Source organism: Enhydra lutris, unplaced genomic scaffold (assembly GCF_002288905.1).
Source record: "Enhydra lutris kenyoni isolate GAN:26980312 unplaced genomic scaffold, ASM228890v2 scaffoldscaffold61, whole genome shotgun sequence".
In the NCBI taxonomy this organism is placed as follows: Eukaryota; Metazoa; Chordata; class Mammalia; order Carnivora; family Mustelidae; genus Enhydra; species Enhydra lutris.
The window spans coordinates 8,881,799-8,953,887 of NW_019154145.1; positions in this window are offsets into that span (position 1 = coordinate 8,881,799).

Consider the following 72,089-nt stretch of genomic DNA (forward strand, 5'->3'; position numbering starts at 1 on the left):
TTTAATAAAAAATATTTTCCTGTGTTTTATTTTTCAGATTTTAAATGTTTACTTTTCATGATGATGTCTCTAAACTACTCAGAACTATTTTGGGGGGTGGGGGGGGCTTGGTGTGAAAGAAGTATCCACTTTCCCTGAAACTCATGTATGAAATTGTTTGATTCTTAAAATTCTGTATTGTAATACCACCTGCAACTTCTTAGCCAAGGTTTACCAGAAAGCACAGTCTGGGCTACGATGAAGGGCTAACACTACATTTGTAAAATGCAAGCCAAGGTAATGAGGGTGAGGAAAAAAACAGAAGTGAGGGAGGGTAAGACCTGAAACAAGACCAGACCCCGCATTGCTAGTCCAGCTGTGCGGCTTCCAAGGGAACTTACTGCTCAGACACACAGCTCCTTCCAGGCTCCTCTAGCAAGACTGCCATGTGGGATTACCTTGGAGTTGTCCGTGGGAGGGAAGACTGGAGGAAAGGTATCTGCCTGTCTTCTTACCTCTCCATTGTGCTTCCATTGGTGGATGTGCACAGCACAGGGAGCGAGCTTCTCCTGCACACCTGGGCTACATCTCCAACCCTCAGCCGTTTCTCAGAAAGCAATATTCCACACCGCACAGTAGGGTGTATTACTCCAGTTCAAAAGCAACCAACACCAACTGGGGGAGACGATGCTCATCAGCCAGTCAAGAGGCAAAAGAGAGAAAGGTCAAGGAATTCTGAGAAGGAAACAAGATTTATATCTAACGTCGTAATATTTCAAGGTTCCTTATATGTTTGAGTCTGTTCCTGAGTCTACACTTCTGCTCCGTCAGCAGATTTATCTATCCCAAGAGCAACCTCAGACTGTTTTAAATACCACTGCTTTACAATAAGTCGTATGTCAGGTAACTCATGATAAACCTTACATTTTTATGGGCCAGTCTTTCACATATATTTTAATCAGTTTGCCAAGTTCCAGAAAAGTATAACTAATAGTAATTGGTATTACATCACATTTATAAATCTGGAAAGAAGCATCAACTTTATGATATAGAATCTTTCCATCCTGCAACATAATATTCTGGGTTTTTTTCATAAACATGTGGAATGTTTAGGTTAGATTTATGCTTTATGCATTTTGTTCTTATTGGGAAGGGGATTTCTTAAATTCCATTTTTAAACTGATTGTTCTGATATATTAGAACAATATTGGTCCATGTGGACTGATCTTTACCCACCTTACTGAACTCTTATAACTCCTGTATTTTACATATATTCTTTTGAATTTTCTATCTAGATAGTGCCTTATTAATAATAAGTTTAGATTTTTCCTTTTAAATTCTTCAGCCTTTTACTCTCTTTACTTTTTTCTCTCACTGTATTATCAGACTTTCAGCACAATGTTGAATAAATGTAGTGATAGGAATCATCTTTGGCTTATTTTTGTATTCATTTGATCAGATGACTTCTAATGTTTCATAATTAAGGTTGATTTTGATCGATGTACTGTATCAGGGTAAAAAAGTCCTCTTTTATTCTAGTGTACTAAGAGTCTGATTCTCATGAATTGATTTTTAATTTTATCAAATGATCTTTCTGTATCTGTTTACATGATCAAATGTTTCCCATTTAACCTGTTAATGTAGTGAATTACATTATATAGTTTTCTAATATTTGAATGCACTTCCATAAAAACTACATTTTCATCTTGAATTCAAGATTCAGTACTGGAAAAATCTCATCCCTTCAAATAGTATCTATTTTATATTTACCCATCAGAACTCTTATGTAAATAGACACCTGGCCTTCTAAGTCCATCCTGCCGGTTTCTTGACCACATTTTTATGTTTTCCATTTTATTTCTAAGATTAGCCACAGTATTTTGCTTATATCTGTCTCCAAGCTCACAAACATCTTCAGCTATGTCTACTCTGATCTTTGAATCATCCATTTATTTTATTTTATCTATATCTTAATAATCCATTTATTTTAAACTTCAGTGACTACTTTTAATTTCTTGATGCCCTTTTTGGTTGATTTTACATATATGAATTTTTTAAATCTCTCATTCTTTTTTTTTTTTAAGATTTTATTTATTTATTTGACAGAGAGACAGATCACAAGTAGGCAGAGGGGCATCAGAGAGAGAGAGGGAAGCAGGCTCCCTGCTGAGCAGAGAGCCCGATGCGGGACTCAATCCCAGGGGGTACTCACTCCCAGGACCCTGGGATCATGACCTGAGTGGAAGGCAGAGGCTTTAACCCACTGAGCCACCCAGGCACCCAAATCTCTCATTCTTTTATTATAATTTCTATCCCTTTTAGAGCTAAGAAATTTAAGCTTCTAAGTTCTCTTTTTCTGTATTTTGGGTTTAAAATTTCTTATTTATTATATCTGCCCATTCTCCTTCCTGGTAGATGTTTTTCTTACATGGTTTATAATTTAACTGTAAGTTTAGTTTCAGTAGGGATTCATATTTCTTTGAGAGTTCTATGTGCTCTAGGGTATTATTAATGTATCTCCTCAGAATAATTTTGGCTTATTCCTAATATGATTTCACCTATGACATTGCTTCAAATTTGATGTTATGTTGACTCTTAGCTTGGGATTCCCATGCCGATGTCAATATCATGAAGGTATCATAATTATAGACCCAACCCCCGCTCCTGGTCAGGGATTGTTAATTCACATGAAATCATTTTGTAAAATTATTCATTAATCTTTATATTCTGTGCAAATCCAAAGGCAAGTAGCAAGTATTACTATTACTTCTCTGGGCCAGTCAGAGGTATTTTCTAGCTTGCTTTTCATGTCAAGTGGATCCTAACTTCATGAAGTGCTTAGTTACAACTCTATCTCCTAAAACCTTAAGGACTTTGTGACAACACCTCAGCCACTGGCTCCTTCAACCTTTATCTAAATCTTATATACCACTGGACTGCCAAAGCTTCAATTCAAGCTCATTACAATGCATTTGAGTTCCCTGTTTGCTCCTGTCTTTGCCTTTTCTTATTTCTTGGCTATGTATAAAATCACTGTGGTCATAATTCATCCATCATTTATCTGTGTCTATAGTGGGGAAGGAACCATTCCACTGTTCTGTAAGCTCTGGTCTATTCGTTGTTCCACAACTTTCCTTGCAATTTTGATTTCCAACTTAAGCTCACTGTATTTTTATCATCTTAACCTCCTTTTCATTTGTGAATGTTTCTTTCATTATCATACCCAAAATAGGGTATTTCTGCCAATAAGTAGATATAAATCGTATAACTTTTAAAATTATATGTTGGTTTTTTACTGTCTAAAATATAAGCTTAAGGCAAGAGACTATGTCTTGTGCTTCCATAGCTTTCTCTCTTCTTATAGTAGTTAATTAATATTTACTATTTGGTTATAATAAAATAAAAATTCTAGGGAAACTAGTATTCAAACTTTTTGAGTGTCAGAGAATATCCTACAGTACTATATACATTATTACCATAATCTACATGTGGAAGTCATAGGAATGTGCTCTCCAAATCTCCTTCTGTGGGAGGAACATTTAAAAAAGAAAAAAAAAAAACAAAACTGTGCTGAGGAACTTAGCTGACAGCTTTGAAATCCACCACAACATTCACAATGAGGTCAGGCAGTTCTCATTGAGGTCAAGCTCCTAGCAAATGAGTGAGCATGCCAGGAGTACTAGAGCCTGGCCATTTCTCCCCAACATGGGACTCCTTTATGGTCCATCTTTGCTCTGGGGCTCTATTGGACTTGTCTGAGACTTTCTCAGAGCTACAATCAGAGGCCCTTACTACCTAATCCTCCCTCTTCTTCCCCCTCCCTCCATCCCACCATTCTTCTCAGTTCCTAACGTGGTTCCATGCAGTAGTGGGCACTCATTGAATACTTGTTAAATAATTTAAATAAAGAGGGGATTTTATAACTGTTGTAAAATATTGAAAAAGCTAGCCAATGAAGGGAAATCTGTCTCCCTATACTATTACAAAGTGATTGTTGTATTTGTTGGGGTAGACTGTAAATTACAGTGTAACAGAGACATCATAAAGCACAGTGGATTGAATAAGAAAGAAGCTTAATTCTCTGTCAGCTATAGTAAAGGCTTGAGGACTAAAGGGACAGTCCTGTCATCTTGAATAGATAGCTTGAATTCCAGAGTCAAAATAATTCCTTCTGTCCTTGATATCTCTAGCCAATAGCAAGGAGTAAAGGGTACAAGGCAGTGCACATCTAACTGTTTTAATAGCAAGACATGGACATAGCATGTATCATTTATTCTTCATTTGTTTGCCTAGAGCTTAGTCACATGGACATACCTTAGTGAAACAGAGATTAAGAAATACAGTATTCAGGTATATGGCCAAATGTCAGTTAAGTCTCTATTCCTGTAAAATCAGAGGAGAATGGATATCAGGGCACCCGACAGTCTACCATAGATATATAATGAACATCTTCTAAATAGAACTGAATAAAAAACAGTATGTCAACTGCAAATTAGGGACCTACTTTTCATTAGTATATTTAAGCAGAAACATGATAACCATTAGCAAAGGATAATCTAAAACAAATTCTCTATTTCTTTCCAATGGGAGGTTCAAAGAAATGATTGTTCAACTATATTGTGTGATTTTAAGATTCTTTTTTAGTTCTTATACCACACAGGATGTATTGAATATAGTAGATAACCTGTATCCTGCAGTGTACACTCCATCTTCCATGTAAACTCCATGAAAGTAAGGGCAGTGTCTGTATTAAAACCTACTCTATGCCAGCACTTAGAAAAATACAATGTACGTGGTAGACAAATGATAAGCAAATACACATTTGGTGAAGAAAATGATTTCACGACTATTAAAAATCATGGAGTTGAAGCTAAAATGACAGGGAAATATACCTTTGTTTCAACAAGAGGAATTTTAGATTGACACTCAACACTTAAATGCTCAGATTCTGTGTTGCAAAATATTTTACTACATCTCCAAAAGGTATTACATAAACATGAAACGCAAATATATGTTTAGTGTATTTTTTTGGCATTTCTCAAAGGCTATAGCAGTGCTTTCTCTCCTGAAGTCACAGAAATGATGAATTTTTTTTTTCTTTTTTTCAGGTACAAAATGACTAAACTCATTTTTATACATTAGTATCCCTCACTTGAATTTGAATCTTTGTTCAGCTAATAAATTAAAACAGCTACTATTTAAATTAAAAGTGGTCCCAAAGTAAATAACTTAAAATAATGTCAGTGTCCCTGGAGAAGAACATTTTTAACCTTCTCTATACATCTCAGTTTCTGGTAATTAAGATTCTTTGCACTTCAGAAACTTACAGTGGGGACTGGGTGGCAGAAGATAAATTTTACCTATTGCATATTCTCTTCTCTTGCTCTCCTCTCCCTCTCTTTCTCTCTCTCTTTTGTCTCTCCTTCCCTCCCCTTTCCCTCCTTGCTCTCCACTCCTACCAAACCCCTTCCATTCATCCTATCTATGTGCTCTGTCCATTCATCTCTTGTGATTTACCAATATACTTCTTTATTCCTCAAAGCTTGATTATTCAAATATACTCTATCTTTGAGTATAGTAATAACAGGATGTGCAAACTGTAGGAATCATATGGATAGTAAAGAAAAGATGAAATAGAGATAAAGAGAAATAACATCACTTTCTTTTAAATTTAGTAACTGATAGAATCATCCAGAAGCAATGTCCTTGATAATTTTTTTTCTCTTTTATTCTTTTTCTCTAACTTATGCCTATTTCCCATTTGCTTTGATCAGGTTTTGAAAGAATGGCTAAATTTCGATCAAGCATATAACAGTGTACCATACACTCGTATATTAACATATGTATCGTACTCATATGCTCTGTGTTATTCCAGGCATAGATGAAAACCAGCTCCATTCTATGATATTTTATGAAAAATGCATTCTCTACACAAGTGATATCAAAGACTCTAATATATCCTGAAGCAGCAATTCTGGTTTTTACAGCAGAATCTATTTAAGACTTTTAAATGACTTGTCTTTTCCAGAAGAATAGAGTATTTGCTGATATGTGAGTAAGAGTGAATAGTTGTTGCAGAGGTATCTCATGAAAAGCTAGGGCCTTACTTTGATGTCAGTAACAGTTTGAGAAGTAGATGAAATCAGAGAGCAGAACGTATCATTCAGCGATAGGTTGGGAGGCTACCTATGGCCTAGTGAGTAGAGAAATTGGTTATGTCATTTCATGTGCACCATTGATGTCCTAAGTCACTGTTCAGACAGCCCCTATTTTTTTTTAACCATTTCTTTACCACTGGCTTAACTCCTACACTTATTTAACTTTGCCCCATCAAGACCCGCACTTTACTTTTGTCAGACTTGGCCCATTAATTTGCTAATTCCAGATATGTCAATGGCAGAGTCCCACATGTCACCAAGATTTGCTTTCAAATATCATCTGCAAGAATAGCCTGTGTCTAAAAGGAACATCTCACCAGCTGTCCACATGCTGTGTGTGCCAAGTCTTGAGCTCTGTGTAGACCTAAGGCTACAGAATTGGCTTCAGATATCAGTTCTCAGATAACTCAGTGACCTCGGCTAAATTATTTAGTTTTCCACTTAGACTAGGTGACTGCTAAGGCTGCTTCTAGCTGTCCCTCTTGTTTTAGGAAACTCTGTGCTGAGGCCCTCCAAGCAGATCACCTGTGATCTGATCCCATTATTCTCCGCTGAATGAGATAAGGATCAGCAGCATGTTCTTCTCAGTGACAGTCCTCCTGAAGTCAACAATGATCATTCTCATACAGCATTCCACAGAAACACAGCAAAGGCAAACTTTTGCAGAGTGAGCCTGCAGTGGGGTGTGGGACAACAGCTCTTCTCTCTGGGTTTGCCAAGGGCAGCGATCGACCCATCCTATCCCTTCCTTTTGATTAAAATGTCCCATCTACTTACTCCCAAACCACCAATCATTCCATCTTCGTATTAGTCACATTACAGTGTCATATTCTCTTTCCAACTTCTTTATTGCGGTGTAATAAATATAACATAAAATTTACCATCTTAGCCATTTCTGAGTAGACAGTTCAGTGGTATTAAATCCATCGGTAATGCTGTGTAGGGGCACCTGGGTGGTTCAGTTGGTTAAGCATCCGACTCTTGATTTCGGCTCAGGTCATGATCTCGGGTTGTGAGATCAACCCCTGTGTGGGGCTTCTCGATGGGCATGGAGCCTGCTTAAGGTTCTCTCTCCCCCTCTCCCGCTGCCCCTCCCCCTGCTAAGAATATATAAAAATAATGTTGTGCAACTATGCAACTATCACCACCAACTGCCTCTAGAACTCTTTTTATCTTGTAAAACTGAAACTTTATCCCCATAAAACACTAACTCCCCATTCCCATGCCCTACCCCCCCCACCAGACCCTGTCAAACAGTGTTCTACTTTGTGTTTCCATGAATTTGGCTACCATATGCACCTTATATAAGTGTAAAAATATAGTATTGGTTCTTTTCTGACCAGCTTATTTCAATTAGCATAAAGTTCTCAAATTTCATGCATGTTGTAGCATACAGTAAGACTTTTTAAGGCTGAATAATATTCCACTATATGTTTATACCACATTTTGTTTATCCATTCATCCATCGGTGGCCACTGGGCAGCTTTCACATTTTAGCTATTGTAAATAATGCCATTATGAACATGAATGTACACATATCTCTTTGAGACTTTGCTTTCAGTTCTTTTGGATACGTATATAGACGTGGAATTGCTGGATCATATGGTAATTTTATGTATAAATTGTTAAGAAATCGCCATCCTGTTTTCTGTAATGGCTGTACCATTTTACATTCCTACCAACAAAACACAAGGTTTCTGATATTTCCACATCCTTGCCAACACTTGTTTCTGTTTTCTAGTGGGTGTGAGTAATATGTCCTTGTGGTTTTTATTTGCATTTCCCTAAGGGTTAGGGAACGTATTTGAACATATTTTCATGTGCTTATTGGCCACTTGTATATCTTCTTTGGAGAAAATGGCTATTCAAGTCCTTTGCCAATTTTTGAACTGGGTTGTTTGTTTTCTCTTACTGAATTTTAAGAGTTAATGTACTTTTTTTTTTAATTCTCATGAAGTCTAATTTGTCAGTTTTTTTGTTGTTGCCTATGCTTTGCTGTCATGTATATGAAATCATTGTCAAATCCAGTGCCATGAAGTTTTTCCTTATGCTTTCTTCTAGTTTTAAGCTTTACATTTAGGTCTCTGATTGATTTGTAGTTAATTTTTACGTATGATGTTAAGTAAGGGTCCAAATTCATTCTCGCAGTGTCATTTTTATGTTATTTTTTTTTCCTTCCAGATCACACTGTGAACTCTTCACAAACAGGAAATATTCTTGTGAGGTTTTTCCCAATGTAAAAAGAAAATATATATATATATATATATCTCTGTCTGCCTTTCAATAATCTCCTTGTTTTCCTTCTCACCTCTCTTTAATGATAGACTTTTGTCACTACACATACTAATGACTGAGTGGGGCCAGACATCCCATAGCTCATAAGCGTGTTCTTTCTCAGTTCCCATTCCTGAAGGAGGGAATCTGCTTAGCATGAATCAACTTTCCAAATCAGGTTCCCCAGGGCTCTGCATTTGATACTTCTGGACAGCTATCTATCCTTCCCAGTCCAGTATTCTGTAATGAGGGTCACGAGAATAGATGCCATGTTCAGTCGTTTCAAACACCATTTGCACCCATGCATATTGTAGTTTCTTATAACTAGAGAGAATAACAAGTTTGCATCCCAGGCAACCTATATTATGGCCTTTACGTGACCCTTTCAAACAAAGAGCGAGATAAGTACTGGGATATAATTGAAGTACTGGGAAGAGAGAGTTTTCTTGTGGTGCTTTGTCTGGCTTTGGTATCGAAGTGATTAAGCTGGCCTACAAAGTCAGTTTGGAAGTGCTTTCTGTCATGCTCTGCTTTTTGGAAGAGTTTGAGAAGGATTTATTTTAATTATTTAAATGTTTGTTAGAATTCACTTGTGAAGCAGTCTGGTCTTAAACTTTATTTTGGAGGGAGATTTTTGATTACTGAGTCTATGTCTGGATTTGCTACTGGTCTGTTCAGGCTTTCACTTCACTTCTTGTTTCAATCCAATACATTGGATGTTTCTAGGAATTTATTCATTTCTTCTAGATTCTCCCATTTTTTGCAAATGATTAGTCATAATCACCCTTTATATGTACTTTTTAAAATTTCTGTGGCATCAGTTGTAATATCTCCTCTAATTTTATATATTTTAGTCTTTTCTCCTTTTTGATTGGCTAATCTAGCTAAGAGTTTGTCAACTGTGTTTACCATTAAAAAAAAAAAACTCTTAGTTTCATAGGTTTTTTGTTACTTTCTATTTTCTTTTCTTTTTCTTTTTTTTTTTTTTTTTAATTTCTGCTCTGATCTTTACTATTTTTTCTCCTGTTTGCTAACTTTGGGCTTAAAGTGTTCTTACTTTTCTAGTTTCTTGAGGTATTAGAGATCTTTCTGTCTATCTTTATTATTTTATTTTAAAATTTTTTAAAGATCTTATTTACTTATGAGGGAGAGAGAGAGAAAAGGGGCAAAAATAGAGGGAGAGGGACAAGCAGATTCCACACTGAGTGCAGAACCCCATGTGAAGCTCGAACTCACCACCCTGAGATCATGACACAAGCCAAAACCAAGAGTCAGACACTTAACTGACTGAACCACCCCATCCCCCTCCTTTTTTTTTTTTTTAATGTAGGTATTTATCACTAGGAACTTCTTTACTAAATTGCTTTTCCTGTAACCCATAATTTTAGTATATTGCGTTCTGTTTCTGTCCAAGACATTTTCTAATTTCTGTCTTAATTTCTTCTCTATTCCACTAGTTGTTCAACAGGGTGTTGTTTAATTTCCCATAGTCCTTTTATTATTTCCAGTTTTATTTTGTTGTGGTTGGAAGAGATCCTTGGAATTATTTCAGTCTTCTTCAGTTTATTAAAACTTGTTTTATGATGTAGCATAGGATCTGTCCTGAAGAATGTTCCATGTGCCTTTGAGAAAAATGTGTTTTCTGCTGCTGTTGGGTGGAATGTAATGTAGATGTCTGTTAGGTTCATTTGGTCTTTATTGTTCAGGTCTGCTCTTTCATTGTTGATTTTCTGTCTGGATGATCTATCCATTATTGAAAATGGGATAATGAAGTCTCCTACTATTATTATACTGCTGTCTAATTCTCCCTTTGTCAGTTATTTGCTTTATATACTTAAGTGTTCTGATATGTTGGGCGGCAAATATGTTTATAATTGTGATATCATCCTGGTGAATTGACCCTTTTATTGTTAGGTAATGACCTTCTTTATCTCTCTCTTTTTTAATACTTTATTTATGTATTTGAGAGAGAACGAGAGCAGTGCCAAAAAGAGAGCACAATGTGGGGAGGGGGCTCAGAGGGAGAAGGAGAAGCCGGCTCCCTGCTCAGGGATGCAGGGCTCCAGACATGGGGCTCAATCCCAGGACCCTGAGATCAGAACCTGAGCTGAAGTCAGATGCTTAACCGACCAAGTCACCCAGGGACCCTGAGGTAGTATTTGGCTTCTAAGACAGTTTTGACTTAAACTCTAATTTGTCTTACCTTTGCAACAACATGGATGAACCTGGAGGATGTTATATGCTAAATAAAATAAACCAGATACAGAAAGACAAATACTGTATGATGTCATTTATATGAGAAATATAAAATAGCCAAGTTCTTAAAAATACAGATTAGAATGGTGATTGCCAGGAGATTGGAGGAAGGAGAAATCAGGATGTATTAGTCAAAGGGTATAAAGTTTTAAGTGGCAAGATGAATAATTCCTAAAGACATACTCTACAGCACAGTTCCCATAGTATACTGCATTGTTTTCTTTAAATTTACTATGAATCTTATGTGTTCCTATCACCAAATAACAGGAATAATAGGAGGGAAAAACAGAAGGAGGAGGAAAAGAAAGTAGGAGGAAGCTTTTGGAGGTGATGGTTATTTCAGATTATGCATAGATTGTGGAGATGGTTTCATAGATGTACACTTATCTCCAAACTCATTAAGTTGCATGCATTAAATATGTACAGCCTTTGTATGTGAATTATACCTCAATACAATGATTTTCAAAATAAATAAATTTTAAAATGATAAGGAAGATACGTATGTTTCCCTCCATCAGGGAGAATATAGTCTAGCTTTAAATTTTAGATAACTTTGTCTTCTTATTGAAACTAGGGGCCGGGTTTCCTCCAAAGGGTGGTGAGGTATCAGAGACATCCTGAAATATTTCTGGTCCAATATTAACTTGAATAATTTTTGTTTTGTTTTCCCCCAAAGGAATCTAAAAATGGGCTAAATTTCAAGTCCCCACTGAACAATTTCCAGCCAGTACCCAGCATCACAAAGCCTGAAGCAACCTTGATTGCAGTGCTGGTGGAAAAGGTAGTCATGGGATCACCTAGCCTAACAGCACAGTGTCAACGAAAGCTTGGTCCTGAACTGCTACTTACAGAGCACAACCATCTAAGAGAACTCTGGAGAAGAAAAGAAACAGCTCTCAATAGGACACAAAAAATCTTAGAAGGTGAGAACTACAGGGACCTGTATTTTATTTAGAAATGCCTCAAAATTGGGGGAAGGCCAAGAGGCCTAGCAGGTAGAACCTTCATCCCTCTATCACCAAGACCAACTAGGAATTTATATATATATTGGACATTTGATTTGTTTGATGCCTGGTTTGCACTACAGAATTCTTGTGTATTTTATATCTTGCCCATTAATTCATTTTGTAGTGAAGAAAACTAAGGGACACCGAAGGAAAGGGAGTTGCAAAATATCCAAGTCATTATGCCAGCTTGTATGGGAATGAGATAAAATTCCATGCCCTTTCCACTAGAATGTTGCATCCTGTTAATTTTCCATTGGTCCAAGGACAAAAGAATGAAGTTCTTTTCCAAATTATTTGCTTAGCAATCAGACCTGTGCTTAGAGTAACAAATACAATATTTATAGTTCCTCGGACTTAAGAAACGAGGTACTCATCTTTTGTGCCTGGTCAAGCAGTTTATCTCCCTGAGAGAATTCTGAAGTCGAATTCCATCTAAAATATTATTAACTTACCGGTGGGTTCTAAAAAATAAGTTCTTAAGCAACTTGACTCAGAGCACGTTCCCTCGACAGCTTGCTGTCCCCTGACCAAAGGTGGGTTACTTACTGGAATTCCTGGTGCCCGTGAATGCATGTTCCCATTTCTCTCGAGTCTAGGTCTTTACATGTCACAAACATGGATATTTTATTTCCCAAAAACTCGAGCCATTAACTGAAATTCTGAATTTTTAATTTTTTTTTTTCTACACAAGCCCTTCCTTTCCTCTTATCAGTTTTGTCAGTCTTCTAGCATTACGTTCGTTCAGGCTCTTTCCCTACCATCACAGGAACCAAAGAAAGAGTTTCTTGCAGAGCTGAATTTCCCCATGTGTTGGAATGGTCCTCATTCATTCATATCTGAATATGTGGAAAGAGATAATCCTCATGGATTGGTAGACTTGATATTTAAAAGATATTAATCTTTTTAAATTAACTCGGGGATACAGTGCAATTCAGTTCAAAAATTTCAAAGGAATTTTTCATGAACTTAAAAAGCTAACTCAAAAATTTGTATGGGATATTAAATGTGAAAACCAGCCCAGATGATTAAAAAATACAAAACAAAAACAACAAGGGAATACTTGCTCTATCAGATATGAAAATGTATCACAAAGCTACGTGTAATAAACTGTATAATGTTTGTGCATAAACAGGCACGTATATCACTGGAGCAAAGCAGGTAGTCCACAAGTAGATGCAATATAGCTGGAATTTGGAATATGAAAATGATGGCATTGCAAATTACTGAGGAAGAATGGCCTAGTCAAAAGGGTATTAGGAGCATTTGATGTGAGATGAAGATCTAATTTTATGGGTTTGTTTGTTTTTTTACAAAGAAAAATAAATTCCAATTAGATCTAAATGTAAAAATAAGGAAACTAAAACAATAAGAAAAATAAAGCTATGAAATTATTATGAAGAAAATATGAGATATCCACAACATGGATTCATATGGAAAAGACTGACAGTTTTTTCATTCCTAATCATCCCTAATCAATGTGATATATTTGATGATATCAAAATATGAACACCTTCCGTAACAGAATATGCCATAAATATAGTAAAAGTACAAAGAACAGTCTGGGAGAAAATACAACATACAAAACAGAGGTAAAATACTGTGCATATATAAACTAGTAAACGTATATTAGTTAATTATATATAAAAAGCATTTAAACTAATAAATATGTAAACAGCACAGTAGAGAATAGAGCTTACATATGAAGGCAAATAATAGAAGACATAATAAAAATGTCAAAAAGAATTTTTAACCTAACTGATTACCAAGGAAACATAAGAACAAGAAAAAGCATCAACTCACAAACAATTGCAAAAAATGGAGAGTAAATGAAGTTCTGTAGAAATGAATGCACACTGTTGAATGCTATGAAGCAGTTTTAAAGAGTGAAATAGTTCCATCCATGCAGATTTGAAAAGAGCTCAAGGACAAATAATTTAAACCACAACAGGTCAGATTCAATATGCTCTGTATGATTTTTTTTCTACTATATTATATGGAAGTATGAATAAAAAAAGGCAGGAGCTCAGAGGAGGGACTTTAGAGAACTGCAGAAGATGGACCCCACAGCCAGTCGCTAAAATATGAGTGAATATTTGATAGACAGAAATATGGTGAATGAGACATCTAAGAAGAGGCCATTCTCTTGAATCCAAGCTCCTTACAACTGCTTCCCCTGTACTCCCTGTTGAGCCCTGCCAGGTCCTCTGAAATCAGCCCCCACCCAGCATCCTCTCCCAGCTTATGCTCTTTTATGCCTTCCTGCCTTGGGCTCATCTACTTTCCTCCACTGAGTATATCCCTCTGTTCTCGGACAGTCTCTTTCCATTTGTCGGGCTAGTTGCGGCTACACTTACCTAGGGCAGCACTTTCTTCGTAAAGCCCTTCCTGATCCTGATCATCTCTCTCTGAGCTGTCCTAGTTCCTCATGCTTTTTTTTTTCTTAACCATAGAATTTGCTCTGAAGTTTGAGATTCAGAATCAGAGTGGATTAAAAAGATTATTTTTAACTGATCATTTTTAAACTCAGTAAAATATTGATAATAATGATTTGAACTCACATGTAGCATGAGCATGGGTGTATGTTTCAATGAATAAATTACATAAAGTAAAATATCCAATGAAAGAACTTGAACAATTCTGTAAAACTTAGGTTAATTATGCAAATGATGCCATGTCAAAATTAGTATAGGACATTATCTACACTGTAGCTTCCTACTTGAAGTCCACATAAAGACACATTTCCTTGATAGATACACATAGGTGTAAAGAGTTTTTTCCCTCTCTTCTGGAAATCTTCATAGGCTGCTAATGTCTCTTTCTCTTATTACATTTACAAATGTCAGAACAAAAGAAAGTAAGTAAATTTATAGGGTAAACTTGTAAATTTTCAGTGTCAAGCACAACGATTTAAAAAATACTGATGTGCTTCTTTAGGCATTAGATTATAAAATTGGGGATGAAAACATCCTGTAAGATTAAAATAAATGACAAGCAGAGTCAATACATTTTTTTTCTCATGTTATCAATACTTGAAAAGAAGTGAAATCTATTTCTGAGTTTATTAAAAAAAAAGAAAAACACCATAACTTTGATCATCAGTGAAGGAAAAATATTCTTCATGTATAATAATGCACTATATCTAATATGATTGTTATGTTATCGTATTGTCATTCAATAAGGAGTGTTGAGGAGCAAGAGTTTCTTGTCACCTTCTAGGTCCTTCTAGCTGGACTAAAAATCAAATTGACATGTGACAGATTAATAGGAGAAAGTCAAATTTAGTAGTGTACATACAGGGAATCCACACAGATACGGAAATTTCAAAGTCAGGCAAAATGAGGCATGTATGTCATCCTGAACTAAGGGGATAGGGGTACGGGTCTGGGATTTCTAAGGGAAGGAACCCAATTCACAGGAAGATGAAAAAGAGTAAACTGGTCACTCAGAAACCATGCGACAACAAAGAAAAGACTTTGATCAACGTGGCCTTGCTGAGTTCCTCTCTGTCCACATTACCTGGTTCATATCATGATATAGTGTCTATGGTGATAGCCCTCTTCCTGAAGCAGGTCCTCTATCTAAATTCTTTTTAGGCAGTTGTGGAGGAGGTAAAGAGGTTTTCCTGAATCTGCTGGATTTTGATTGCTTTATAACTCAAAATAATCTTCAGGCCTAAGTTGTCCATCTTGGCATTGCCTGCCCTTGGTCCATATAGGAATGCCATAACCAAGCAAAAGTTGTTTCCGAGCACAAGTGAATTGAGACTATGGATGAGAAGGCAAACTAGAGAAATAGGTAAGAGAAAGAAAAAGAAAATTCGGTAATACCGAAATGGTTTATTTATTCAGGCATTACCAGTAACTCTCAATTACATTACTCAATTTATTGTTTTAAAGATGTATTTATTTATTTTAGAGAGTGACAGAGAGCGAACACGAGGGGGAGCGGCAGAGCGAGAGAGAATCTGAGCACAAAACTGACTCAGGGCTCCATCTCACAACCCTGAGCTCATAACCTGGACCGAAACCAAGGATCAGATGCTTAAGGGATTGGGCCCCCCGGCCACCCCCTACCTTATTCAGTTTAATCTAGACTGACATTTAGGTAATTCAGATGCCCAATGCCAGCAATGTGGACCGGGACCATAATCATCAGTTAAGGGTTTGGATAGATCTTGAAACATAAACTCTGCAAATCTAATAATGACCCCCTATTCTCTCATGCCCTTTTTATAAGAAACAGAATAAAAAACAGATCTGCAAGACCCAATAGCCACCAACTGCTGAAGCATAACAGCACGTGTTAGATTTACACGGTGGACTGCTCTATACAGATCACATTTTGGGCCTGGCATGGAATATAGCTCAAAGCACTTGTGTTTGCTTAATCTGTTCGAGGTCTCCGTATACCTTTTAGGTGCCTCAATTAATACATCACTAACATAGACACCTTTCAATCCAGACAGATAGGAAATTAACATGTCGCTAAATGAATTATAGCCATGGTTTAATAAAAAAAGGAAAAATAAAACAAACAAACAAAAAAAAACCCTCAGAACAGTAAGATGAAAGAGTTATATATTGATTCGTGTTGTTAAAGTGGATTTCAATGTACAAAATACTAACTCAACAAAAATCAATAATTCCTTTCACTTCACAGTGTGCCATTAAAAACATCATTCAGTTTTTCAAAGATTAGATGTTTAATTCGAGACACGTTCTTAATAGTTGCTGCCTCAGTGAAGAGTACACAATACAAGTTGGCAGAATAAAGAGGGGGAGATTCTAAGGAAATGTGAGGTCTGTGCATTCTCAGATCCATTCATTAGGCTTATTCTGATAGTGGGAGAGTAAATTAAGACTCCCGAAAGCTAATATTTTATTTCATTCCCAAGTTCCAAGCTATGTGAGACTGTCAGCCCTTAATATGAAAAGAATTTGCAGATTTTAATTTCAGTTTTGGAGGAGAGCTAAAATGTCCTTGAGACAAAAGAGGTTTTTTTTTTTTTTATTATTTGACCATTGAAAGACGAGAATTCAGGAATTCAATAGGGCCTGCCTCCCTGGGAGTTTCACTCACTTTGTGAAACAACTCACTACCCAGCTGTTTCTGGTCTCATCTGTCAAAGAAACATGCCCATTACCTAACTCATGGGATACTGTAGAACAAGAGTAAATAAGGCTACTTTTCTTAACGAAAAGCATTACACAAACACAGCTTGTTAATAGAGAAGTTCTTTAATGTCAGTCATAATTACATGCGTGCATTATTAGAAGTGATCGCTTTACTTTCACAACATACCTGAAATGTCTTTTAGGACCAAATATGAAATATAATTGAGAGTGATTATTTTCTGTATTTATTCAAGCAATAGAATAAATTGTCCATTTCTTAAAATTGTCACAAGTTCACAAATTTGAAAACATGTGGCCCATTTTTTCCCCTGCCAACTCTGGTACCTTTCTTTAAAGATTTTAAAAGGACAATCTAATCACCCTTAAAAGAAATGTGTTTTATTTTTATCTACTCTACAATTTAAAAATTCTCTCAGTTTTTCTCCTTTAAGGAAAGTTTAATGAGGCATATTTGCTTGTTTCCATGGTACTTCTAAGGGGGATTACTAGCTGAAGGCAAGAAGATGTGTACAAAAAAAAAAAAAAAGAAGAAGAAGAAGAAGAAAAAGGAGAAATAACCGTGCTTGCAATAAAAGATGAACTTTACTTTTCCAATAAATTCCTTACAGTGATGGTTACTCATTTATAATCTGTGCAACAATGCCAATCATTTTGAGTGTTATTTAAAGATGAGTTTTTCCTGGAAACAAAAAAGAAAAAAGAATGTAACATGAGTTTCATCATACAACACAATCTGTCACTACAAAAATCCAAAAAATACCGCATCTTAGTAACAGACCAAAATCCAGTATCGAGTAAACTGCTGTGTACATAAAGAAAATAAGGATAAAGTCCGGCCTACGTTGTCTTCAATTTGATAGCGAGAATGCTGAGCTTTTTTGTGTGTGTGTAACAGATATTGTTAAGTACCATGTTGTGTTAACTTTGAACTCTGACATTTACAAATCCCATCACAGTCACAGATTTTCCTTGAAGCAACCAACATATCTTGGACTAGTCAGGCTCTTTTGTCTACAAAGTATATACTGGTAATTTTCTTTATAATTTTATTTTATAAGCATTTTGATGAGGTCTGAAATTTAAAATACAAAGCAGACAATCAAAACATCTGTATAAGAACCCATGCAAGGGTATTACAATATCACATTTATAACTTGTGATGTTAATTAAATACTAGCAATAACTCCAGTCTCTCTTTAACATATTTAAAAGTGAGGGGAGGAGAGGTCACAGATAATTGGGAGAACAGGTCTTGAATTCACTCACATGGTTCTGACATCATAGGGCCTATTTTAGCATCTCTGAAAAAGGGATACTATGCATGAGCAATGTTATGTTGTTGAAGGCAATTCTGCTTATTGCCAATGGATAAAATACCAATAAAATGAAAAAGAATACAAACCATTAGAAAATGTCAATTTCTAGTAGAAAGAACCCTAAATTGAAGCTAAAAGGTGTAAATCTGCCATTTAGTAGAAACACAACGTCTTGAGTTGCAGTTTTGTTATTTACAAAATAGAGGTAGATTAGAAGATGGGCTGGATAATATCTAAGATGCCTTTAAATTTAGGCTAATACAGATATAGGGTGGAGGGGGGAAGTAGTCAAGGGGCTTAATGCCTGTGATCATTGAGTAGCTGTGAGCTCAAAGGCTGGGAAAGAAAAAGGGCCACAGAGGGAGAAGTTCAACAGAGAGTAGACTGTGACACCTCACTCTTTTCTCTGGGTGCAGTCAGAAGACTGAGGAGTCATAAAGGCAGGAGCTGAAGACTGACTGGCCAACTCTTGGACCTTCTTGTCTGTGAAGACCACGGTAGCAGCCGCAACACAACTGATGGCCTCCAAAGAGGCTGAATTCCCCCAAGGTAATGCTACCAGTGGGGGGTTACAGAAAAGCAGATGGGGAGTGACAAAAACAAATTTCAGTCGGAAACTATTACATAGAAGAAAGCAGATGTCAGTATAGAACTGGGTTCAAGTGGGGAATTACGGAGAAGGAACAGAATGAGAGGGTCAGCTGATGGGGAATCACTAAGATCAAGGGTGGGGGTGAATCTTGCCAAGCTGATCTGATGGGATTCTTGTGAGAGCAGACCATGGTAAGACATCACTTGGGGCATACTCGGTCAGATGTGGAAGGTGATCAAGTATCAGTGGTGGGTGAGTCTCCCTAAAATGACTCACCAGTATTCTTGTTACTGTGCAGGCCCAGCAAGGCCGGGCGAGGGAAGGGTAAATGTCCTGGGGTGGGGGTGGGGGGGCTGTTGGAGGGGGATGGTCAACAGTGCCTGAGGAAAGCTTGGTCAGGCAAAGAGTCCTTGTCAGTGACAAGCAGTGCACCCAGAAGGACACATGGAAGCTTAAGAATCGCTCAGATGAGACATCAGCTTCGGAATAGAAACTGAAATTGTTTTAAGAAGGAAGAAAAAAAAAAAAGCAAATATGCAGGTCTGTGACAATTATACGCAGTGTATTAATGTTTTGGCTTGGTTTGTTGATTTTTTTTTCCCCCATAGAAGAAGAAACAAATTGTTTGTGGGTTTTACAGCTCTGTTGATCATACACATTTAAATAAATGTCCTCATTAAAAATTCAGATTCCAGAAGCTAACAGCAGAGAAAACCAGTGCCCGTTTTAATATTTCATTTAGTTTTTTTTTTCTTTTCTTTTCTTTTTTTGTAAGGCTAACATTTCCTTGGTTAGTTGAGATGTTCTGAGGAAAAAATAAGGAGAAACACTGATTCAACTAAAGTGTTAAATATTCTCTGATACCTAGAGCTAGCAACTTCTCGGCATGGGCTGAGCTGAATTTCAAAACCATTGTCTTTCTTGAGACAACCTGTAGTTTTAAATGACTAGGCTGTCAGCCTTTTAGTTCTTTGCATTTGCCTTTTCTGCTATAGTGAATGGTAACAATTACATTGCAAACAGCATGTCATTTCCAGCTGTTTTTTTTTTTTTTTGACAGAAATCTTTGTGTTACAAATATTGCAACTTGAGTTCCTTTGCATGATTCATTTTTTATGTAAATCTTAACCGTGGAGTTTTTTTAAGGCTTTAATAAAATTGCCTTTAAAATAATATTGACTTATCTTCTCACATTAAAAAATACTTGGTAAACAAAATAGTTTAAGGGGCTTAGTATAGTTTTAGAAATATTATTTAATATAAAACCATTAGGTTCATATGGCAAGACTTTGTAATCGTTAGAATTAATTGATGGGAAGAGGTAACACAATTGGGAAAAAGAAATGAGGGAAATTATATATTCCCTCCCTCCCTCCCTCTTTCTCTTTCTTTCTTCCTTCCTCTCTTTCTTTGTTTCTCTATTTTAAAGAAGGTGTTGCAGTGTTTCCATTCTTAATAGGGATAGATTGATTTGTCTTAGAAGTAACCAACTGAAAATATCATTTCTGAAAGAAGGCAGAATTTGAGAGAGAAGAATGAATTTTTGTGTTACAAGGTGCAGTAAGCTTGGGTGTAGAAATAGGATGAGCCAGACCCTTGAAGATGTTTATCTTTCAAGCTGATTTAAACTTTTAGTAACTATGAAGCCTTTCAAGATCTAAGGAAAATCCAGCAGGATCAAAGCCTACGTTCTCATTTTTTAAAAAATACTCTTAAGTAACTAAAACAGACTTTTATTAGCACAAAGACCTTGTTTAGAAATTGTCATATAGATATTTGTAGTATATGTGTAGTAACTTATTTACAGCAATTTGTAATTCATGGAGAGAGAGAGAGAGAAAGAGATCGGATTAGATAAAAGATCTTTTCCGTTTTTACCATTTTGTAGCTCTAGGAAATGTTTAATTTGCACAAGCGCTGGTCTTTCTAAAGTGCATAGTGGATATAAATGTTTCAATCGTTGACCAAGAGGTTGCCTAAACTTTAGACAAATAAATGACAACTGACAAAGAGCCTACTCATGTTGACTAACTTCCTCTGTACCATTCTCCCCTATACTCTTCTCACTTTTCCCAGTACTTAAAAATCATCCTTACTTTTGTCTTAATGGGCTTCCATTCAATCTCAGTCCCTTATTGCGGTATTCTTGAATAAAGTCTTCCTTCCCTGTTTAATTCTGTCCAGAACAGTTTTTCTCTGATACCCACAAGGAATACAAAATGTAGGGGAGTGAAAGTCATGTGTATCGTTCATTTAATACAAAACCGGAGTCATAAATTACTATAGGAAAAGTCACCGGACATTCTTAAAAGACAGATTTGGTTTGCGGATTATATATACAAAAGATGAGGGAGCAGAGGTCTTGCAGAAGACAGAGCAGAAACGGATACCCTCCAGCCTCCCCTCTCCCCACTCTTGGGTAGGGTAGGTGTGACATTCTTCCAGGAATCTCCCAACCATCTTAATGTTAATGCCTTGCTAGAGGGGTAAACAACCTTAACTTGGCTTGGCAAAGCCTCCATTATCTCGCAGGGCCTCTTTAGCATATGAAAGTTCTTTTGAAACCTCCCTTTTGCCTACTTTCCCCAACTCACACGTCTATAATCAGCCAGCTCTCCCAACCCCAGGGCTGCAGCCCTTTTCTGCCCAAATGTCTTGTCCCTGTGGTTTAATAAAACCACTGTTTGGCACCAAAGACAGCTCAAGAATTCTTTCTTTGCCATGAGCTCCGGACCTCACTCCACCGAACCTCACCTATATTCCGAAACCACATCACAAACACTTAAAATGAATATAGAGCCTCTACTATTAACCTGAATTTTAATGCATCACAATTTATTTTTTAAATTTCATCATATATACCTACGATGATTCCAAAATGATTTGTGGTGACTGTAATGCATTATAATTATATTAGTGAATACACATTGAATTCTGAATGGTTAATAATTACGTAAATTTAAGAATACTTAAGTCAACAGTTTCTGCCCTCAAAGCTTGTTGTAAATTCTTTTTACCTTTAAGTTATAATTCTGAGATCACAATTAGGTCAATGTTTTCAAAATATCAACCCTCAGACCATCCTAATTTGTCCTTTTCTTTGTACCCTGTAGATAGTTGGCCACTAGATCTTACTGCTTCTTAGGCAATCCTTTCCTTTACTCAACCACTTCCACTACTGAGAGCAAAACTATCTGCACTTACATTATTGACTGTCGACATTAACATAATATACTATCCAAATGCATGTATTGATATATCTAATAAAGACATCATGATAAAACAAAATTCAGGAAACACTTACCCAGGTAGATAAAGGGTTGCAAATAACTTCATTTCATGAAATCTCCCCTAAATCCATTTACTCAAATAATAGAGGACTTTCAAAAGCCCTTAGCCCAAGAGATTTTTTACCTAAGATAACCAGTGCTGCTTAAAACCCTCAACTGGCTTTTTTCATCAGTGCCACACTATTAGGTCATAAACTCTACTCAAGCCTTATCTGGCAGCTTCCCAACCCACTAATAGACCCCCCTCCTCCTTTTCTAGATAAAACCTCACTAATATACTGCCTGGTTCTTCTCTCCTCTAAAAAGTGACTCAGAATCTTATGGAGGAAATAGTCCCTTAGGTAGCAGCAGTAATAAACTTGGCTTTGCTTTATCAGCAGGTTATGCTGATGGTCTTTTGGGGAAATCTGCAGTTAGTGCCACTGAATACCAGTGGGCACTTGGCCATAAATGGTGGGCTTTGGCCCAGGGTTTGGGTCTTTATCTTTTATTGGCAGCTGTGAACTAAGGGATGGGATTTTTATTATTTGGGGAGGGGGTTTCTGTAGGAGCAGGGTTTCATGCTTTTTCTCCCTTACTTGGTCTGGGTATCCAGCCTTCTTAGGCTTGGGCCTATCTGATATGGTTTCTGTGACCATTTGTGGAATGCTTAGAGGGCAGCTTGCTAACTTTCCTGATAATGGTGTTTGACTCCCCCTTTTGGGTCTCCAGGCATCCTGCTAAGGCTTAACTAACTGTCTACTCTGAGAGTTGGAGGCAAGAGCTAGGTTTTTTATTGCTTTTCAGTTTTCTATGACAAACTAACAAAGTACTTGGAAACACTAAATGCATGGTTAGATCCCCAGTCAACTTCCTCATCCTTACCTTCTTGGACTTCCAGTATCTTCCAATTCTTTCCATCTCAGGCTAACTCTTGGTACTGGCTACACAAAACGTAGCTCATGATTGACCTCTAGTCCTAGCGATGAGGACTTACCTACCTTGTTGTGCAGATTAATATTAGCAAACCTATGAATGATGCAGAAGTGGGTATGGGCATACCTTCTTTTATTGTGCATCACAGATATTGCGTGTTTTCCAAATTGAAGGTCTGTGGCAACCTTGCATGGAGCAAGTCTATCAACATTGTTTTCATAACAGCATTTGCTCATTTGGTGTATCTGCATCAGATTTTGGTAGTTCCTGCAGTATTTCAAACTTTTTTGTCATTATTACATTTTTTAGGCCAGTCGATGATCTTTGATGTTACTATTGTAATTGTTTCAGGGCACGCTGAACCATGCCCATGTCAGATGGTGAATTTAACAGTAAATATTGTGTGTGTTCTGACTGTCCTTCCCCTGTCTCTCTCTCTCTCTCTCTCTGGTCCTCTCTATTCCTGGGACACAACAATATCAAAATTAGGCCAGTTAATAACCCCACAATGGCTTCTAAGTGTTCAAGTGAAAGGAAAAGTTGCAGGTCTCTCACTTTAAATCAAAAGCTAGAAATAAAGTAAGCTTAGTGAGAAAGGCAGGTTGAAAGCCAAAAGGGACCAAAATCTAGGTGTCTTGTACCAGTTATTTAAGTTGCGAATTCAAAAGAAAAGTTCTTGAAGGAAACTAAAGGTGCTACTTAGAGTGAACACTCAAATGATAAGAAAGCAAAACTGCCTTCTTCCTGATATGGAAAATATTTTAGGGGTCCGGATAGAGGATCAAACCAGCCACAGCATTCCCTTAAGCCAAAGCCTCATCTAGAACAAGGTCCTGACTTTCTTCAATTCTGTGAAGGCTGAGAGAGTGAGGAAGCCGTAGAAGAAAAGTCTGAAGCGAGCAGAGGTTAGTTCATAAGCTTTAAGGAAAGAAGCCGTTTCTCCATAACATACAAATGCAAGGTGAAGGTGCACGTGTGGAGCTATAAGATCAACCCCTTTAATATACACAGGGCTATTGTGGATGTCTGCTTCTTCTTGACTGAGCTTTTATAGCTGAAGGCTTTCAAGGAATTTTCCCATTTCATTTATGTTCTCAAAGTTATTACCACAGTCATTCATAATATTTTATAATTATCTTTTTTGTTTCTATAGTCTTTAATGATGTCACCATTCTCACTGCTAGTACAGATTATGTGTCTATTTCCTTCTGTGTTTCCCATAAAGAAGTTGATTATTTTTATTGATTTTATCAAACAGCCAGCATTGTGTTTCATTCATTTTTCTCTATTTTTCTGTTTTCTATTTAATGGACTTCTGCCCTGCTATATACTATATCCTTCTTCTCTTTATGTGGGATTTAATTTGTTCTAAAATTTCTCTTCAGAAAGAAAAGCTGAGGATATTGCTCTTTGTTTTTAATAAACCTGCTTTGTTTTTATTTTATTTGTTTCAGAATATTTTCTAATTTCCATTTTTACTTTTTTCAATTCAAAATTGTTTAGAAGTATGTTATTTAACTTCCAAACATTTTAAATTTTTAAGGATTTTTTTTGTTTTTTTTTCTGTTATTCATTTATTTGTTTATTTTTATGTCCATTTAATTTAATTTATTAATTATAAATAATTATTTATAAATTTTAAATATTCATATTTAAATATCAATTATTTTTGATATCTATATTAATTTTTATATTATATTTTATATATGTTTCATATACTGTATATATTTTATACATTGTGTAATATTTTATTATATATTATATATGTTATATAATATGTAATATTCATATTATATCATATTATATTTATTATATTATATTATATTATATTTAATAATATAATATTATTATATATTATATAATCGCATATATGATATGTATCATATTTATTTTATATTGTATTTTATATTATATTTTATATATTGATATTAAAATATTTGATATATAAATATTTAAATATTTATAAATATATGAATATATAATTATTTTCCTTATGTTCCACATATGAGTGAACGATTATGGTAATTGACTTATTTCACTTAGCATGATCCCCTCCAGTGCCATCCATGTTGATGCAAATGGTAAGTATTCATCCTTTCTGATGGCTGAGTAATATTCCATTGTATATATGGACCACATCTTCTTTATCCATTCATCTGTTGAAGGATATGCCCCTTGTTTTTACTACATCTGTATCTTTAGAGTAAATACCTAGTAGTGCAATCACTGAGTTGTAGGGTAGCTCTGTTTTTAATGTCTTGAGGAACCTCCATACTGTTCCAAAATGGCTGTACCAGCTTGAATTCCCACCCACAGTGTAAAAGGGTTTTCTTACTCCAGAACCTTGCCAATACTTGTTTCCTGTCTTGATAATTTTGGTCATTCTAACTGGTTTAAGGTGGTATCTTATTGTGGTTTTGATTTGTATTTCCCTGATGGCTAAGTGTTAAACATCTTTTCATGTGTCTATTACCCATTTGTATGTCCTCTTTGAAGAAGTGTCTGCTCATTTCTTCTGCCCATTTTTTGACTGGATTATTTGTTTTTGGGGTGTTGAATTTCAAAAGTTCTTTATAGATCTTGGATACCAGCCCTTTATATGAAATATCGTTTGTAAATATCTTCTCCCATTCCATGAATTGTCTCTTAGTTTTGTTGATTATTTCCTTGCTGTGCAAAAGCTTTTTATCTTGATGAAATCCGAGAAGTTCCCTTGCCTTTAGAGATGTGTCGTGAAAGAAGTTGCTATGGTCAACGTCAAAGAGGTTAGTGCCTATGTTCTCCTCTAGGATTTTGATGTATTCCTGTCCCACATTGAGGTTTTTTCATCCATTTTGAGTTTATCTTTACCTGTGGTGTTAAGAGAATGGTGTAGCTTCATTCTTCTGCTCTGGCTGTCCAGGTTCCCAGAACCATTTTTTGAAAAGACTATCTTTTTTTTCCATTGGACGTTCTTTCCTGCTTCATCAAAGACTACTTAACACAGCTTCATCAAAGACTAGTTAATACAGTTGAGGGTCCATTCCTGGGGGTCTCTTTTCTGTTCCATTGATCTATGTGTCTGTTTTTGTGCAAATACCATACTGTCTTGATGATTACAACTTTGTAATATAGCTTAAAGTCAAGCATTGTGACACCCCCAGCTTTGGTTTCTTTTTCAACATTCCTCTGGCAATTTGGGGTCTTTTCTGATTCTATACAAATTTTAGGATTGTTTATTCCAGCTCTGTGAAAAGTGTCAATGGTATTTTGATAGGGATTGCATTGAAAGTGTAAATTGCTCTGGGCAGCATAAACATTTTAACTTTTAAGATCTTTATTCTTCTAATCCACGAATATGGAATGTTTTTCCATCTCTTTATGCCTTCAGATAGATAACATATTTTATGTGATTTCAGTATGATTATGTTTATGGAGACTTGTCTTATGGACCAGACTATTTTGTTTTTAATAAATATTCCGTATGCATTTGAAAAAGTACATAGATTCTTGTATTCATTGATTCTGTTGTTTTGGGTTGGAATATTCTGAAAACATCAACTAGGTCAATTTAGTTGAGTATTGTTGAAGACTTTTATAGTCTTACTTATGTCCTGTATACTTATTTTATCAATAATTGAGAATCAGTTATTAAAATTCCTCAGCATAGTTGTAGATTTGTCTATTTCTCCTCATGATTTTTTTCCATTTTTACTTTATGACTTATGAAGCTCTATGATCAGGTTCATAATTATTTAGAATGCTGTAGATATGTTAACTCCTTTATCATATTAAATGGCCATATTTATCTTCAGTAATATTATTTACTCTGAAATCTACTTTTTCTTATATTAATAGAGTTTTCTTTTCCTTAGTGTTTTCCTACTGGTATATTTTTCCTATTCTTTAGTTTTTAACCTATATGTGTCTTTATATTTAGGTCAATTTTTAATGGGCCTTACTTCTTTAGGCAAATGATCATTTCTGCATTTTAATTTGGGATATATAGACAATATCAGATATTACGATTATTGATAAGGTTGGATTTTTTTACATTTTCCCTATTTCTCCTCTGTTAGAAAAATGGAGCAGGGTCTGTAAAGTTTCCTTCAAGCTGAGAAGAAGGTAGTTTAAGACTAAAGAATAAAGCAAGCCATTCCATACCACTTACCCAGAGTTTTATTCAGGATAACTTACTGATGGGGAGATCAGGTAGATGGATGATCCAGGAAGTACACAGCCATTCTCTGCCAGTCCTAACCCTAATCCCCAGTTTTTATAGAGTGAGGGGCATGGTGGTGCGGTCACAGGGTAGTTATCTAAAGTGGCAGCATCTGGCCCCCTAATCATCTCTACTAGTTAACCTAAAGTGGAACTTTTAGGGAAAATCAAAACAAGTCTTCCCTCATTCCAGTCAGGGCATACATTAACCTCCATGGGGCCTGGAATGCATTGCCCTGAGGTAAGTCATTGCGTGGGCCTGGACAAGATGGAAGGCATGGTGGAGTAAACGTCAGCACTCCTACACCCCCCCCTTTTTTTTTTTGCCTCATTTTTAATGGAGTATTTCTGATAATTGCATTTTATTTAATCTGTTCCTATATTGGCTATAAGTATTTGTTAAGCTGTTTTAGTAGTTACAAAAGTGGATTTGTATTATATGTCATTTACTCATCAATTCTATATTTAAGTGAATAATTACTTCATATATAATATCCTATGACAATATACTTCTACTTTTATCCTCCCTTTCTTTGAACTATTCTCGCCATGTAATTACTTATGCACATATTATATAACAGGAAATTATTATTTTTGCCTTTAAACAATCTATTCTCTCTATTGTTAACAGATTTTGTTTTTTAGAGAAGTTTTAAATGCATGGCAGAATCCATCAGAAAGTCAAGAGAGTTCCCATATGCCCCTTTTCTCTGCACCTATATAGATAGCTTCTCCCACTATCAACATCCTATACCAGAGTATATTGGGGTAGTTACAGTCAATGAACCTACAGTGACATGTTATTATCGTCCATAGTTTACACTTTACCTTAGGATTGTACGTCCTATGGTTTTTGTACATTCTGTGGGTTTTGATAAATGGATGACAACAGGCATCCACCACTACAGTATCATACATAATATTTCCGCTGTTGTAAAATCTTCTGTATTCTGCCTCTAAATCCTTCCCTCCCGGTTACCCCCAGGATCCCACTGATCTTTTTATTGTCTCCATCGTCTTGTCTTTTTCAGAATATCATTTAGTCAAGATCATATAGTATGTAGCCTTTTCAGATTGGATTCTTTCACCTAGAAATACACATTTAAGTTTCCTTCATGTCTTTACATAGTTGGATAGCTCATTTCTTTTCAGTAATGAATAATATTCGGTTGTTCTGAAAAAACCACAGTTCATATATCCCTTTACTTACTGAAGGACATTTTGGTTGTTTCCAAATTTTGGCCATTATAAATAAAGCAGCTATAAACATCTATGTACAGGGTTTTCTGTGGACATAAATTTTCAGTGCATTTGGGTAAATGCCAAGGAGAGTGATTGCTAGATTGCATGGTAAGAGTATGTTTAGTTTTGTAAGAAATAGCCAGTACAAAGTGGTTGTACACTTTTGCACTTTGGCACTTTCAGCAGCAACGAATGCAAGTTCCTGTTGCTCTACATCCTTGCCAGAATTTGGTATTGTCAGTGTTTTAGATTTTAGCCATTCTAATAGGTGTATAGTAGTATTTCATTGTTGTTTTAATTTAAAACTCCTTATGATATATAATATCATCTTTACATATGGTTCTTTGTCATCTCTATATGTTCAAAGATAAAGATCTATTTAGGTCTTTTTCCCATTTTTTTATTTATTTTTTAATTTTTTAGTCTATAGCTTCTCTTCTCATTCTCTTGGTCCATCCTCTTTTAAAGAGATTAAATAATCATAAATAATCATAAATATAGCCTTGTATACTTACCAATGTAATTGTTAATTCTGCTGCTCTTCATTCCTTTGTATAGATCTGTATTTTCATCTTACAATTTCCTTCTGCTTTTAACCTTTCATACAGTGTACCCCTATTGGTGTTGAATTATTTCAATTCTTCTATGTCTAAAAGACACTTACCTTGCTTTTATTTCTTTTTTGAAAGATTTTACTTATTTATTTGAGAGAGAGTGCACTAGTGAGGGAAGGGGCAGAGGGAGAAGGTATGCAGACTCCCCACTGAGCAGGGAACCCAATGCATGGCTCGATCCCAGGACTCTGAGATCATGACCTGAGCCGAAGGCAGACACTTAACCAACTAAGCCACCCAGGTGCCCCACTGGGTGGCTTGATGGGTTAAGCCTCTGCCTTCAGCTCAGGTCATGATCTCAGGGTCCTTGGATCGAGCCCCACATTGGGCTCCCTGCCCTGCTTCCTTCTCTCTCTCTCTGTGCCTGCTGCTCTTCCTACTTGTGATCTCTCTCTCTGTCAAATAAATAAATAAAAGCTTTAAAAAAAAATAAAAGATATTCTGATTGCATTTAAAAATCCAAGCTATTTTGTTTTTGCTTTAGTCATTTCAGTACTTTGAATTTGTTGTTCCAATGTCGATTGACATGCATTGTTTCTAATGAGAAATCTGCTATCATTCTGATATTTATTTATTGGATCATTGAGTTTTTGAGTCTGTGGGATGATTGCTTTTATTAAATTTGGAAATTTGGGACTTTTTTTAAGATTTTTTTTTTTTTTTAAAGAGAAAGAGTGTGGGGGTGGGAGACATGGAGGTGCAGAGGGAGAGGGAGAGACTCTCAAGTAGACTCACTGCTAAGCCTGATGTGCCAACCCTGAGATCATGACCTGAGCTGAAATCAAGAATTGGTCACTCAACTGACTAAGCCACCCAGGTACTCCTGGGGCATTATTTCCTTTTTTTTTTTTCTTTCCTTCCTTTTTTTTTTCTTTCTTTTTTTTTTTTTTCCCAATTTTATTTATTTATTTGACAGAGAGAGAGAGCAAGCAAACATAAGCAGGGAGAGTAGCGGGCAGAAGGAGAGGGAGACAAGAGACTTGATTCCAGGACCCTGGATCGTGACCTGAACCAAAGGCAGCCACTTAACCAATCCAGGTGCCTCTGGGGCATTACTTCCTAAAATACTTTTCCTGGGGCCCATTTTCCTTCACAGATTTTAATTAAACTGCTTGAGGTTTTTTCACAAATCGTGATGTTCTGGGTTGGTTTTGTTTTGGTTTGTTTTATTTTGTCTTTTTTCTGTTTCTTAGTTTTTATTGTTATGCATTTAATCTTATCCACTGTAATGTATAATGTGCTATTAACTCCTCCTGCATATTTTTCATTTCTGACATTGTAATTTTCATCTCTAGAAGTCAAATTTGAATCTTTCCTCTATTATTGTCCATACCTCTATGTAACATTTTCAATCATTCTCCTAGGTGTTTGACCATATTAAATTAGGTTATAATAATTATTTTTTATATTCTTACCTACTAAATCTGTGATCCGTATCATTTCTGAGTTAGCTTTGATGGACTGCCATTTCTAAAAATTATGAAAAATAGTTTTCACCTTTTTTGCATGTCTAGTAATTTTTTTTATTAGATTTTACTTATTATATACTGGGTATTTTTTCATTCCTATAAATGTTCTTGATCTGTGGGATCCAGATTCATTTAAGTTGCTAATAAATGGATCCTTTCAGGTCTTGCTTTTTCATGTTTGGTACGGGGGACCAGAGCAGTGCTCACCTGGGGTTAATATTGTCCCACTACTGAGGCAAAGCTTTTCTGAATGTTCCATGTGACACCCTGTGAAGTATGAGGTTTCTCATTCTGGCTGGTAGGAAGAGGAATCATCATTAGCCATGTTTGAGCCCGAGGGATTTTTCCTTCTCATCCTTTTAATGGTACTTATCCCCCCACAGTTCATGTGCTCACATCCATTCACTGATCAGTACTCGGCTGAAGAACCGAGTGGATCCGCAGCAGATCTTCAGAGCTTCCTCGCTGCATACAGCTCTCTCACTCTGTCTTTGTACATTGTAGGTGTCTTTCCTAATCAGAATTTTAGTTTCCTCTCATCTCAAAGAGATCACTGGGCATTGCCATAATTCCCATCGAATGCCGTGGCCTGGAAATTCTCACTTGGCCATAAACCGGAGAAATGCAAGAGCATTTCATTGGTTTCTTGTTCTCAGGAATCATGTCTTCTCTTGCCTGATGTCCAGTTTCTTTAAAATCATTTTTTCTCATATTTTGTCTTTTCTCTTTCTTAATCTCTAGCACAAAGGTAAATTCTGACCTGTGACTCCATCTGGGTTGGAAACAAAATGTCTCACTAATTTTAAGGCCAATTTGTGTTGTGTTTCTAACATCCTGTGCTAATTGTTTTGATTAAGATTTTGTTGAGTTTGAATATTAATGTAAGGAAAAAATACTGAAATTCTAAAAATGCATCATCTGAATATACTTTACTTTTAAATGTCACAGCCACAATCCTGTCACATATTCTTTTTAAATGAGCACTTTACATGTACATTAAAATAATTATTTAAAGCAAAAAAAAAAAAAAAATCCAACCACTAGTTTTTTCTCTTTTTACATAAAATATTTTGAAAAAATAACTTTTCAGTAGGATTGTGAAGTGCTAGGGGTTTAAACTGAAGAACATGTTAGTTGCTCTTTCTTTGAGTGGGACAGTTTTGATGAATTCCTCTCTCAAGACGAAGTAATGATTTCTGAGACCCTTTCCTGGATCTTTCACACTCTATAGTACTAGTACTTGCCTTCCTTGCAAAATTTTATTACCTCACATGTAATTTTCTTTGCCATAACAACTGTAATATATTTTTAAGTTTTGCCTGAGTCTATATGAAGTAATTCCCAAGCTTTATGTTCAATTATTAAACTTCTTTGTCAATATTCACATTATCATTGGACTTGTACATACAGTACAGATAGAGGAGAACTCAGCAATCAGAAAGTCAATATCCAGAAGTATCTCCCAATAATTAAAATATAAAAAATAAACCAAAACATGTTCCATTTAATAGATATTATGTTAATACAGAGTAACAATTAACTCTTAAGAGTAGTTCGATTGCCAAGCAGCTCTACTTCCAAGCAAGTCAGCATTACCGATCCATTATTTTCCTTCTTTCCTTCCTTCCTTTTCCTTTTTTTTTTTCTTTCATGGTGTTATTTAGGGCAATACTGGGACAATGGTGCTGAATTATAATGATAGGTGATGATGATAAGCCATACCTAGTAGATTTTCATTCTAACATAATAAAAGTGGAAAGGATTGACTCTAGATGCTTCCCTATACTTTTCTTTTTTTAACTGATGGTGCAAAGAATAGTTTTACATTCTTGCATGTGCATGTCTCACACGTACACACACAATGAAAAAAAAAAACAAAAAACAAAGCAATTATTCAGATAACTGAGGCCTTAAAATTCCCACTGATATTCTGATCTGATATTTCAAGATAATGAAAAAACAGTTCAAAAATGATTTTTACTTAAATTATTATCTAGATACATGCCTCATCTGTACTCTGCTCTTTCCATGCAAATATATCCTGACTGTTTCTCAGGGTCCTCTTTCTCTCCAGCCAGCTTTCAGTTTTTTAATTGATTTGACTGGTTATCTCACAACTGTATTTACACATTTACACCCAGACAATTATCAGGTACTAAAATAAACTTTGACAAATGACAAATGTAAAATGTTTCCCTCTTGAATTGTAGCTGAGCTGAAACAGACTTGTGGATTTAACTAGCCTTAAAATTGGTGTGTGTATATGTGTGCGTGTGTGTGTGCTAATACATTTATATCGTCTCATTTTATGGGTTGTTTTTTTTTTTTTTCAAGTTTTTTGTCCGCTAAACAGCTTTGTGAAACAGATGCTATTTATTATGTCTTTGTCTCCCTCTAAGTTGATGTTAATTTTAGAAGTCAATGGGAAACATTAACTCTAAAAGCTAAAAGCTTTTGTCAAATTAAATGTGGTCAAGAACACATCAGAGTATTACAAGAGTCTATTGGAAATATATATGCTTATTGGTTCTTGTATTGTCTTCTTTTTGCAGAGATCTATATTTATGCATGTTCCATGTTTGCTTCCTTAGAAATCTATAAATTATATCTATATCCGTCAGTCTGACAAATGTATTACCTTATACACCAAAGGAGAATTTTATCAGGAGAATTTTAATGGCCTGTAGGTATTGTCACAGCTGGTAACAAACCATTTCTTCTGTTATTGACCACAGCTTTAAAACTGCTTTCAAAACCGCATTCAAGAAAATCAAGAAACCTTGGGAGCAATGTGTATTATTCATTAAAATAAGGTACTGCTTATAGAACAAAAATGCAGATGTTCTCGGCTTTATTATTGGATTTAAATGGCAATTAATTAAGAAATGTCATAGTTATTATATCTGACCCTCTGAAGAAATCTTTAAATTTAAACACTGAAAAAAGAGGTTATAGGATTATACCAGTCAAGAGACTAGAGGAGGTTAGGTGATTCTTACTTCTAACCTTTCACATTTAAAGCATCACTTTAATCTCAGGGTTTTTCCAAACTTTCCCCTTACTATGAGTCTAACACTTTTAATGTATTATTTAATCTCCACAAAAAATACCCATGAAGTAGATAATCTTAGCACTATTGTACTAATAAGAAAACTAAATTTGGGTAGAATCAGTATATTGACCGAATAAATGTTTACAGTTGCCATTTGAACTAAGGCTTTTTTTTTTTTCTATTAAAAAAGTCGTTTCTTATTAATTACACAATATGCTCTCAGTTAAGTAGCAGAAGGTGATGATATAATGAGTACTTTAATCTGGTAGGCTGGAAAAAAGAAAAAACAACCAGGGATTCAGATATCCCCTGGCACACGGTCAACATTTTAAAAAAATAAATAAATGGATGAATAAATTAAATATCAAGATACGTTTCTTCCTAAAGTTTTTTTTTTCTTTTTTCTTTTTTAAGGTTTTATTTATTTATTTGACAGAGAGAGAGAGAGATCACAAGTAGGCAGAGAGGTAGGCAGGCCGGGGTGGGGGGTGGGGGGGCAGGCTTCCCTCTGAGCAGAGAGCCTGACGCGGGGCTCGATCACAATATCCCAGGATCATGACCTGAGCCAAAAGCAGAGGCTTTAACCCACTGAGCCACGCAGGCGCCCTTATGAAGTTTTCCTATCATCTTTCTCCCTTTGCCTTTCTTGCTCTAAGTATTTAATAGTGTATCATTGTAAGAAAATAAAACTTTATAATGTTAAAGTTCATAATAATGATCGTTAAGTACCCTATGCACCAATGTCATGAACCCATTCTGTTTCAGAGTCATTTTCAAACCACAGTGTTTGACAAATGGCTATGCATTTTCTGGAATCAACAACTAGGAGACTTTTGGATTATTTTAATGAGAAGTGTCATTTAAATATCCACCATCAGTTGCAACTTTGCACTGAGATTTTAGTAAAATAATGTACTTTTATTTTCTATTATATATTTTTCAGAGTGCTTTAATTGAAATCCTATCATGGCATCCTTGAAATTTGGTCTAAACTAGAGCAAATAAAGGAAGCTAACTACGTTACTAACAAGTACTTTGACTGTTTCAAGTGCTTATTTCTGTGTCTTAAATATGAAGATCAGATATTATCCCTTATAAGAAAAGAAAAAGAACTGAGTGATTTCTTTTGAATGTTACCGCTCTATGAGTCTTTTCTTTTTAAATCAAATACATATCTTAGAAATAATAATACCTTTCAAATAATGAAATAATTATTAGACTTCTTTGCTCGCGCATATCTTATTCAACAGTCTTCAACCTTAAAACTAAATTTTCTTTATTCATTCATTTTTTAAAAATATTATTGAATACCTACTATATGCCACCTCTTGTGCTAGATTCTATGGATACAATGGTGAACAAAGCAGATACAGTCTTAGCAGTGTATTGTAGTAGGTTGGCCTGGAAGATATCAGTCAAATACTGATAGAAATGTATTATGATAAGTTATGTCAGGTGCTTTGAAGAAAAAAGACAGTGTTCTAGAAACATCAGGAGGCCTGGTCAGGTCTGGTGTGGGATGGGGAATTTGGCCAGGAGAGTCATCCCTGAAAACAATGTTAAAACTGATTTCGATTTTTTTTTTTTTTTAAGGGGTGTGTAGGGGTCCCTGGGTGGCTCAGTTGGTTAAGCATTCAGCTCTTGATTTCGGCTCAGGTCATGATCTCCGGGTCCTGGGATTGGGTCCTGGGGTCGAGCCCCGCATTGGGCTCCTTGCTCAGCAGGGAGTCTGGTTGAGGAGCCTCCTTCTTCCTCTGCCCCTCACCCTGCTCATGCTTATTCTCTTTCTCTCTAAAATAAATAAATCTTGTAAAAATATATATGTAAAAATTAATCAGGCAAAGAAGAGAAACAGTATTCAGAAAGAAATAGTACAAGCAAAGCCCCTCTGGTGAAAAAGAGCACTGCTGCTTTTGAAGGAAAGACAGAGCCACGTGAAATAGCCAAGGAAGGTAGAGGCCAGACTTGCTAGGACTCTGAGGTCATTCTGGGTGAGAGCCTCTACCCCAGAGCACTGGAAAACCACTGAAGGATTATAGCTAACTGACACTGAATAAATATATAGACTTTTCTTTCTGGTAAGGTGAATTACCCCACACTCTAGATGAAATATTCCTTTTGGCTATAACTTTTCTTTTTTATAGTTTTTTTTTTCAAGATTTTATTTATTTATTTGACAGACAGAGATCACAAGTAGGCAGAGAGACAGGCAGAGAGAGAGAGGAGGAAGCAGGCTCCCCGCTGAGCAGAGAGCCTGATGCGGGGCTTGATCCCAGGACCCTGAGATCATGACCTGAGCCGAAGGCAGAGGCTTTAACCCACTAAGCCATCCAGGAGCCCCTTGGCTGTAACTTTTCAGTATTGAACATGGAAGAGTATATATCTTATCTTGGAATAAAATGCTATCTTTCTATAAATGAATAATGACTTAGGACCAAAAAAATAAATAAATAAAAAAGACAGCATTCACTGTTTGCTGGAGTGTGGATGGCTTGGAAAATCTTACTACAGAATTGCTCCATAATGGTTACAGAACATGAGATTTCTAAACTAAATTCTACTGCAGATAATGAATTGACCCTACTCCCCATTATCTGACTCTCAGCGAAGTTCTGACTTCACTGAGTAATTAGATTTCAGAAAGGGTAAGTCTAGAAAACCTGCCATCAGCAGACACATGGGCTTGTCCTTACATCTTCCTGTCAGGGTGTTTTCTATTTACTGATATGTCTTCAAGTAATGTTTTCCTGATTCTGGCCTCTTAAACTCCCAAAATTTAAATAAAATCATATTTACTTTTATTTTGTCAAAGTATTACTTACTAATGTAACATTAAATAAAAGCTAAAATGCCATTTAACAGCAAAAGATCATATTGAAAAAAAAATTAGTCTGTTTTTTCCCCCTTCTTATCCCATCTTTCTAATCACTTTCTAATCACTAATACAAAATCTTTTAACTCTTTATCACTTACCTTTGTGAAAAAAATAAACTGCCAAATTTCTAAGGAATCAGTATTTGGATATGACATATTCACTAGTTAGTAAATATCAAATTAATTCCTCTTTGTATGGATGGATATTTTGTCATACATCCCTGATTTCTTCTTATATTATAAAATTTATAATTTTTTTTTAAATTTTACAATATATTTTTAATTTACTTTTTGTAATGTTTATAATTTATTTTTAAAGGTCTTATTTATTCATGTGCGAGCACCCAAGCAAGAAAGCACAAGTGGAGGGAGGGGCAGAGGGAGAAGCAGATGCCCGGCTGAGCATGAGCCTGACATGGGGCTAGATCCCAGGACTCTGGCGTCAGGACCCCAGATGATGTCAGATTTAACCAACTGACCCACCCAGGTGCCCCATATTTATTATTTTTTCCTGTAGTAAATTATTGTCTCATTTTTGCATTTCTACTTATACAGACTTTCATTTCCTTCTCTTTAGCTTCCAAATTCACTCTATTACATTTCAATTTTTCAATTTTCTGAACATCTCTGACTGGCTTCCAGGAAGGCAGTTTTGTCTTTTCTTCTTCGGAATTCTCTACCTGTAGATGCTCAGGGTTGACTACCATGACGTGTACACACACACACAGGAAACCAATATTCATGTCCATTCCCTCCAAATATTCTCCCCTGTAAGTTGGCTGGAAGCTGCATGCATGTTCCAGAATTTTGTAGTAGCCATAGTCTAATTTATATTCTACCACTAAGAGCCACTATTCAAGTTTTGGTAGTAGAAGAAAACAGAAGTAGACACAGCAGATACTTGTGTTTTGCAGATGAAAGATAGAAAGGTTAGTCGGTTGTTTCCTGGCATTCAATTACAATCATGGCATTTTAGTGCTTATTTTCCTTAATTGTTGCAATTCTCTGATTTCCTTAAAGCTAGTAATGGATTTCCCTGACCTTGACTTCCCTAGACTTTCAAACATTTTGAACCCCTCATTCTTTCTATTAAATCTCTCCAAGCATCAAAAACATAAACTACTTTCTGTTTGGTAAGTCATTTCTCAGTTTTTCATCCCTATCCATTTCATGTATTACGCTTTGTTTTTAGAAATAATTTCTAATTTCACCAAAGATTGAGTTCATTTTTCTGGTTTCCAGCCTTTTAAAAATTACTCATTTTAGCAATGACTTATTTATTCTACTGATTTATTCAACTCAATTTATTCAGTTAACCAACTGAATACCAGCTCCGTGCCAACTAAGAGAGCATACCAAAAAAGTATAAGGCCTTCCAGCACTAAGTGCATTAATTAAGCCTCAGATAGAAGAAGTAGTTAATATAGTAGTTCAAGTAACAATTTCAGTAAATGCCAAAGGGATTTGTGGAGAAAGGGGAGATCAGTGTGCTCACTACTCAGCCAGGGAAAACTGCAGAAGGTAGGAGTGACTCAAGCCGGGCCCTCAGTAAAAGTACTTTAAGGGTAGGTGGAGAGAAGCAAGGGCATGCACTGAGGAAAAATCTGTATGAGGTCAGAAACTTGGAACTAGAAATAATTGTAGCAAGTTAAAAGAAGTAAGAATAAGATGGAATGAGAAGTCAATGATAGGTCAGTTAGATATACAAGCATGAGATTACTGATAGCCTCAGAAACCAGGCCAAAAATATTTTTATAAGAAATGAAAGTTGAGGATTATCACTCAGAGCAGATGGCATGATAAGAGCACATTTTGAGAAAACTGGTTTAGCTTCTCAGTTGGCACTGATGTCAGCTACACCACAGTTTTTCATTTTATTTAAAAAGGGTTAAACTCTAAGTTCAAGAGAGAGGCATGAGAGAGGATGGGTCAGGCACCCAGAGCCCCAGGAATGCTGTGATACAGAATAAAATGCTGTGATACAGTGGGGGAGGTGGGCAAAAAGAAGAACAGAACCAGAGACATTTGTCTAGTCTAAGGGTCCCATGTATATCCAAGACATCTATGTGATTTGGGGACCTGGCATCTGAGAGTTATGGTAACGTTGCTTCTTTATTGCTATAATGGCCATAATACCAGTTTCTGTGATGTCCTTTTAGCATGAGCAGCTCTACAGTCCCTAATGGACTATTCCTTCTGTCTTTAAGGATTCCCAGCCAGAGCTCCATCATCATCAGTACCATGTTTACTAGAGCAAAAGACAGGACACACAGAGGGTCTCAACCACAACCCCTATTAGGTGGTGAGGGATGGAAATCAAAGGGGAAAAGGGAAATAGCAAAGAGGTGCCAAAGAGTCTCAGTCTAGATCAGAATGAATGAAATAGGCAAATTACAGCTACAGTTGATTGAAAGATGAGGTCCTGCCTTTAGATTTATACACGTGGACTTGGCGTTTCTAGATGATAGCAGGATTTCTAAGTGTAATCATTTACATTTGTCCTGAAAGTTGGAAGAAATAATAGAGGGAAAATACTGTGAGAGGCAGATGGAAAGAGAATATTCCAGAATGATGATTCTCAGCCTTATTTTTCCCAGCACCCTCTTCTTTATACGGACTCTTTTGTAATCCCTGTCCACCATCCTGAAGGGAGAGTCATCGAGAGAACCCACCATGCCCCCCTTAAAATTAATATGTAACTATCGTATAAAGTAGCAATTGAGAGAAATAATAAAATATAATAAGATAACATGTGTTTCCACATGTAAATGCTTGGGCTCACTTCTGTAGAAGATACAGGGAGTTTTGGGGTTGCTTGCATCTGTGTGTGGAATAACCAGGAATGTGGGAGACTCGTGCAAACAAATACAGGTACATTATTCCAGTTACTTCTGTGCCATGAATGTAATTGTCATACCTGGCACACTTTTCTGCAAGTGGAGAACAATTCTTGATCAAGTTCCAAAGGGAATAAATACATTTTTTTTCCTCAGTTTACATGTGAGTTGTGTTCTTGTAAACTTTAATGTGCATGAAAAGCATATAATAATATAATATTTACACGTAAATAGAGTTAGAGTCTCAATTATAAATGGGCTTTTCATCTAGAGAAATATCTAAAGGAGCCTGAGAAGGTTTTGTGTGACGTGGGAAGCCATATCTTTGAGGACAGCTAGCATCACTGCATGGCCTATTCAATGCAATTAGCACCCACTGCAAACACTGGGACCATAAAAAAGTCTCCAGAAATTCTAATACTCTTTCTGGGAAGTGGTAATACCTTTTATTAATCTGTTCTGGGGACATAGTATGAGTGGGCAGAGATGAATATGGTTGGATTCAGGAAATATTTAATATGATTATTCATCCTTAAACCCACATTCTGCAAGTTATTCTTCCTGGGATGTCTGCATTTTCTTTCTTCCACATCATTTTCCCTTCCATATAATGTTTCTTACACTTTGCCTCTCATCTTGACCAAGTGCACTGAAACAGAATTATTGGATCAAACAATGTTGGAAGGGTCTTGAGAGATTATCTTTATTTTAGAGCCAAAAAGAGTGAATCCATAAATTACATAGTGTGTCCCAGTTGTAGGCAGAATTTCAAGTGGAAAAATTCAGGGTGGGTTTTTGTTTTTGTTTTTTTTTTTTTTTTTAGTGGATGGATTCAGATTTTCACCACATATGTTAAATGCATAGTTTTATTTGTGCAACAATGAAAAACTTCCAATAATATTGTAAAAATTATGGAATATAAAAACACATAAAACTTCTGGTACGTGGCTACAACTCCACTAATTCTGAAACCTTGGCCCTGGGCCCTCTACCACACTGGTGTCTGGTAGACCTGTCCACATACAGATGTGATCCTGTCCAACACTTGCGTAACTTTGTATCTCTTAGTGTACGACTTCTTTTTAGCATTCATTCATGATGTATTTTAGCCAGAATTGGTTGTAGTTTCTTTGTTGGTATTGGTAATTACTTGTAAATTATGTCAAAATAAAATAAAAATTATTTGCTTTCTGGCCATTTACAGGGTTTTGCTACTAGAAAAACTTCTCTTGACTTACTTCCCTCATTTCTTTCATTTCACAATCTCTCTCCTCTACTCACCTGGCCCACAATCCTTGGGAGTGATCATATGATGTGTGAATTAAGCATTAGAATTAATTCTTAACTTCAGAATCAAGAAAAATAAATGTATTTTAGTGTACAATGTTTTAGACTCAAAATTATAGCATATAGCTCCCCATTCACAGTAGATGCATACATATGTATGTACATATGTATATGTATATATATATCTATACATATATATACATGTACATGTGTGTAGTGTACATATGTATGTCAAGGACACACTGTAAGAAAATTAGATCACAGTCTCAATTCTACCACTGACATCTAACCCAATACTTCTTTAATACTTCTTTACCATACAAAGAATTCCAAGGGTTGAGTGACAACCTGTTGAGTGACACAATATGCCCCACGAGAGTCTTTTCATTAGAATGGAATTGCATAGATAGTTGTTTTAGCCAGAGATCTTTCTTCCAACATTATAGAATCAAATATCCAAATCCTATAGAGGAACATTTGCCCTGTGTCACTTCCTCATGGGCAAAGAGACTCCAATTCAGCATGCATATAATTTACAAAAGAAGCATATATGTCTATAATTTTTCTAGATTTCAGTTGTAAAACAGATCTGGGTTTTCTGTTTTTTCCGTTCTCATAACCTCCTACCCTTGCTTAACTTTCCTATCATTGATTGGTTTTGACATATTTTAATGGATGTTTTTGTAGCAATAGGAAAAGCTGGGATATTCATATCAGACCCACTATTTGCCATTTTGGGGTGATTCATCAATATGAGAAAACAGTGTAGGGAGCAATAAAAACACAGCCCATGCAATCTGGCAGATCCAAAAATTAAGTCCCCAACCCAGCCCCAACCCAGAAAGAACCATAAAACCTTTTGCTTAGGATTTTTTTTTTCATTCAGCAAGTATACCCTAATGATACCTCATTGATTTTGTAATGTTTAATTTAAAAGGGCAGTCAGGCTAGTACATAATCTTGTGTCCAGTGAAGACAAGGTAATTTATATGGCAAAGCACCAGATGAAATGTAAAAGTTCCAGTTGACTAACAAGTACATAATTCAAGCCAAATCACATTAGCAGAGCCTGTGTGGGCTTCAACACAAAAGCATCCCAAGGGACTGTGGCACAGATCTCTTTGCATTGAAATCAAACCCATACAAATTGTAGAGTTCTCAAGTGCATTTATTCTGCCTCCTCAGTAGAGACAAAAAGGAACTCTCCCCATGTTTTAGGGAAGTATAACTCATTTCTCAAAATTTTAAAGTGGCCATAATAAAGTCTTTATTATAGGGTTATCCTGAGTGAAACAGGTGTACAAAATGTGTAGCATACCGTCTGACACACCACAACAGTTAATCGATGGTTATCATTCTTTTTCTTCTCCTTTATTCATTCATTCAACAGTTAATTATTGAGTGTTTGGATGGTGGGTGACAAGCAAACGACATCAATTACAGTAGACAGAATCCATGCTCCCTATGTGGGAAGGGGGTGGGGGCCGTAAACAAAATAAATAAGTAAAAATATATGCAATAAGTCAGGTGGTGAAATGTTAGGACCGTAAAACCTAAGAGAAACCCAGGGAATTGGAGTGCTGGGTTGTGGTGGAAGAGGTCGTTAGAGAGGCACTCTCCATGACAACGACAATTAAGCAGAGACTTGAAGGATGGGCAGGGGGATTTCTATAGATGTCCAGGAAAGAGCAGTCCAGCCGGGTAAAGAAGAGGGTGCACCCGGTTCACCCGGAAGGTGAACAGCTCAAGTCAAAAATCACATCCAAGTCAAAGGAAAGAAGGAGAAAGAGGGAAGAGAGGACTTTTTTTTTAGAGGAGAATGCTTAATTGAGAAGTAGCTATAGTATACTGGGCACTTATATGTGCTCACTTACAGGTGTTCAGTAAGCGTTTATTGAATGGATTTAACATAGTTATAATATATTGAGTCCTTAATAGGCCAATGCAATTCTAAACATATTTTATATAATAGCACATATAAATCCAAAAATTATAGATTGGTGAGCAATCTATATTTCATCACTAAAATAATACAAATTATTAAGCAGAGAGATTGATAATATTTATTAAGCAGCCAGTAGTCTAATATGTATTATTTATATGCTTGTCAAGTGCTTTTGTCCTTTTCGGATGGTCTCTAAAGTCTTAGAATTCCAGAAAATATGATTTTTGTCCATACACTTGTGAACCTGGCATCCTAGGTTCATCAGCCTAAGCAAGGGCATCCTTTGCCCAATGAATGGGTTGAATTAGTTACTAAGCAAGAATGGAATAATATTCCATAAATCTAAAATGAAAACATCTGTTTTTACCGAAGCTCTTCCCATGTTCAATTTTCATACTTTATAAGAGCAAAAACTCAAGACTCATTGCTATAGCACTGTTTCAAACTTCCTTCTCCTTAACTCCCCAGTGAGTCCTGGTAGACTGGACAGAAGCTCTGGTCCTTTCAGTTGTTGCTCACCTGTCGCTACAGCTGGCCTTTTCTCACCAGTCCTGTAGCCGTTAGCCACATCCAAGGTTGCTTCCAGGTGTATCTTGTAAATCATCCTATTTATAACTTCTAAAGGCACACTAGTTCTAATTTATTAATGATCTGTTCAGTAAAGTTAACAGCTTCCAGTTCTCTATGGAATGGTGTCTAAACTCTTTACCTATTCATTGTTCTACCAACAAGGGATAGCAGTTTCATGTCTGGCATCGTTTTAAGTTCAGCAGGAGTTGCAAAGGAAAAGAAAAAAAAAAAAGGATGGTATGCCATAAAGAGCTTTGGTTCTTAAACTCATTAACTATTAGCAAGATGGATGGACATAGTGAGAGACTGAGCAGGAATTAAGATGCTGTCGTAAAAGTTCTGGTATCGAGTGGTATGTTTTAATATAATAACTACATACTTATTAAGCACCTTTTACGTGGCCCACGGTTTATATGCTACAGGCTCGATGAGTTCCAAATGACCCATTTGGTGTTCTTGTCTTGAAATGTACGTTTTTGTTCACCACATCATTCGTTCATGATCCTCTGTTCACCTTGTGCGTTCAGTAAATAGATTATTTTGGTTCTATCACTAATTAAGTTCATAACCTTGAGCAAATATTTTAAACTCTTGAAGCTTTGTTGGATTAGGTCTTCTATAAACTACCATGTAGCCCTATAAGTCTATGATCGCACTTACAAACAATTCAATGTGTTCTGAATATGTTCTCTCAAGGATTGTTTATAAGGCCAAACATTAAGTACCCAGCAATAGAAAACTGGGTAAATAAATTATTAGGGTGAAATAAACATGCTATTTTTAGTGACTATACAGTATATATTAACTGCCATTCGTTCTTGAAAGCAAAAATGGTTTGTAAATCATGTATAGCATGACCTCATTTATGGGGAAGAGTATTATCCATAGTGCAAACTTCAGTAATCTCTGGAAGGAAGAATTTCAGATAAATTCTATTTTCCTCTTTATTTTTTCTTCATTGTTTGATTATTTTTGCAGTGTTCCCGAATCATTCTTGTATTCAGATAAAAGAGCTATATAAATGTTAGGAGAAGTAAAACTGACTACACTAGATTATCAAAATAAACATAAAATATAACCTTATGATTATGTAAATGAATGTGCTATCCCCTCTAGGTATTTCAGAGTTTCCTCAACTTATCTATACTCAGAACAAAAATCCCATTTCATTCAAATATTAGAACATTCTAATGGTAAAAGGGAGAATGGGTAATGTGATTGTTTAAGTCTGCTATCATGATTATAGCTTTCTCATCTGAATTTTTAAAACATTGCAGTCATTTTCCGAGGCAATGGAATAAGTCAATGAGGAAAAATCTGGTTCTCAATGTACTGATCTCTCACTTCTTTTTATTTATTGGTCATAATAGGCAATTAGCCCATTAAGGATATTTCTGTTCAGTGTCTCATGTGGAAACGTGAACCGCCTTATCTCTTCCCTCTACCTTATTAAGTAAAAACTGCAAAAGACTCCGAATTATTGCACCTGAATCCAACTGGCTGCGCCCATTCGGTTTCAAAGTGGAAAGGTTTAGCTGTTCAGTCCCCGCTGCTTGAAGATTCTGTATTCCCAATTTAGAGTGTCAAAAAGCTATGGCTAATTATTCTCATAGCAGCGATAATGACAGCAATTATAATTCTTAAGAGAACTGAGGAGACAAGAGTACAGATAAGACTCACAAAGACAAGGTAGAAAAAAAAAAGAGTGATTTTAAATGTTATAAAGCTGAACCTGTGTAGACTTTTCCTTTTGAAAAGAATAATCATTTAAAAAGTATGAAAGAATCAAATGATCCCTATTAAATCTATCAGATGTGGGCGAGCCGTCAATTGCATCTTCGTGCCCTGGTTCCAGTCCTGAGATCACTGCCAGCTTCCTGTTTGTAGCAAGCTGTCAAACCCGGTCTCCTTCCCACTCCAAAATGTACCAAAAAAAAAAAAAAAAAAAAAAAAAAAAAAAAAAAAAATCAGCAACTCTAAGGAAATGAAAGTTATAAAAGGAAATATATTGTCCCTTCAAGAGAGTTTATCTTTTGGTAACTTTATGGAAGCTAGGGAAAGCTACAGAGAAACCATGAGTCATAGGGAGATGCCTTTACCCACAAATGCACAAAAACATGTTTCTTTCTGTTTTATGTTAAGCACAGGGGAAATTTTTCTTGTGCTACATTAGTAATAGTAACAGGAGAATCATCTAGATTATACTTTTAATCTGTTCCTCAAATCTGATAAATCAGTAAGCAATACGTTTTATTTCAAAATCATACTTCATATTTCAGGTCAGTTACGATGATCAAAACAGGGTCAGGTTTAATTTACAACTTACTGAGCCTGCGAAGAGATTCATCAATCAATATCGCACTCGAGTCTAAAAGGTAGGTAGGGTAACAGAGAATATGAAACCATAAGCTTGTGGAAGCCGTGGAATATATTACCAGGACTGAATTGTTCCTCTTGTCCTTTGTTCTTTATTTCCATAGGAAAACAACTAATTGTTTTTAGGCAGTTTGATGAAACTCATTAGAGAGGGTAGGTTATGTGAAGGTGGTGAAATGTGTATCTCTCCGTCTTAGTCATCGGAGGCGTCTATAACAAAGTACCCTAGTCCAGATGGCCTATCAACAGCAGAGCTTTCTCTCTCACCGTTCTGGAGGTGGAAGTCTGTGATCAAGGTACCAGCCCTGGCGGGGTCTTGTGAGACCCTCTTCCCCTGGCAGACTGCGGCTATCTTCTCAGATCCTCACACTATGAAAAGAGAGAGAACCATTCTCTGGCCTCCTCTTATAAGGACACTAGTCCCATTCATGAGGGCTCCATTCTCTCTCTCATGACCTAATTACCTCCCAAAGGCTAGATTTCCAAATGTAGTCGCTTTGGGGGGTTAGGGTTCAACATATGATGGGGTTTGAGGGGGGAGACACAGACACCCAGTCCGTTGATAGCACCCTTCAATGTACTCTTTGGAATGAAGTCAGAAATGAGTGAATGAATGAATCAGGAAGAACTTGGTGCCTCTACCAAGAACACACGTCTTGGGTTGCAGTGAACACAGGTGGAGATACAGATGTTCAGCACCAGTTAAAGCTCCCTGTAAGGGATCTAAGTGTTTCCTGGATTTAGGGTGAAATTGGGCTACTTCTCTGCTATTTAAGCTGAGATGATTTCATCCCATTTTCTATTAATGCTCTAGATGCCTTCTGAAGATAATGCCAAGAGACTGTGTTACCATATGGCTGAGATGCCAGCCTCTGAAAGCAGCACCCAAAAGAGCCCACTGAGGATGCTCAGGCATGAGCACATCTCCTTTCCTCTCCTTTCTCTGCTTCTTCCCTCCCCCACATGCCTACCCTCCTTCCATTCTTCCCTCAAATGTTCTGTCACTGTCAGGTTTCTTTCATAGAAATATGTGGAATTATAATGAGACAAGAGTTAGACGTGCTGGAACTGAAAAGACTTCAAGTTAAAAAAAAAAAAAAAAAGAATTCCTAAATCCGTACACTCTTTGAAAGCCTTTAAAAGGAGGAAGGAAGGAAGTGAAGGGGTTACCCTGCTCAACAAGCTCTCCCCTCACACATTTAACTTTCAAAAATACCTCTGATCATTTTCCAGGGCACTGGTGCTGAATGAAACCAGGTCCAAACAAAGCTTAACTGTGGGGCCGAGCACGTTGAGACCTAAGGATGCCGTCCTTCTGGCCCGAACGGCCATCAGGTCTGAGTTGTCAGTCACAATCAAAGTCTTCCCATCCAAGTTTCAGTTAAGTGGTAACACCAGGTCTGAAACGTAGGCCTTTCAATTAAAAATATCCCATTTTATAAGCGATAGAGTCTAGGCTCCAGAATGTTAACGACTTGCACAAGACCTCATGCCGAAATTTATAGGCAAAGCAGGCACTGGAGCCCTGGGCTTCCTGATCCTGGAGAGGCAGTCATGCTTTTCTGTACTCTGGCTGAACAGATTGTTCCGATGTGAATATGGGTGCTGTTTCCTGAGACAAGGAAGGTTTGGAGTGGACAATGACAGGTTTCATGTTTAATGTGATGAAGTCGATCTGTCTGTAGTAGACTTAAATGGAGTTCCATCAGGTATATGGAAACTCGTGTTCATGGGGGATACTTGGATGGGAGTTATAGACTTGGGATTTGTGAAAGAATTGGATAGACATGGAATCTGGAGGAATGGATAAAGACAGCCAAAGGGAGTGCACTGAGTTAGAAGAGAAATGGATTTAGAATTCAGTGCTGGAAAATGATAGCATTTAAGGCATAGGCAGGAGGTAATGCCTTTGAACAGGATGAGGAGAAAATAACCCAATGACTGGGTACATTAGAAGGGAGTTTTGGTCTGTGATCAAATAACAAAAAAAAAAAAAAAAACAAAAAAAAACGGAAAATTAAGATTTAGTAGCTCATTTGGCAGCAAAGATGGACCTGAACTGACATAAGGAATGCATACTAAATTCCAGGACTCTTCTTGATTTGTCGTAACAAAGAGATATATCCAGAAAAGCACCTAGAATTAGAATAACGACCCAAATAAATGAACCATAACTCTGCATCATTGTATTATATGCACTAATCAAACCAGAGTCAAATGCATTTGGGGGTGGGGATGCGCTCAGTTGGGCTAAATGCCCAGCTCTTGATTTCAGCTCAGGTCATGATCTCAGGGTTGTGAGGTCAAGCCCTGAATTCAGCTCCATGCTGGGCATGGAACTGGCTTAAGATTCTTCCTCTCCCTCCCTACTCCCTTTCTCTCAAGAAAGAAAGAACGAGAGAGAGAGAAACAAAGGAAGAAAAGAAAAGAAAAAGAAAGTGCAGCTGGTATGGTGTTAGCTACCCTCCCTCTAGGAAGACCTTGGTGAGGACACCAGCCTCAGCAGTTTCCTTGGCAACAGGGATAGTTTTGTGTTTTTCTGTCTCTTCCTATCAGAACTCCTTGCTGAAGAGATCAAAAAGCTCTCCCTGAGGGTAGCTCTTCCAACCACTCTTAGAAACTCAGGAAATAAGCATGGGAAGGGTTTGAGATACTCTGAACCCCCTTGTGAGGTTCACTCCACCCCAGGCTGTATTGATCCAATGAGTCCCTCGAGTCTCAGCTTGGCGTGGAGGGGCAGGATCCTCAGAGACACACTGAAAGCTCTGCTGGGATTGCCCTCATCCCAGGGTGTCCCTCAGGTATTACAGAGCTCTGACTCAAAGTTGCCACACCCTTTTCTTTGATACTGAGTTTGTAAAGTGACTCATTTCAGAGAATTAAGTGAGAAGTTGTGACTCTGATGAGGTCTCTTCAACCAGGCTCTTCTTTGGCCAACATGGAATGTTCCCATTATATAAGTCAAGGGGTTGTACATCTATCTGGTCCAGTGAACCCAAGAGCAGGCATTCACAGGTGGGGAAGTGCTGGGCTGCCGCCTCTCATGGTTGGCACCACCCCTTGCTTCTGCTGGTGTGGTGCTCCTTGTCAACCTCCACCACCTCAAGATCTTACTGTCTCCTCTGAAAATCAGGGGGCCGGTTTCAGCAGCAACCTCTTCCACTGCGCAGTTGCTCTGGGATACCAAATACAGTCATAAAGTTCTTCCCAGGGGCGCCTGGGTGGCTCAGTGGGTTAAAGCCTCTGCCTTTGGCTCAGGTCATGGTCCCAGGGTCATGGGATCGAGCCCCACATTGGGCTCTCTGCTCAGCAGGGAGCCTGCTTCCTCCTCTCTGCCTGCCTCTCTGCCTACTTGTGATCTCTATCTGTCAAATAAATAAATAAAATCTTAAAAAAAAAAAAAAAAGTTCTTCCTAAAGAGCTGGCTCACTAGCCTCAATCCCACAAGGATTTTCTCAACACTTTGGAGTGATTCCATCTTTCGGGTTTTCTCAGGGACCATAGATTGGTCTCAGGTGTGTGTTGGGATTCTAGCACTTTCCTCTTCGTGGTTGTTTTGATTATTTCTCATATATTCCAGAAGATTTCTGGCATAATGTCATCACTGAGACTTTACAAGTGCTTCTTCCTTTTTTATTTTTTAAATTTTTTAAAAAATTATTCATTTAAGAGAGAGCAGGAGCGGTGGGGGCAAGGTCAAAGGGAAGCAGAGAAGTAGACTCCCTGCTGAGCAGGGAACCCAATGCAGGGCTCAGTCCCAGCACCCTAAGATCGTGACCTGAGCTGAAGGCAGTCACTTAACTGACTGAACCATCCAGGTTCAGTGAATTTTTTACTAATAACCCTCAAAGTGAATTTTTTACTAATAACCCTTCCTGTGTATGATAAAATTATTTCCCATAGTAACCATGTAATTATCAGTATAATAGATAGTTTTGCTTGTTCCTTAGTTGTAAAATAATTAAGTCAAAGGAAGAATAAATTTGTGTTTTAAATATATTATTGAAATTCAGCAAAATGCTTCATGTATGAACTGAAATTTAGACCAACTACACACTGCATCTCACAGTTGGCATTCTATTTCATTCTTTTTTTTTTTTTTTTAAGATTTTATTTATTTGACAGAGAGAGATCACAAGTAGGCAGAGAGGGAAAGAGAGAGAGAGAGGGAGGAGGAAGCAGGCTCCCTGCCTAACAGAGAGTCCGATGCGGGACTCGATTCCAGGACCCTGAGATCATGACCTGAGCTGAAGGCAGAGGCTTAACCCACTGAGCCACCCAGACAGCCCTCTATTTCATTCTTGCACACATTAAACACAAATGAAAACTTCAGTGTTTGCACAGGCAGAATTGAAGCGACAAAGTCAAGTTTCTTTGCCTTTGTGATCACTTGTGCCATGATGTTTATTTGAATCTAGGGTTTAAATGCAGGGATATGTAATACAGCAGGGGCTGGGGGTACTAATTGCACTAGAAACGAATTTGAAGGGTTCCAAACATTTATACACTGACTTTTGAACAACTGTATATGGAGAAATCTGCATATGTCAGGGGCTGAGTATTTACAGGGTGCTCAGAATTATTTTCCAGATAAAAATACAATGTTTATTAAAGAATAGGTAAAAGTATATAAATTTAAAGCTTGTATATTATTAAAATTTAATGGTAACAATTGTTTCAAATGTAAACTAACAAAAGGTTTTATTAGAAAAGAATATTTCATCACTGATATTTTAGAATTACTGATGAATGGTAATAAAAATCAGACCAACTTTTAGTAAGTATTATTATGGTTCTTCATTTCCGTAAAGCATCTTCTTATTGTTTGAAACCAGGCAGACTGACCCCACCAGCCTGCTCTTGGTATGTCAGTGGTTAGGCAAGAGCTCCATACTCCAACTTTTTATAAGCCTTTGAAGCGTCTGGAAGGAGAAAAAAGGTTTGCTATACTTAAGTGAGTTTATATGGCTAGATTGTGCACACCATAGTGAAAATGAGTAGAGTTATAGTTTTAAACGGTTAATTAAAGAGTGGACAGAGGGAAATTTGTGGACGTTTTGCTGATACAGCACTCTTGTGATTCTAAGAAATAGTTTCTCAAGTCTGGGGCTCGCTGTTAGCAAGCATACCTGGCTAAGAGACCTAAAACTATATTTTCCTAGGGCTCTCTATCAGTAGGCCACTATGGATACTCGCTTCCATCTTTACTATTTATTTTAAATCCTTTCTAGGATTATTCTTCAGTTAGGCAGAGAATCTGGTGCTGTGTTTTCGGGGCCCTGCAGAAATACAGTCATTATTACATCTAGGATTCCATTAACTAACCCTGTGAAAATGTACAATCAGCTCTGTCTATCCCAGTTAGCACCCTCAGTCAAAAATCCCTGATGAGTGAATCTTATTGGTAAATTCACTTTGATCCAAAATAATATTCTACCCTCTTAGTGTGAGTCTATCTCCATGTATATTGCTCAGGTATTTTTCAAAAATAAAAAATAAATAGATAAAATTTTAATAGTTTGGGAGAGTTGTGAGCTTTGTCCTCCCAAAGTGAAGTTTGCATTTTCACTGGTCCTGGGGATTTGGTTCTCATCAACAGTTTTGAAGCAACGGGAATTTGTTGCCACTGGGCCATGAGGACAACTGTCTTCCCTTACAGATGACCTTGAATAACTAACATCTTTGGAAGAATAGGTAAATCACTCCAGATAATAGAAGGAGTCTGCTGTTTCACAAAGAGAATCAAGGATTGCTGGGTGTTGCCAAGGGCGGGGGCAGGAATAATTCAGAGAACTTTGAATCCCCTTAAGCTTTCCTTCAGATGCCATTCCAATACTCAAGGTGATCTATACTTTCCAAGTAAATGTCCTAAAATTCTCATGGGAGACCTTGTGAAACTGTAAATAGAAGTGAGCTTGAAGTCCTGAAGCCCAGCGGCACCTGGGTGGCTCAGTTGGTTAAGCCACTGCCTTCAGCTCAGGTCATGATCCTCGAGTCCTGCGATCGAATCCCACTTCGGGCTCCCAGCTCTGCAGGGAGTCTGCTTCTCCCTCTGAACTTCTCCCTTCTCATGTTCTCTCTCACTCTCTCTCTTTCAAATAAATAAATAAAATCTTAAAAAAAAAAAAGTCCTGAAGCCCATTAGATCAGCTTTCTGGTGCAATAAGGTAGAAGATATCTCAGCCTCCAAGTGGCAAGAAATGAGAGATTCTCCTTAACACAGTCATATAAATTCCTTTTAGCATAGACACAGAGAATCCATCCATAACTGGTTTGGAAGTTGTAGAAACTTCAGATTGGTGGTCCTTTTTCTTTAGTTTCCCAGCATTGTTAGAAACAACCACTCATGGAGCACCTGGGGGGCTCAGATGGTTAAGCATCCAACTCTGCTTTCCACTCAGGAAATGACCTCAGGGTCATGAGATTGAGCCCCACCTTGGGCTCTGTGCTCTAGTGGAGCCTGCTTAAGACTCTGTCTCTCCCTCTCCCGCTCCCACCACAAAGCTCATGCTCTCTCTGTCTAAAAAAAAAAGGAGAGAAAGAAAGAAAAAGAAGAAACAACCATTCACATCTATAATCTTTGAATTCAGGGCCCCTTCCTGGAAGGATCCACTCAGTTCCCCAAAGTTCTGCCTTTGATTACTGATGACCACAGGTAATAATTAAATTAGCTTCTTCACCACTGTTTGCCTTGAAGTGCTAAGGTCAGATTCCCTAATACTACTTGATTTTTATTGCCTTCCACTCTAACCAAGGCAGAAAACAAATTCCTGCTCTCCTCCATTATGTTATATGCATCCACTCCTGGAATCAATTTCTATGTCAATCTGAAAAAGGTTTTAAGTTGCTAGTAACCAAGACAACTCAATGATTCAAACATATAATAAAACTTGTGGGATGCCTGCGAGGCTTAGCCAGTTAAGCATCTGCCTTTGGCTTAGGTCGTGATCTCAGGGTCCTGGAATCAAGCGCCATGTTGGGCTCCCCAGTCAGCAGATGCTTCTCCATCTCCCTCTGTTGTGCTTTCTGTCTCTCTCTGTCAAATAAATAAATAAAGTCTTTTATCAAAAAGTGTGTGGAAGACCATTAGGATGTTCATAGATTTACTGGGAACTCTAAAGAACCAGGCAATGAAAATTGGGAAGAGAAGAGGGATCTTAAAACAGTAATATCTAGGTGCATTCTCATGGGACATAGCTGTGCCTTCTATGAGCTTGCTCTGTGGATGCTATCTTAGACTTTAGAGGCCTCTGCTGATACCCCTATCGCTAGTAGATCTTGTAATACATTTCTAGCTCCAAATATAAGGGATGGCCAATTGGTTTCACCTGAGACATATGCTCATGGCCTTTCCTACCTTCTTTAGCATTGGTATAGAAACACTGTAGAAGCAAGAAATTCAGGTTCTTAGTGTCCATGCAAGAAGCAAATTCTGCTTCCCACCAGAATGTCTTGGGTGAGAAGTTGTCTATTGAGGAAAGGTCTGTGGAAACCAACCAATGTTTATTATACCTTCATTCTCTGCAGCATTCATAGCAGCCACCTTCCTCCTGACCTGGAACATTCCAAACTCCTTCTCTTTCTAAGACACCCCCTGGGGACTCTCTTCCCTAGATCTTCCTCTGGCTGGCTTTCTCATCACTCAGGTTCCACCTTAAATGTTGTCTCAAAGTGGCTTTTCTCGACTACCCTGTCTAAAGGAAAGTGGCTGCTCTCACCCATTTCCATCAGTCTCACTCTACCCCATTACTCAGATTTCCTATTTGCATTCCTTCTCACTATATGAAACGATCTTATTTGAGTGTTTAAGCGTTTATTACCTGCCCTTCCCATCTAGAACATAAGCATCATGAGGTCAAAGACCTTGACTGTGACCTTATCTGTTGTGTTTTCACCAGTGAACAGCCAACATCAAGAACAGTAGTTGTCACTTAACAGAGCTCAAATGGTATCAGGGGAATAAATAAATGAATCAAGATCCCAGTCTGAACTGGGCAAAATTTCCTGTGCAGTCTGAGGTCTAGATAGGGCTGGGATGCCAGGACCTCCCGTAACTCTGGTGCGTATTATTTTTGGCTTTCATTCTTCCCCCAGGAGTGCTCAGCATGGGGCATCAGGTCCCAAGCTCAGCCTGAATCTAAATAATGCATGATTGTGAGAGACTTTGAAAATATAAAAGACCACATCAATTCCAAGTCTTATTCTCAATGCATGTGAATTGTTCCACAGGCTCCGCTTTCTGGCCAGTCAAAGTACACATTCTGTGTGATGTAGAGGTCCTACCGAGTAAATCGCCATTTAAGTTATACTGATTTATGGCAATTTTTTTGTTGAAATGATGAATTCTGCATGCCTCTATGGTATGTACATTTGGCATGCTCTGGGCAGGGTTATAAATGTCCATGTCTGGGGTTTTTACCATTCACCTTGGGGAATTAAATTCATGTCCTGGTGTCTCTGAAAGGGTGAGAAAACATGAAAACATCCTAAAGGCAAGTTCCAGTGATTCTGGGATACCGGACAAAATTTCCAGGGGTTTCTGAAGAGGATACCTCTCACATATCCCGCTTCTAAAATGGCGTAAAATACAGTTCACACACATTCATTGAGTAAATCAAAATTTGTTTGAAAAAATTATATCTTGGCTTTGGATTCTCAGTGTGTTCGAGAGGCCTAAGTGTATTGTTCAAACTCCCAAGATTGCAATCATGAAATGATAACTCTTCTTATTTTGTCGTTACCTAAATTATGACCTTGGGCAAGTGACTTTACCACTGTGAACTACAGAATATCAGATAAGACAATCTCTCAGGGCACATATCGCTAACGTTTCTGCTCTTTGAACACCAGGAGGTGACCTCTACATTGCCTGTGTGGCGATGTTGGTGGGAACTTCTTCCTGATTTCTGAGATGAAACTTTGAAAACCTCATGTCTGCCTGCTCTTTTTAAACAATCATTCCCTTTCCTATGGATTAGAAAGGCCATCTCTTCCTAGGAGGTTTCCCTTTCAGAGAAGTATTGTCTATTAACTAAAACCAGGTAAATATTTTAGATTCCCATTCTATGACTGTCTTCGTCCGTTTACGAGTAGCCAATATTGTGAACTCAAGCAGTGACTTCTGAAATCCCCTTCTGATCACTGCCTCATTTAGCTTTGACACAGGGGAGACTTGCCATCATCTTTAGAAATTCCTTCTCTTTTTGTTAGCTCTGCAGAAAATCATCTCCATTTTTATTACTTTTCTCTATCAGTGATTTCGACGTAAGCCCCTGATGTCACTGTAAGAAGCTCCCGGTCAGCTTTCGATGATGAGCTTCCGGGAGGGGAGGGATGAGGGCAAAGCGGCTCTGGCTTTGCTCAAAGGGGAAGGCAGCTGGGCTCAGCTGCCAAGTTGATAAGGAGCAGAGAACTGTGCACCATCCAAGCAGAAAACTCGGAGCCTCAAAAATTGCTAAGGCAGAGAAAGGCATAAAACACATGTGACTAGTTCTGAGCATATGTGCTCAAGCCAGAGGAGAAGATTTAAGGGAAAGACTGCTTTCCTGTGCCAATTAGAAGTCCTTATATCATTCATTTGACAGGCAAACCTATATCACTTGAGATTTCTAAAGTACAACATGTCTCTCACATATGGCATAGGGTATTTTTATCCCTAAATCCCACATTATCTCAAAGGGAAATCATAAAGATAGAAACACAGAAATATATCCGGGGTAAAAATTAGTCCCTCTGAAGCCAAATCTCCTTCATTTGTCTTTCTACCTTAACCCTTATTCACTTCACTGGGATCTGTGACCTGTGATCCCCCTGTATCTGCTCCCAATATTTATGATTATTTGATTAAAATTGTCAGATTCACTGAACCTGCATCACATGGCCGCTTCAGTGAGGGCACGTAAAGTCTCGTTGCGGTTAATTTCCATGCTGCAACGTTTTCAAAATGGTGAATCCCAGAGATGGTGTAAATTTCGACCACATGCTGTTATTGTAAAAACAAAAACCTAAATACACATAAAAAAATACATTGTCCCTCCAGGCATGGACTCCATGATGAAGCTGTTCAACTTGAAGCTAAGGTCATTGCCAGCATTAGTATTCCATGATTATACAACTTTTCCACAAAACAAACCACAATTTAAAAATCTATTCAACTTGCTGCGGAAACACAAACAAAACAAAAGCTTCTCGGTGTCACCTGTAGGCACAATAGCTTCTTCAAGGAGACACAAACTCACCTCTGCTTCTTTGACTCCCTGTGACTCGCAGTGTTCAGATGAGGCCACACCATCCCCGAAAGGCTGTCATAGCCTCTTCTCTCTCATACCTGTTGCTCTGATGTTTATCTGAATTGTCCTTTATGGGCTGATGAAAAGCATGCTTCTCCAGGGATGAAATGCAGAGTCCATTGGATTTAGCCAGTCCCTCAGGAACCCTGTTCAGTGGTGATGAGAGGAAGGGCTGGCAGCTTTGCTGGCGTGACTGCTGGGAGGCACGGCCACCTCCCCAACATCCAGTTAAGCTCATGGAAAGATGGTCCGTTGTTGTCAAACCCTACAGGCCTGACTTGATGCTGACTCCGCTACGTCATTCTGCCAGCTTAGGGAGGTGACTTGAACTACTTGTACTTTCTAAAGTACACGATGGACGTGATAATGATAGACCTGCCTCCAAGCTGGGTTAAGAATTAGTGGGTCAAAAACGTGAAAGTGCGAAGAACAGAGCCGGGTGCATGGTACCGACTACACAGGTGTTTGCCGTTAGGATTATGTTATACAGCAACACCTTCCGTAAGTCAGTAATTCTTAAAGACAGAGTGACTTTTGAATTAATATTTTATATAAAGTCTGTCATGAATAGACATTTCACTCCATTTGTACCACAACTCAGTAAGGTAGGAAAGATAATTTGTCCCATGTTACCAACGGAAAGCTTGATATTCCTAATGGTAAGCTATGAAGTTAGATACAAGTCTGAAAATTATACCAATATTCATATGAATTGAGTGCCTACAACTGATCCAATGTAGTCACCAGTAGAAATACAGTAGCTAAAGATGCTATTCTTACATTAATGCTCTTAAGGATTTTTGTATATTTAACTAGGAACATATAAATACAAGTGGACATTTTATTAAAATCTCTGTAAGTTATTTACTGTAGCTGTGGTGGAGTAGGAGAGAGAGAAAGGAGAGTAAAGACTTTTGCCTGGAGAAATCAGGGAGGAGTTCACAGAGGAGGTGATATTTTGGGGTACCTCTGAAAGAAAAGTCAGATTTCTCCAGAAGGAAGAAGCAGTGGTGATTCTGGGAGGACATGTTTGGTGACTTCTAGCTGGATTTCCGCTAATGACTAGATGATTTCCTCTAATGACTAGCTGATTTTAGTCAGATGAATGACTGTCATCTCAGGGAATGCTGACAGCAAGTCCCAGACAAATACAGCCTCAGAGCCTGCTCTCTTAGTGCTCCAGTCACAGTGGTCTGAAGCCTCCATGAATCCAGAGCCCTATCTCTTAAGGGACCAGCCACATTCTTTACAGTAGCCCCACCTAACGCTTTGTGGCAAGGAAAAATATAACAACTACCAAGTAGTTGGCTTCATTGTCTCCTTTTTTAGTATCAGTGAGGGTCCTTTTGTATTTATCATCAGCCTAAAGTATTTGAATTCACCTGACCATGCCGGAGGATAGGATTGGCGGTCAACCCTGTTGCCTCGGCAAGAGTAATCTATGTCCCTGCCCTTCATGGTTTCCAAAGCCGCATTCCACTCCGCCTTCCCTAACAGGCAGGAACAAAGTAAGATCGTTTTGGAGCTGTTTTTAAAACATCAACAAAATTGTTACCCTATGACTTTCTGTTTTTATGAGACATTGCATAAGAAAGCAGATCAAATTTCTTTATAATAGATTCAGTCCACTCTCGGACTGTGTCATTTGTATGGAAATGCTTAAACAAGGAGAGTGACTTCCTCTATCTTTTCTCTTGTTCTTTTGTGACTTTTTTTGGGGGGGGGGTTATCATTTTTTTAGAACAGTTGTAGGTTTACAACACAATTGAGGGGAAGGCGTCGATATTTCCCACATCCCCCCTACCCCACACATGCATAGCTTCCCTGTTATCAACATCCCTCACCAGAGTGACACATTTTTTTAAATGATTTTATTTATTTATTTGATACAGAGAGAGAGACAGAGACAGAGACAGAGAGATCACAGGTAGGCAGAGAGGCAGGCAGAGAGAGAGGGGGAAGCAGACTCCCTGCTGAGCAGAGAGCCCCATGTGGGACTCAATCCCAGGACCTTGGGATCATGACCTGAGACAAAGGCGGAGGTTTAACCCACTGAGCCACCCATTTTTCACCAGAGAAACCTAAATTGATACATCGTAATCACTCAGAGTCCGTTGTTTACCTTAAGGTTCATTCTTGGTATTCTCATACCAAAGGTATGGTTTGGTTTGGATAAATGTATAAGGACTTACATCCACCGTTATACAACTACACAGAATAGTTTCACTGCCCTAAAAATCCTCTCCGCTTTGCCTTTTCATCTTCCACCCACAACAACACTTCGCAAACACTGATCATTTCACCGTCTCTATAGTTGTGACTTTTGTATAATGTCATGTAGTTGGAATCACACAGTATGTAGCCTTTTCAGACTGGTTTCTTTCCCTGACTAGTATGCACTAATACAGTAGCCACTACCCACAAGTCCTTGAATGAGTCCTTGAAATATAGCTGGTCCAAATTGAGATATGCTGTAAGTGTAAAATAGACATAGGATGTTGAAGACTAAATATAAAAAATAGTGAAGTATATTAATTGTTTATATTGATTACGTGTTGAAATGACTGTATTTGGTGTATGTTGATATGATGAAATATATTATTAAAATTAACTTTCCTATTTTAGCTTCTTAAAAAAATAATGCTCCACAGAAATTTTTTTAAAAACTGCCTATGTGGCCCACATTATATTTATATTGGACAGGAAGGTTTTAGAGAGCCTAGAAATGCAGCTGTATTCTGTTCTGTCCACTAATGTTCTTCCCAGCGGATTGATTGAAACATCTAGGATAGTTTACAGAGAAATATCTAGTGTTATTTTAGTGTAGACCTGAAGATCCTTCTAACTAATCTATAAGAGTCCTTGAAAATCCCTTTGTCAATTCTGCTTAAATTATTTCCATCTTATGGAATATCTCAAAAGTTGAATCCCCTTGCTCTGGTAGGCACCACAGACTACCTAACTACAGACTCTCACTCTCAACTCTCTTCTTCTCTGATGCTTCATACTTTGAAGGCTACACATTTTAAAAGCTTTCTTAGTCTCCTCACGTAGCTTGATATGCCCAAATAATACAGCTTTAGCCAATGCCGAGGTATAATTCTTATAATCAAAGAAAAAGGACACCTGCAGCTCCTGAATGCCCCCCTCCCCCATTTCTCTCTCAAATACAGATGTGTTGCTAACACTTCAGCCTCCAACTTGTGTCTAGGAAGGCCAGGCCAAGAGACTCACATAATCTCTGTTTGTCTCTTTGTTGAGCTACGGAATCCATGTCAACCGTCACTCAACTTCATACCACTTGTAACAGTCAAGAGTAATCTGCTAGCCATGTCAGCCGCTATAAATTAGGATTCCTGTTATGTGCAGCTGAAAGTATTCCCAGCTGATAAGTTGAGGCAGCTCTTCCCCGAGTACTCAGATTTGGAAATATGGTGCCATCATTGACTGCCTCCTTTTTACCAAAAACTAAAATTTATTACTGGACCCCACAACTTAATCTACTTTGTTATCTGTCCCCTGCACTCCTATCTTTTAACCTCATTCTTCTCATTGTAGTACAATCTGTTGTTAGTAATTCCTAGATGATATGACAGATGCCACATTCCTCTTCAAATCTTTTAAAATGCTGGGGCTCCTGGGTGGCTCAGTAGGTTCAGTTTCTGGCTCTTGACTTCAGCTCAGGTCATGATGTCAGGGTCATGAGATGGAGCCCTGCACTCAGCAGAGAGTCTGCTTCTCTCTTTCTGCCCTTTTCCTTGGCCCCTCCCCCTGCTCCTGCTCTTTCTCTCTCCCTCTAAAATACATAAATCTTTTAAAAAACATATTTTTATACAAACATAGTGATCCGAAGGGGCACGTGCACCTGAATGTTTGTAACAGCAATGTCCACAATAGCCAAACTATGGAAAGAACCTAGATGTCCATCAACAGATGAATGGATAAAGAAGATGTGATATATATATATATATATATATATAGGAATACTATGCAGCCATCCAAAGAAATGAAATCTTGCCATTTTCAACGACATGGATGGAACTAGAGGGTATTATGCTTAGTGAAATAAGTCAATCGGAGAAAGACAACTATCATATGATCTCCCTGATATAAGGAAGTTGAGAGGCAATGTGGGGGACTTGGGGTGTAGGAAAGGAATAAATGAAACAAGATGGGATCGGGAGGGAGACAAACTGTAAGAGACTCTTAATCTCACAAAACAAACTGAGGGTTGCTGGGGGGAGGAGGGTAGGGCGAGGGTGGTGGGGTTATGGACATTGGGGAGGGTATGTGCTATGGTGAGTGCTGTGAAATGTGTAAACCTGGCGATTCACAGACCTGTACCCCTGGGGCTAATAATACATTATATGTTTATAAAAAAATTTAAAAAATTTAAAAAAAAGCATCCTTTAGTCGAATCAATGAAGGTCAAGTGCTGTGAGATGGCCAGTAATTCAAGGTCCTTCACAGTCTGTTCATAATCTACCTTTCTAGGCTTCACTGTCCCCACTAACTTACATATATATTTTATCTAGTTCACATAGTATTTCTTGAGAGTTTCCCTAAATATTTATGTCACTCCTTAACACCCTTAAATATAGCACTGCTTCTTCTGGGGTACTTTGCCTTTCCACAGCACTGTAGAAAGACAGCCTGTTTTTTTTTTAAAGCAGATGATGGGTTGTACCTCCATACTCATATTCTCTTCTCTCTCTGTAGCCCAAAGTGAGCCCTCCCATCCTGTAGCTCTTTTGGTCACGCAGAAATGTCGCTAAGGCCTGGGTATGTATAACAAGCACAGTGTCGGGTATCAGGAATTGAAGGATGAGTAAGACATGATACATGCCATTGATGGACCTACCGATGTGTGAAACAAACAGAAAAAGATAATTCCAGTGTACGAAGGTCACTGAGCCCAACTCTGAGGGGGCAGCCTTGAGAAGATAATGCCTGAGGCAAGATGAAGAATTAGTAACCCATCGAAGATGTAGGCGAGGTCAGTCGAGAAAGAAGAAATGGTAGAGCAAAAGCAGAGATACAAGAAACACCACGCTAGGTTTATTGCCTACAAGCAGTTTGCTGCTGCTGAATGTGCTTTCAGTCAATTTCAGAGATGAATGGCAATTTGATGGACTAAAATGCCCTCAGATCTGATTTGGTGGCAAACATTTTTATAATACCGCAGTCTTCCTATGACAGGGCCATTAGTAATGCTTCATTTTAGTGTGTGTGTATGTGTGTGTTTTTTTTAAGGAAAAATAAAACACAAAATGAGCAGCTCACGTAACCTGACAAAATGGTTAACCTCTCTTCTTATTTTTTTGCATTCTTCCTCCTAATTCTTTGTGGAATTTAATCTCTAGTGGGTGTAAATTATAAGAAAATAAGAAAAAATATATAAAAATTAATCCTTTTTGGCTAAACTATGCAATGATAGAATATCTACATATAATAATGAAGAGATCATATGGTTCCGTTCTTGCACTGTCACGGGTCCTTGGGAGGAGAGTTGATTCATTAAGGTGTCACTAACAGCTGTAACAGATCAATTCTAAAACCTCAGTTGCTTAGCACAATGAAGGTCTGTTCCTAGTGGACCTAAAAGGTCACGTGAGTCTTTCCACTTGCGTGGTTCTCCTCCAAGTACTGATCTGGTGATCCCTCTGTTCACCCTGTAGCTCTCTTTCAACACGTGGTTCCCAGGTACTTTTTCACTCTTCTAGCTGGTTGGAGATAGAAAAGAACATACCAGACTTGTACTTCTACACACCGAATCATTTCTGCTCATATTGCTTTGATTGGAACTCCTAAGGTTAAGGGAAGTCTGGGACTATTGTTACCTTCTGAGCCCTGGAACAATGGAAAGTAAGTTTGTAAATTTATTAAAAAAAAAAAAAAAAAAGTAAGTTTGTGGTCAGTAAACAGGCTGGGACATTTAATGGGTAAATCAATTTATTCCATGTGATGACTTTGTGCTAGGAATTTAAAGGGTTAATATACTGTGTCAGAAGAACAAAACCACATATTATATTGCTTTTCTCTTCTCAAGGTGTTTGTTTATTGATTGGTCCACTCATTAATTTCAACAAGCATTCACTGAGAGCTTAATATAAGCTAGACATTGTATTAAGAGAGATTATAAAGAGACACATACCAGAGATATTGACATGGAGTAATTTGTCTCTCCATCTGGTGAAGTACTTGTCCCAAAGTAGATGCTCATTAAGCATTTGTCGAATTAATTATTCAATAAATGATCATGAACATTGGAACATGCACTGTTCTAGGGCTGCAGTAGTCACCAGAGAGGTGATGGTGTTAACAACATTTTATATTGCATTGGGCTATCTGAATTCCAAAAAGCTGCCCTGGGTGTATTTTGGATATTTGTTGGAGAGATAAAAACCTCGTGTACTGATTTGCTTCCACTGTTCATTAATTCCTTAGCTAAATACTAAAACACCTAGAACAGTGCCAAATACCAAAGGAACACTCAATTATATGCTATTTAATGAGGATGATGACAATAAAAGCTACAAGTCTGGAAAATGAATAGCTTTGCTATGATCCCATTTTCACAAGCTGGATGGTTTTTCAAAATTGCTACATTTAGGAATTGAGGCTTTTTCTTCTTTTTCTTTTTTTTCCCTCCCCCCTCCCCCAAAGAGTATTTTTCTAAAGGAAAGAGAAAGTTGTTGTCATCTAGTATGGCATTTTAATTCTTTTATCGATAATACATTTTTTCTGAAAGACATATGGGTGTTAGGTAACCACAAATAAGAAAATGTGTGAATTTGTGGCAAGAGAATTAAAATCAGTCCATTTATCAGCTTACAAAATTTTGGGAGGTTAGGGAATATTGTGATACTAATGAATCATCAAGAAATACTTCTTTAAAACATGGCACAATAAATTAATGCTTTGGCATATTCTCTTTCCCAAATGATACAAATGTAGGACAATAAAAGATACTATAAATGATGGGGCATGTGGGTGGTTCAGTGGGTTAAGCCTCTTCCTTTGGCTCTGGTCATGATCCCAGGGTTCTGGGATCGAGCTCCGCATGAGGCTCTCTGCTCAGTACGGAGCCTGCTTTCCCCTGTCTCTCTGCCTGTCTCTGCCTACTTGTGATCTCTGTCTCTCTCTTTCTGTCTCTCTGTGTCAAATAAATAAGTAAAATATTTTTAAAAAAGAAAGATACTGTCTAAATGAGATAATCAGTAGGCTATCTCTAGCCTCATAATTAGGATAGGCATTTCTGCATATGTAAAGAGTACAGAAAACTGAGAGCTATCAAAATGGCAGGCAGTGGCAGTTAGGAGCTTGGCTCCTGCCAGGGAATGAAGCCTAAGTATTTCATACAAGGTGACCTAACATGATAGAGACCTACACTTAAAGCCAGGGCTTTAGGGTGGTCCTTAATGCACAGGAGAGCCTGGAATTACTGACACTTCATGGGTTCATGACTTCATAGGAAACTCTGCGCCCAGATAGGCCAGAGGACAAATTAATTCTAATGGCAAGAGAGTGGAACAAATAGCATATATTTTGCGAATAAATGTGTAAATATCCCAATATCATTGCAGAGAAGGACCCCAAACCTAGTTTTTGCCTATCAGCTATAAATAATCAGGTGGAGGTAATATCCAAATTTTTAGATAAGAAAGCGAGAGTGGGGAAGAAAATTCAAAACAAATTTTTCTGCTTAACATGAGCTATTAAGCCAAAATTTCAAAAGTATGAGGAAAAAAAATAGAACACTACAAAATTATCCATAGGCACAGATTTAATTTCAGATACAGCATTTATTTACAGACCTTGAAAAAAACACTTTAAATAAAATTTTAATGCTCAGAATGATAAAATAATTCCTTAAAAAAAACAATTATGCATAAACTGTTTTTTGTTTCTTAAAAATAAACAAAGGTTATGAAACAAAAACAGAAATTATATAAAACCAGAACGATGTATTTTAAAAACCTATTTATGTATTAAAAATGAAAAGCATAGGGTGCCTGGAAGGCTCAGCCAGTTAGGCATCTGTCTTCAGCTCAGGTCATGATCCCCTGGGATCATGCTGGGAACGAGTCCCACATCAGGCTCCCTGCCCTGCGGGGAGTCTGCTTCTCTTTCTCCCTTTGCCCTCCCGCATCCTTCCTGCTCATGCACACTCTTTCTCAAATAAAATTTTTAAAGAAATGGAAAACATAGCATTTGCTATTAAATATATATACATACACAAAATATAAAAATATCTGCCAAAGGATTCATGAATTGGAAGGTTCAGCCAAAATATAGCAGAAATAAAATAACGTTAGAAATATGAAAGAGTAATCAATTTCTATGGAGAATAGATTGAGATATTTTAGCACGTTTTTATTGGATTTGCAGAAAGGGTATGATGGTTAATTTTTTTATGTCAACTGTCTAGGGTGTAGTGTCAAGTTTTTGGTCAAGCACCAGTTTAAATTTTGCTGTGAAGATGTTTTGTAGATGTGATTAATAATCCCAATCGGATGACTTTAAGTAAAGCAGATTACCTCCATAATATGGGTGGGCCTCATCCAACCAGTTGAGGCCTTTAAGAGCAGTTTTCCAAGAAAAAAGGAATTCTTCCTCAAGACTATAATAAATAAATTCTACCTGAGTTTCCCAGGGAGCTGTCCTACTCTCTATGGATTTCAGATTCAGGTTTGCAATATCCACTCTTACTGAATTCCCAGCCTGCCAACTTGCCCCTATAGATTTCTGACTTGCCAGCCCCCTAAACTGCATGAGCCAAATATAAGTATATATAAGTATATATATATAAGTATATATCCCTCTCTCTCTGGATATATACTGTTGGTCTGCTTCTCTGGAGAACCCTAACTTATATAGTAGAATGGAGAAGATGGAGTGAAACCAACAACTAAAAAGCTTACGTATGGTATTTTTCAGGAACCGAAAAACAGAGTCCCCAGCTTAAAGAAAAGTGGATTCCAAAGACTGAGTAGGATAAATACAGAAAAATCCAAACATATTTATTGAAACTACAAAATAGTAATCTTGAGAAAGGAAGAAGAAAAAAAAGAGGGAGGAAGGAAGGGAGGGAGGCAAGCAAGCAGGCAGGTGAGAATTCAGGTCACCTAATAAAAACGGCAATTGGAGAAGCAGCAGGAGACTTAATTATCAGCAACAAAGACGCCAGAAAACAATGGAGAGATAGAAACTCCTATGAGGGAAATACCTGAAACAGAGAATTTTTAAACTCAGCCAAATTAGACAATAATAAAGATATTTTCAAAAATCTGTAAGAGTTTATCAAACATCAGTTCCTCAGTAAAAGCATTATTAAAGAGTTATCTGGATTGGAAACAGATTGGAACAGATTGGAAAGCATGGGTCTTAAGAATCAATGATAAGGAGGAAGTTGATTAAAAATGTAGGTTAATTTATTATTATTATTATTTAAGATTTATTTATTAGAGAGACTGAGACAGAGAGAGAGCACGAGCAAGGTGAGGGCCAGAGGTAGAAGCAGACGCCCTGCTGAATAGATTGAGATATGCAGGGGCTCTATCCTGGGACCCCAGGATCATGACCTGAGCCAAAGGTAGACGCTTAACGAACAGAGCCACCCAGGTGCTCCTATTTTATTTCTTTTTTATATTATATTATATATTATTTTTTAATATTTAATATTTATTTAATATCAAATAAATTATTCAGTATTTAAATATTTACTATTTAATTTAAATATTTAAATATTTATTACTTGATTTATTATATATTAATATACATATTTAAATATTTAATTTAATATTGATATTTATATATTATATTATATTATTTATTTTTAAAGATCTTTTCATTTATTTTAAAGAGAGAGCACACACATACACCCATGTGCACAATTAGGGGAAGGGCAGAAGGAGAGGGAAAGAGAATCCTTAAGCAGACTCCCTGCTGAGTGTGGAGCCTGACAGGGGTTCTATCTCATTTTTGGTCCAGCATGTAAAAAGCTTAGAAGGTGCAGCTACCTCCTAGAAAAAAGTAAACATCTGGACAAATTGAAAAATAGCCCCATCAAGGAAGTAAGGTCACAGGACAAGCCGCTGCCCTCAATTTGGATACAGACAAGTGAATTTAAAGAATCACAGTTTACTGGAGCAGAAACCTCCAAGGGAACCATTCTTAACATAGAAAAACCTGAACTATATTTGACAAATTTCTGGAGACATCGTGGAAGGTTAATCTGAAGGTTGAAGTCTCCAGGGGAGCTCAGTCACTGGGGGGCCCTGCAATATTGTGAGTTTTACCTCCAGAAGCTTGGCCAGCTTCTCATAAAATATATCAGAAAAACATCTGCAAATAGCAAAGGGAGGGGGTAAAGAACAACTTTGAAATACATCAGAATATTCTGTTCTTAACAAGGCCTGCCCTCAAGAGAAACTTTTTTTTTTCTTTCTTTCTTTCTTTTTTTTTTTTCTTAACAGAATCTCAACCCCTGGGGTTTTACCAGAGCTTAACTGACCTCGGGAGGTAAATATCCAACTCTATCCCCTTCTAGCCATCCAGTCCTGGAGAACTAAGAAGCACTTGTGATGTTTACACCTTCAATGCACAGGCTCACTTGAAGTCAGAGAGCCAGTCTCCACACACTGAAATGCTTGCGTTTCCCTCCCCTCACTTCATTTTACCAAAGTCCTGTTTATAGCAGTTCTCTTCAGCCAGTGGTTCAAGTCTGGCTGTCAAGTAAAAAAATCACAAGGCACACTAAAGGCAAAATATGCAAACGCGCACGCACGCACGCACGCATGCACGCACTTTGAAAAGAGCAAATATCAGATCCAGATTCAGAAATAACAGGAATATGGGACTAACAGACCAAGAATTTAAAACAACTATGATTAATATCTTTTTTTTTTTGTGATTCACATTTTTTAAAAATTTCTTTTCAGCATAACAGTATTCATTGTTTTTGCCCCACACCCAGTGCTCCATGCAATCCGTGCCCTCTCTAATACCCACCACCTGGTTCCCCCAACCTCCCACCCCCCGCCCCTTCAAAACCCTCTATGATTAATATCTTAAGAGTTCTACTCAGTAAAGCACACAGCATATGAAACAGATGGACCATGTAAACAAAGAGAAGACAATTCTGTGAAAATATCAAAAAGAAATGCTAGAGACCAAAAATGGTAAAAGAAATGAAAAATGTGTCTGATAGATTAATTAGTAGACTGAGCATGGATGAGGGAAAAAAAAAAATCTCTGAACCTCAAGACATGTGAGTAGACACTTCCAAAATGGAAAAACAAAAAGAAAAATACACTGAAAGAAAAAAAAAAAAAAAAGGAACAGAATATCCAAGAACTGTGAGGTGACGATGAAAGGTATAACATGTGTGTGATGGGAATACCAAAAGGAGAGCAACAACAACAAAAAAGAACAGAAAAAAAAATATTTGAAGCTATAATGACTGAGAATTTCCCTTAAATCAGACACCACACCACAGATCTAGGATGCTCAGAGAACACCAGCTTGTATAAACTCCAATAAAAACTACACTGAGGGTTATTGCATTCAAACTGGGAAAAAAAATCAAAGAAAAAAAAATTCTGAAAGACACCAGAAGAAAAAAATCACCTTACCCATAGAAGAGCAAGGGTAAGGGTTACATCTGCCTTCTCTTTAGAAAGTATGCAAGCAAGAAGAAACTGGCATGAAATGTTTGAAATATTGAGAGGAAAAAACCCACCAACATAAATGCTGTATCCTCCAAAATTATCCTTCAAAAATGAAGGAGAAATACTTTCTTAAACAAACAAAAACTAGGAAAATGTGTGGCCAATGGAGAAGAACAATGTTGTAGATCTGAACTTAGATCTATATAAATAAAGATCATTGGAGAAGGAATAAGGGAGGGTAAAAGGAAACATTATTTTTTCATACTTTTAATTGGTTTAACAGACAACAGTTTGTTTAAAATAATAACAACAGGGGCACCTGGGTGGTTCAGTCGGGTGGGTAAGTGTCTGCCTTCGGCTCAGGTCATAATCCCAGGGTCCTGGGATCGAGCCGGCATTGGGCTCCCTGCTCATCGGGGGGCCTGCTTCTCCCTCTCCCTCTGCCTGTCGCTCTGCCTGCTTGTGATCTCTCTTGCTCTCTCAAAAATAAATAAAATCTTTAAAAAAATAATAACAACATATTCAATTAGGTATGTTTATGTGTGTGTTTAAGGCATACACATATGGTTATGAATACCTATGTATAATGAATGACAGCAATGATACAAGGGATATGAGTGAAGAATTAGAAATAGTTTGCAATTATAAGGTACTTGTACCATCTGTGGTACAGTGTAGTGTTATTTGAAAGTGGACTTAAAGTAGTTTTAAGTGCATGTTTCATACTCTAGGATAACCTCTAACAAATAAAAAAAAGGAATCATATAAAATGTTTAATTAAAACAACAAATGCAGAAAATATGTGGAAGACAGAGACAAAAAGCAAGAACACGGGCCCAAAATAGAAAATAGTAACAAATATGGTAGTTATTGATTCAGCTGTACCAGTAATCACTTTTTGAATGTTAGTGGTCTGAATTGGTCTATTAAAAGAGAGATTATCAGAGTAGGCCAAAACACAAGACCCAACAATATATTGTCTATAAGTAACCCACTTTAAAGACACGTGTAGTTTAAAAGTAAAGCGATGGATGGGATGCCTGGGTGGCTCAGTTGGTTAAGCCAATGCTTTCGGGTTATGATCCCAGGGTCCTGTGATAGAGTCGCGTCAGGCTCCTTGCTCAGCGGAGAGCCTGCTTCTCTCTCTGCCTCTGCCTGCCACTCTGCCTGCTTGTGCTCTCTTTCTCTCTCTCTCTGACAAATAAATAAATAAATAAATCTTAAAAAAAAAAAAAGGTAAAGAGATGGAGAAAGATTTGCTATGCTAATGCTAATTAGAAGAGAACAGGAGAATCTACTTTCCACCTCATAGTAAGGAAAACCCCTCAAGAATAAAAAGGGGATTGCGTAATGATAAAGGGGTCAATTTTCCAAGAAGACACGGCAATTCTTTATGTGTTATCCGCCTAAAAACACTGTCAGAAAGAGAAATAGGTGAATCCACTATTATAGTCGGAGACTTCAATGCCCCTTTATCAGATACGAACAGGCAGAAAATCAGTAAGAATATAGTAGAACTTGAAGTGCCATAAATCAAGTGGATATAATGGGCAGGTATCAACTCTTTCATCCAACAACAGAAGAATATGCATTCTTCTCATGCTCATATGGAACATTCACCAAGATAGACGTTTTGGACCATAAAACATACCTTCACAAATTTAGGAGGATGGAAATTATACAGTGTCTTCTCAGACCACAGTGGAATTAAAGTAGAAATCAGTAACAACAAGATAGCTGGAAAATCCCCAAATACTTATAGATTAAACAAAACAGTTCTAAATAACACATGAGTCAAAGAGAAATTTAAAAAATAGTTTGAACTAAATGAAATTGAAAATAAAACATCAGGGCACCTGGGTGACTCAGTCAGATAAACATCTGCCTTTGGCTCAGGTCATGATTTCAGGATCCTGGGATCGAGTCCAACACTGGACTCCCTGCTCAGTGGGGAATCTGCTTCTCCTTCTCACTATCCCTCTGTACTCACTCTCTCTCTCTCTCTCTATCTTCTTCTTAAATAAATAAATAAAAACATTAAAAAAAAAGAAAATAGAACATCAACATGTGTGGGATGCAGAAAAAGCAATGCTTAGAGGAAAATATATAGCACTAAATGCATATGTTGAAAAAGAAGAAAGATCTAAAATTAATGATCTAAGCCTCTACCTCAGAACACTAGAAAAAGAAATAGGAGAAAAGAAATAATAAATATTAGAGCCAAAATCAGTAAAATCAATTAGCTCAGCAAACGAAGAAAAAAGATGATAGGACACGTTATTCACATCAGAAATGAAGGAAAGGACATCACTACAGAGCCCATGTATATCAAAAGGATAAGAAGGTAATATTATAAACAACCCTGTGCTCACAAATTGGAAACACTAGAGGAAATGGACCAACCCCTTGAAAGACACAATCTGCTAAAAACCACACAAGAAGAAATAGACTCTGAATAGGCCCACAACTATTAAAGAAACTGAGTTGATAATATCCTCCCAGAACAGAAAACGCTAGGTCCAGATGGGTTCCCTGGTGAATTCTATCAAACATCTAGGGAAGCAATTATACTAATTCTCTACAGTCTCTTCTAAAAGATAGAATCATAGGGAATACTTCCTAACACATTCTTTGAGGCCAACATTATCCTATTACTGAAAGGAGATGTTGAGTCAAGGAATATTTTCATAACCTGCTTAATGTCACAGGGCTGATAAGTGACAGAGCCAGAATTAGAAATTGGATTCATCCGGTTTCAAACTCCATTTATCATCTGGATTCTTAGCTGCATCACAGTCAGATTTGGATCTTCAGGCATTATTTTTCTAGCACTTTGCCTTTCTGACTGTGGAGCCTGTGTGCCCATGAGGCTAACCATTCTTTTATTTCCCTTGATCTGCCATTGCCTGGGGCTTGAAATCTAACTCTGGCAATCCATATTCCTTATCTCACTTTCTGTTTTCTGGCTCTGCTCCCAAACTCATCCTCATGTTTGCCTTTAAATATTATCATTTTGGGGGAGGGTGTTTAGGTGGTTCAGTCAGTTGAGCCTCAGACTCTCGATTTTGGCTCAGGTCATGATATCAGAGTCCCGGAATGGGCCCGTGACAGGCTCCGTGCTCAGCGGGGCGTCTCCACTGCTCATATGCTCTCCCTCTCTCTCTCTCTTTCTCTCTAAAAATGAATAAATCATTTAAAAAATTATCCTTTTTAAAATTTTTAATTGTGGTAAGCCTGACCCTAATCCAGGGTGAATTTTTTGGTTCTTTTTTTTTCCCCCCAGATGGAGCAGTATTTGCAAATTTGAAACATGACTAGACAGAATTAAGAGTATATTCTTTGACCATTCACTGAAGTTTTATAGTATGGAAGTGGAATCTTATTCTGTTATAATATTCAGGCTCAAATAGGGGTTATTTTACCTTATTTGCCTCTATAGTTCATGGCAATAATTTCAGTAAGTTGTTGGAAACAAATGCTTTGAAAAACTGAGAATTTTGACATAAATAAAGTACCCTCCTCAGAAGGGTATATGTATAGTAGCTCTAAATTCAGTTAAGAGACACAAAACAGGGAGAAATGTAAATTATTTTATTTGGCACCTTTGCCAGTATGTACTAGAGTTGATTTTAATATTTCTCTTTTTCTGGAAAAATATCTTTAGGTTAGATATGTTATTACTGTTATAGGATTTTTGTTCCCTTAGTGCCCATGGTTCTTGGCCATGCCATTTCAAAGAATGAAGAGGTAGACCAGACGAAGAGTGGTGGGCAGCAATGCAAAGTTTATTGAGCAATAGTGCAAAGCTCCCAGAGAGAAGGAAGACCTGAGAAGGTTGCTGTTCAGATCTAGGGGTTTTTATAAGCTCTTTCAAAGAACTATCTTGAGCATCCCGAGTGTGGGCCCCCTGTGGATTGGCTAGTAAGGTGTGCCAATCAGGGCTCTGATCATGTACCTGTGTACCTATTAGGTTATTGTTCATGTGTTGCTGATCTTTTGGGCTGAATCTGGAGACTAACTGCCTCAACTTGTGATAGTGACCAGTGGTTTATGGTTAATTGTTTTGTTTCAGGATGTTTTGCAGACGTCACTCTTGCAGAGACTGCTAGACAGCATGCTACTGTGGTCTTGTCCAAGCTGTAAAATGGGACGCTAGTGTGGTTTTGTCTTAGCTGTCCTGGCTCCTTGTTTTCTTGCCGGGGAACCCAGCCCTGACTACCTAAGTGTCCAGTTAACCTCTAACATTACTGCTATTATTATCACGGTCAATAACCCAGAAAATTATTGCAAGTAACAGTTTCAAAAGATCTAACTACTCTCTTACTATTTTTAAAGTCAGTGTCATTTAAAAGTACAACCAAGTTCATGATAGAAGACAAAGATTTTGTAGCTCTAATGGAATACAAACAATCTCTAATTTTTTTTTTCTTTTCCTTTTGTGGAAACACTCATTCATTATCTTCCAATAATAACCTATATGCCACATCTCATTGCTGCTTCTTTCTTCGTAATCTTTTGGAATGATTATGAAATAAAGTCAGTCAGCAGCACAGGCCTCATCACAGAACATGTATTTATTGATAAGATTTTGCTTTCCTGCAATTCTCCTCAATATATAATCTTCAAAAACCTATTGACATTGCATACCTATTAGAATTACTGGACTAGCTTACAAAGAAAATGGACAATGCCAAGTGCTGGAAAAGATGCAGAGCAATAGGAGTTCTCAGAGATTGCTGG